Source organism: Ranitomeya imitator, chromosome 9, assembly GCF_032444005.1.
Source record: "Ranitomeya imitator isolate aRanImi1 chromosome 9, aRanImi1.pri, whole genome shotgun sequence".
NCBI classification, from domain to species: domain Eukaryota; kingdom Metazoa; phylum Chordata; class Amphibia; order Anura; family Dendrobatidae; genus Ranitomeya; species Ranitomeya imitator.
This window is the reverse complement of record NC_091290.1, coordinates 77121776-77193864: the sequence shown is the minus strand read 5'-3', so window position 1 is coordinate 77193864 and position 72089 is coordinate 77121776. Positions and strand designations below refer to the sequence as shown.

At 44.8% G+C, this 72089-nt stretch overlaps 1 protein-coding gene and 1 long non-coding RNA gene across 4 annotated transcripts; one reads left to right on the top strand and one right to left on the bottom strand.

Moving 5' to 3' along the window:
• Positions 1–12929: 12929 nt before the first annotated feature.
• ARL14EP (ARF like GTPase 14 effector protein) lies at positions 12930–42631 on the bottom strand. 3 transcript variants are annotated; one of them, XM_069740078.1, is made up of 3 exons: positions 42439–42593; positions 35936–36054; positions 12930–13522 (listed from the first exon to the last, which is right to left on the bottom strand). In XM_069740078.1, exons 1-3 carry the CDS (start codon positions 42508–42510, stop codon positions 13297–13299), a joined length of 417 nt encoding a protein of 138 aa, XP_069596179.1. In that variant the 5' UTR covers positions 42511–42593; the 3' UTR covers positions 12930–13296. The 3 variants fall into 3 exon arrangements, with proteins under 3 accessions (XP_069596179.1, XP_069596180.1, XP_069596181.1); XM_069740079.1 differs by lacking the exon at positions 42439–42593 and adding an exon at positions 41608–41757; XM_069740080.1 differs by having other exon boundaries at positions 13348–13522; positions 35926–36054; positions 42439–42631.
• Positions 42632–61455: 18824 nt separating this feature from the next.
• Positions 61456–67786, top strand: LOC138648813 (uncharacterized). The gene is made up of 2 exons (XR_011315192.1): positions 61456–65199; positions 67469–67786. It is a non-coding gene; the product is annotated as an uncharacterized lncRNA (long non-coding RNA).
• The last annotated feature ends 4303 nt before the right edge of the window (positions 67787–72089 follow it).

Sequence of the window (72089 nt, the reverse complement as noted above, 5' to 3'; positions counted from 1 at the left end):
GGAGAAATTGGACCCCAAAATTTGTTGTACAATTTGTCCTGAGTGCGATGATACACCATATGTGGGGGGGGAACCACTGTTTGGGCGCATGGGAGGGCTCGGAAGGGAAGGAGCGCCATTTGGAATGCAGACTTAGATGGAAAGGTCTGCAGGTGTCACATTGCGTTTGCAGAGCCCCTAATGTACCTAAACAGTAGAAACCCCCCACAAGTGACCCTATATTGGAAACTAGACCCCCCAGGGAACTTATCTAGATGTGTTGTGAGAACTTTGAACCCCCAAGTGTTTCACTACAGTTTATAACGCAGAGCCGTGAAAATAAAAAATCTTTTTTTCCCCACAAAAATTATTTTTTAGCCCCCAGTTTTGTATTTTCTCAAGGGTAACAGGAGAAATTGGACCCCAAAAGTTGTTGTACTATTTGTCCTGAGTACGCTGATACCCCATATGTTGGGGTAAACCCCTGTTTGGGCACACGGGAGAGCTCGGAAGGGAAGAAGCACTGTTTTACTTTTTCAACGCAGAATTGGCTGGAATTGAGATCGGACGCCATGGAGAGCCCCTGATGTGCCTAAACAGTGGAAACCCCCCAATTATAACTGAAACCCTAATCCAAACACACCCCTAACCCTAATCCCAAAGGTAACCCTAACCACACCTCTAACCCAGACACACCCCTAACCCTAATCCCAACCATAAATGTAATCCAAACCCTAACTTTAGCCCCAACCCTAACTGTAGCCTTAACCCTAGCCCTAACCCTAACAGTGGAAACCCCCCAATTATAACTGAAACCCTAATCCAAACACACCCCTAACCCTAATGTCAACGGTAACCCTAAACACACCCCTAACCCTAATCCCAACCCTATTCCCAACCGTAAATGTAATCTAAACCCTAACCGTAACTTTAACCCCAACCCTAACTTTAGCCCTAACCCTAGCCCAAACCCTAACCCTAATGGGAAAATGGAAATAAATACATTTTTTTAATTTTTCCCTAACTAAGGGGGTGATGAAGGGGGGTTTGATTTACTTTTATAGCAGGTTTTTTTAGCGGATTTATATGATTGGCAGCCGTCACACACTGAACGACGCTTTTTATTGCAAAAAATATTTTTTGCGTTACCACATTTTGAGAGCTATAATTTTTCCATATTTTGGTCCACAGAGTCATGTGAGGTCTTGTTTTTTGCAGGACGAGTTGACGTTTTTATTGGTAACATTTTCGGGCACGTGACATTTTTTGATCGCTTTTTATTCCGATTTTTGTGAGGCAGAATGACCAAAAACCAGCTATTCATGAATTTCTTTTGGGGGAGTCGTTTATACCGTTCCACGTTTGGTAAAATTGATAAAGCAGTTTTATTCTTCGGGTCAGTACGATTACAAGCGACACCTCATTTATATCATTTTTTTATGTTTTGTCGCTTTTATACAATAAAAACTATTTTATAGAAAAAATAATTATTTTTGCATCGTTTTATTCTCAGGACTATAACTTTTTTATTTTTTTGCTGATGACGCTGTGTGGTGGCTCGTTTTTTGCGGGACAAGATGACGTTTTCAGCGGTACCATGGCTATTTATATCTGTCTTTTTGATCGCGTGTTATTCCACTTTTTGTTAGGCGGTATGATAATAAAGTGTTTTTTGCCTCGTTTTTTTTTTTACGGTGTTTACTGAAGGAGTTAACTAGTGGGCCAGTTTTATAGGTCGGGCCGTTACGGACGCGGCGATACTAAATATGTGTACTTTTATTGTTTTCTTTTTTATTTAGATAAAGAAATGTGTTTATGGGAATATATAATTTTTTTCCATTATTTAGGAATATTTTTTTTTTTTTTTTTACACATTTGGAAAAATTTTTTTTAATCTTTTTTACTTTGCCCCAGGGGGGGGGACATCACAGATCGGTGATCTGACAGTTTGCACAGCACTGTCAGATCACCGATCTGACTTACAGTGCTGCAGGCTTCACAGTGCTTGCTCTGAGCGGGCTCTGTGAAGCCACCTCCCTCCCTGCAGGACCCGGATGCCGCAGCCATCTTGGATCCGAGTCTGGAGCAGGGAGGGAGGTAGGGAGACCCTCGCAGCAACGCGATCACATCGCGTTGTTGCGGGGGGCTCGGGGAAGCCCGCAGGGAGCCCCCTCCCTGCGGATGCTTCCCTGTACCGCCGGCACATCGCGATCATGTTTGATCGCGGTGTGTCGGGGGGTTAATGTGCCAGGAGCGGTCCGTGACCGCTCTTGGCACATAGTGCCGGATGTCAGCTGCGATAGGCCGTGAGCGCGGCCGATCGCGTATGACGTACTATCCCGTCGGTGGTCATAGGGGCCCACCCCACCTCGACGGGATAGTACGTCTAATGTCAGAAAGGGGTTAAAAGGGTCCGTCGCCCCATCATCCTCTTGCGCAAAGTTAAAAATAAAATTACAAATAAAATATAAGAACATCTGGAGAAAAACAGACGCAGTGTGCCTCCTACAGACACTAAGCAAGAACTTGTATTATCCGGAGCCAGTGGGCGGTGTATACTGCAGAGGAGATAACCCTTTTTGTATTTACTTAGTGTCAGCCTCCTAGTGGCAGCAGCATACACCCACGGTCCTGTGTCCCCCAATGTGGCGATGGAGAAAATGTGGGTTCTGTAGAAATGGTGTCCTTCCCTGATATAACTGCACTATAGCACTTTTTTTGTTTTTTTCCTTTTGGGACTATGTGGGGCATGTGAAATTTCATTATGTGCACTGACTTCAGTGCTTTCATGCCTCTTGTGGGTTAAATTATATCTGGTGCGAGTCACACTTTGTTTTAAAATAACGCGCACTTTGCGCAACAAATATATATTTATATCAATCTAGGACAAAAGACGCCGCACAGCTGTTGCAAGATCAACCGCGGTGTGTTCAGTGCATGATCAAGTCCCAGGAGTCCGACAACCAGGTAGAGGTGCTCGCATGAAGACAAGTTAAATACCAATGGCGATGTATAGAAAGAAGCGGCAACACTCACCGGTCCTATGTGGTCTGAGTCCTTTATTAGAAAAATGCAAACAACGGCATCTTCACGGCTTCGGGATAACAAGCAAGGAAGGAGGTGAGCAGGATGTGACTGCTCACATCCTGCTCACCTCCTTCCTTGCTTGTTATCCCGAAGCACAAATATATATTTATTATTCTATGATATAAGTGGCTCCTGACCTATAGTTGTGCAGTCACATTATTAAACCAAATTGATTTTGGTACTGTGAGATACGTGTAATATTATAAAGACAGTGACCTCAAAACCTCCATCTATTCGTGAATGTGTCTTCTATACTGTGTTTATATTGCTTGATATGGATAAATTTATGAATTTTTATGCACCTATGTACTCCGTGTCCTCCTATCTACTGTGCTTGCATTTGGTGTTGGGGTTAGTATTGTGGACCACCATTGAGTGTTATCCCCCTCACGCATATAAAATGCAACTGGGTTCTGTATTTGTAACGGTTTGTGTGAGTATATTTGCATGATTGGTATTTTCCTCTATCCCTGTTTGTTTTACCTTGTTAATCTGGTTGATGTATTATGGTACACTACTACTCCCTTCTTTCTGGGTGGGGGAAGGGTACAGAATGAGGGCGGATTCAGGAGTTAAGGCAAGGCACATGGCCCCCGACGTCTTCACCATCAGAAGTAATCTGGAGAACAGTGCGAGCTAGGGCGTAACTAGCGTTGGGGACAGGGAAGGAGCCCCTTGGTCCTGGGACAACTGACAGAGTCGTGACACAAACACTCGATGCATCATGGCAGGACCAATCATTTCAGGGCACCTTCCCACCTGCTTGTTTTCCCCTTCTATCTCTAGCTTTTTCTGTGACTGAGAGCAAGGGCCTCATAGAGCCAGAGAAGAGTAGAGAGGGAAAACCAGCAGGGGAGAAGGTGCCCTGAAATTATTGCCCCGCCATGGTGCATCTAGCGTCTGTACTGTGTTGAACAGTCATTCTGTGCTGACAGAGTCCCTTTAAAGAGATCAGTTGAGATGAACTTGAAAATCACCCAAACCATGAATGGCATAAAACCGTACATATTAATTCTAGCCCTTTCATCTTAAACTTTTTTTAATGATAGGAATCTATCCCCCTCCCTCTACCATTATGAATATCCTGCAGTTTTCAAGGCTCAGTAACAAACATGGATTTATGAACAACTAATTTACCTGAGAGCATGGTGTTCACTAATGACGTCATTACGGACTGGCTTAAACACGTATTGTGCCAAATAGTAAAACTGTGAATGAACCTGCACACGATTTAACAAATATATTATTATATTTATTGTTATGTCTTTGTGGTAGAAAATACTGAATAAATGCAGGACGCTGGTGAAATCCTTGGCTTTCAATCTCAGCTCCTCATCTGTGATTATTCTTTAATTACATTAGTCTATGTGAAATAGAAGCTAATTGGAAACAAAGCAGCTATCCAGGAACCAGGGGCTTCAGGTTGTTCTTATCCCCTTGCATCTCCCCTCAGTACTAATATTAGGATGTCAGCCGCAGGAGCCCATGGTCTCATTCGCACGGACAGGCTTATTGAAGGGTTAGAAAGCAGAATTAGCACATACTTGCTGGGATAGGAGAGATGTATAGCCATGGGGGGGTGCTTAGATCCTTGGGGGTACAAGTAATAAGTTCCTACTAGCAGTCAGCTGAAATCGGGTGATGGACGACTCCAGCACTTCGTGTTTAAAGAAGCCAAAATGAGGGATGATATGGAAATGTGGTGGATGACATTTTATTTGAGATGTTAATGTAATTCATTACCTTTAATTCATTGCTAAGTTTAGCTTCTGCTTCAGATAACTCTTACGCAGAGAAATAAAAGGATTTATTCTATCCCCCACAAACAGCACCCCTCTTGTTCAGGGCCTGGGTCTGGAAATGTAGTTATTAACCCCTTCATGACCTACAGATACACCATGGTTTGTGCCTGGCGTTTGATGCCAGCTCCGGCTCTGAGCCCGCATCTCTTCAGATTTGATCAGCCGTCATGTGCCCCGACAGCTGTTAACATGTTAAATGCCGCTGTCAGTGTCTGACAGCGGCATTTAATACTTGCAAACTGGATGCGTGTCACAAACCCTGCCCATCAACACCCTGGTCATATGATTGCAGGGCGCTGATGGGTTAGCATTACAGCTAGGGGTCTGCAGAAGACCCCTGGGGCTTGTCATTGGAGATCTGCTATGAACGCTGTAGCACAAGAGATCAGATGATTGCTGCGTCTAGTCTCTAAGAAGACAAATGATATAGGTCTCGGAAAATGGTGCGGTTTCTTTTTTTTAACAAACTTTAGATTTGCACCTATATATTTTTAGTATCTGCAAACTCATAATGACCCGGACAATCATAATGGCAGGTGAGGTTTAGCATTTCCTGAACATGGTAAATAAATTAAAAAAAAAAAAAAAAACACTAAACACTGTGGAATTGCACTTTTTTTTGCAATTTCACAGTACTTGGAATTTCCCCGTTTTCCAGTACACGACATGGTAAAATCAATTGTGTCGCTCAATAGTACAACTTGTCCTGAAAAAAACCAAGCCCTCACATGGGGTTAATAGGTATAGCATTATAGTGTAAATGGGGCTGAGCTGCAATACCAGATACAACCCACTGACAAGAGCAGCACTGTTTCTGTGGAAAAACCAAACTGAAAACTCTTTGGGTCCAGAAATGCGCACATCGCTGACCTCCGGCACGTGATCGGGGGTCATCGGCATCACAACCAAAGGTCTTCTTGAAACCTCTATGATTGTTGTTGATGCTGAATTGCTGTGGACCACCCTGTGGTCGGCGCTCATAGCAATGCTGTAATTCTCCTACATAGGAGGGATCTGAGCACCTCCTGGATGTACCAGAGCTGATCAGGCTATGCCAGCTTCTAGCCCCCCATGGAGACTACTGAAGTACGCCAAAAGTAAAAAAAAAAAAAAAAAAAAAAATTATATATTTTTTTAAAATATGAAAAAAAAAGTTCAAATCACCCCCCCCCTTTGCCCCATTCAAAAAAAAAAAAAAAATCATCAAACCTAAATATATTTGGTATTGCCGCATTCAGAATAGCCCAATCCATCAATTAAAAAAAAAAAAAAAAAAATTAACCTGATTGCTAAAAGGCATAGTGAGAAAAAAAAAAAAAATTTCAAAACGCCAGAATTACTTTCTTTTTGGTCGCCTTGACACTGCATTAAAATGCAATAACGGGCGATCAAAAGAAAGTATCTGCACCAAAATGGTATCAAAAATGCCAGCTCGGCACGCAAAAAATAAGCCCTCAACCCGAGATCGCGAAAAAAGGAGACGCTACGGGTAACGGAAAATTGTGCAATTTTTTTTTTCCTAAGCAAAGTTTGGAATTTTTTTTTTCACCACTTAAAAAAGAACCTAGACATGTTTGGTGTCTATGAACTCGAAATGACCTGGAGAATCAGAATGGCAGGTCACTTTTAGCATTTAGTGAACCTATTAAAAAAGCCAAACAAAAAAGGAGTGCGAGATTGCACTTTTTTTGCAATTTCACTGTACTTGGTATTATTTTCCCGTTTTCTAGTAGACAACATGGTAAAACCAATGGTGTCGTTCAAAAGTGCAACTTGTCCTGCAAAAAATAAGCCCTCACATGGTTATATTGACGGAAAAATAATAAAAAAAAAAGTTATGGGTCTGGGAAGAAAGGGAGCAAAAAACAAACGCAAAGCCGAAAAAAGCTCCGGGGGTTAACCACATCAACTTATATTGTGTTATCCTTGCGTGCTCGTGTGCAGGGATTGCCTGTGTTAGTAAATCTCTGCCTGCGTTGTAGTTGTTGAACAGTCACGGCGCCTCAAACATTTTTTGAGCACAGCAAAAACACTTTGCACACGAGCATGTATGCTCATCACTAGCGATGAGCGAGTGTACTCACTGCTCGGGTGATCTCTGAATATTTGTTAGTGTTCGGAGATTAGATTTTCATCGACGCAGCTGAATGATTTACAGCTACTAGCCTGCTTGATTACAAGTGACAGCATGCTGGGGAAAACCCGAGCAACGAGTATACTCGCTCATCACTACTTAGTAACACTTCAGTGGTATTTAGTGGCCATTCCACCATGCATTAATTCCAGATAGCCACTACAAGGGTTAATAAACTACCGGATAGCAGTTATGGTTAAGTTGAGCGGTGTAGTTTTTAAAATGGAATCACTGTTGGGGGTTTTCCAATATATAGGTCTCCTAATGTCACTTCAAATGTGTAGAGGTTCCTTTAACCCCTTCACCCCAAAGCCTGTTTTCACCTAAATGACAGGGCCAATTTTTACAATTCTGACCACTGTCACTTTATGAGGTCATAACTCTGAAACGCTTCAACGGATCCTGGTGATTCTGACACTGTTTTCTCGTGACATATTGTACTTCATGATAGTGGTAAAACTTCTTCGATATGACTTGCATTTATTTGTGAAAAAAACAAAAATGTCGGAAATTATGAAAATTTAGCAATTTTCAAACTCTTAGTTTTTATGCCCTTAAATTAGAGTTATATCACATAATATAGTTAATAAACAACATTTCCCACATGTCTGCTTTACATCAGCACAATTTTGGAAACAATTTTTTTTTGTTAGGACGTTATAAGGGGTTAAAAGTTGACCAGCGATTTATCATTTTTGCAACAAAATTTGCAAAACCATTTTTTTACGGACCACCTGACACTTGAAGTGACTTTGAGGGGTCAATATGACAGAAAATGCCCAAAAGTGACACCATTCTAAAAACTGCACCCTCAAGGTACTCAAAACCATATTCAAAAAGTTTATTAACCCTTCAGGTGCTTCACAGGAAATTTTTGAATGTTTAAAAAAATTGAACATTTAACTTTTTTTTCACAAAATGTTTACTTCAGGTCCTATTTGTTTCATTTTACCAAGGGTAACAGGAGAAATTGGACCACAAAAGTCGTTGTACAATTTGTGCTGAGTACGCTGATACCCCATATGTGGGGGTAAACCACTGTTTGGGCACATGGCAGAGCTCGGAAGGGAAGGAGCGCCATTTGACTTTTCAATGCAAGATTTGCTGGAATTGAGATCGGAGCCCATGTCACGATTGGAGAGCCCCTGATGTGCCTAAACAGTGGAAACCCCCACAAGTGACACCATTTTGGAAAGTAGACCCCCTAAGGAACTAATCTAGATGTGTGGTGAGCACTTTGAACCTCCAAGTGCTTCACAGAAGTTTATAATGTAGAGCCGTAAAAAAAATTTTATATTAATTTTCACAAAAAATGATTTTTGCCCCAAATTATTTTCCCAAGGGTAACAGGATAAATTGGACCCCAAAATTTGTTGTGCAATTTGTCCTGAGTACGTCGATACTTCATATATGGGGATAAACCACTGTTTGAGCGCATGGCAGAGCTCGGAAGGGAAGAAGTGCCATTTGACTTTTCAATGCAAAATTGGCTGGAATTGAGATCGGACGCCATGTCGCATTTGCAGAGCCCCTGACGTGCCTTAACAGTGGAAACCCCCCACAAGTGACCCCATTTTTGGAAAGAAGACCCCCTAAGGAACTTATCTAGATGTGTGGTGAGCACTTTTAACCCCCAATTGTTTCACTAAAGTTTAGAATGTAGCATTGTGAAAATTAAACAATCACTTTTTCTTTCCACAAAATGTTTTAGCCCGCAATTTTTTTTTTCCAAGGGTAACAGGAGAAATTGGACCACAAATGTTATTGTCCAATTTGTCCTGAGTACGCTGATACCCCACATGTGGGGGGGGGGAACCACCGTTTGAGTGCATGGCAGAGCTCGGAAGGGAAGGAGCACCGTTTGAAATGCAGACGTAGATGGAATGGACTGCAGGTGTCATGTTGCATTTGCAGAGCCCCTGATGTACCTAAACAGTAGAAACCCACCACAAGTGACCCCATATTGGAAACTAGACCCCCCCAAGGAACTTATCTAGATGTGTTGAGAGCTTTGAACCAACAAGTGTTTCACTACAGTTTATAACGCAGAGCCGTGAAAATAATTTTTTTTTTTTTTCCACGGAAATGATATTTTATCCCCTATGTTTTTATTTTCCCAAGGGTAACAGGACAAATTGGACCCCAAAAGTTGTTGTCCAGCTTGTCCTGAGAACGCTGATACCCCATATGTTGGGGGGAACCACTGTTTGGGTGCACGGCAGAGCTCGGAAGGGAAGGAGCGCCATTTGAAATGCAGACTTAGATGGATTGGTCTGCAGGCGTCATGTTGCATTTGCAGAGCCCCTGATGTACCTAAACAGTAGAAACCCCCCACAAGTGACCCCATATTGGAAACTAGACCCCCCAAGGAACTTATCTAGATGTGTTGTGAGAGCTTTGAACCAACAAGTGTTTCACTACAGTTTATAACGCAGAGCCGTGAAAATAAAAAAAAATTTTCTTTCCACGAAAATGATATTTTATCCCCTATGTTTTTATTTTCCCAAGGGTAACAGGACAAATTGGACCCCAAAAGTTGTTGTCCAACTTGTCCTGAGAACGCCGATACCCCATATGTTGGGGGGAACCACTGTTTGGGCGCACAGGAGAACTCGGAAGGGAAGGAGCCCTGTTTTACTTTTTCAAAGCAGAATTGGCTGGAATTGAGATCGGACGCCATGTCGCGTTTGGAGAGCCCCTGATGTGCCTGAACAGTGGAAACCCCCAATTATAACTGAAACCCTAACCCCAACCCTAACCCTAACGGGAAAATGGAAATAAATAAATTTTTTTACATTTTATTATTTTTCCCTAACTAAGTGGGTGATGAAGGGGGGTTTGATTTACTTTTATAGCGTTTTTTTGGCGGATTTTTATGATTGGCAGCCGTCACACACTAAAAGACGCTTTTTATTGCAAAAAATAGTTTTTGCATCACCACATTTTGAGAGCTATAATTTATCCATATTTTGGCCCACAGAGTCATATGAGGTCTTGTTTTTTGCGGGACGAGTTGACGTTTTTATTGGTAACATTTTCGGGCAGAGGACATTTTTTGATCGCTTTTTATTCCGATTTTTGGGAGGCGGAATGAACAAAAACCAGCAATTCCTGAATTTCTTTTGGGGGGGGGGGCGTTTATACCGTTCCACGTGTGGTAAAATGGATAAAGCAGTTTTATTCTTCGGGTCAGTACGATTACAGCGATACCTCATTTATGTAATTTTTTTTATGTTTTGGCGCTTTTACACAATAAAAACTATTTTATATAAAAAAAATAATTGTTTTTGCATCGCGTTATTCTGAGAGCTATAACTTTTTTATTTTTCTGCTGATGATGCCGTATGGCAGCTTTTTTCTTGCGGGACAAGACGACGCTTTCAGCGGTACCATGGTTATTTATATCTGTCTTTTTGATCGCGTGTTATTCCACTTTTTGTTCGCCTGTATGATAATAAAGCAATGTTTTTTGCTTTGTTTTTTTTTTTTTTTTTTTTTGCGGTGTTCACTGAAGGGGTTAACTAGTGGGATAATTTTATAGAGCGGGTCGTTACGGACGCGGCGATACCAAATGTGTACATTTATTGTTTTTTTTTAATTTACATAAATAAATGGATTTATTGGGAAATGTTTTTTTTTATTTTTTTTTTTTACACATTCTATTTTTTTTTTTTTTTACTTTCTACCATTGTCCCAGGGTGGGACATCTCTGTATTAGATCAGATCGTTGATCTGACACTGTGCATAGCACACTGTCAGATCAACGATCTGACAGGCAGTTTAGCTGGCTCTCCAGCGCCTGCTCTCAGCAGGCGCCGGCTAGCCAGGTCATTTCATGACCCGGAAGGAGTCCGGCGGCCATCTTGGATCCGGGGACTCCTTCCGGGTCACCGGAGCAACGCGATCTCATTGCGTTGCTCCGGTGGGAGAGCGCAGGGAGCCCCCGTCCCTGCGCGATCCCCCTCTATGCCGCTGTCACTACTGACAGCGGCATCAGAGGGGTTAAATGCCCGCGATCAGCGATAGCGCCGATCGTGGGCATTGCTGCGGGGTGTCAGCTGTCATATACAGCTGACACCCGCACCCGATCACCGCGGCGCTCAGCGCGAGACCGCGGTGATCGGTGCGCCGTACTAGTACTGCTGCTGGCACTAATGCAGTGCCGGCAGCGCAGTACTAGTACGGCGCGTGGCGCGAAGGGGTTAAAAACACTTTTTAATTTCCTTGAAAGACAAATGCAGCTAAAGTTTTAAACCTAACATCCTAATGAAGTAAAAAATGCAGAAGTGGTGCATATGTTTCTGTTATACATTTCCTCTAATTGTTCCTCTCCTGGTTTTGGCTTACAGATACTGATGTAAATACTGACCAAATACTGATAGTGTGAGCGGGGCCTAAATAAACACAACACATTGACCTAAAATTTACTAGTCACAGTTTAATGGGTCATAAAAACAAAATGGCAATCCCTGGGATCTTGAAACAGTCCAGAGGACACGAAGGCTTTTACACTGGAGATTATATGGACTAGTGTTAAGAACACTCATTTCATAGTAAACAGACTGTTACGTACCAGAGGAACAAGCGAAACGCTGAATCAGGCGATACGATTTTTGTACAACACAGAACACCCTCGTGGTCAGCGGTGAAATAGGATTCATGCTGTGAGAACCATGGCCGCCTATGGGGACTGACCCATTACATATAGTCTGCCTGTGTGCACAGGATATTAAACACCCGCCAATAGGTTAGTGCAGCTGGGCGCTGTGTGAACAGACCTTTATCGCCACATGTGAAGACTTTCCATGCTTCTATGTGACCTGCTCAAGTAATAGGGGTGACACACTGTACTTTTGTTAAACTTCAGTTACCTCTTTTTAAACGTTATATGTTTTCCTTAAAGCAAACGCTCATAAAAAAGGAGATCATACAGGATTCGGCTGCTCATTTCCTTACCGGTCAGCAATATTTGTATCTTACCCATCAGCAAGGAATGCATTTTATACTGCGATTCAGTGCAAGTTTGTGTTAAATAGATTCCCCTGCTATTCAGGAGTCCTCGACCAGACAGACAATCCCTCGACAGCTCGCTCTGCCACATGAAATGCTATTACAAATTGGAACGTATCAGGGGTTAGTGAAAGCCTCATTTGTGGGGCGCGCTGGTCACATTAATATCTCCACCGTTCACATGCTACCCAATACTGCCCTCTGCTGGGATAGTCAGGAACAGCGACTATATGGAAACCTGAACATGGGACTGTCTGCATCCTCTCCTTTTTATGCTTTTAGAAATCATTGCTTGGATTTGCTGCAATTTAGCCATAAAATCTTTTAGAGGTCAATATCTGTAGCGTTAAAGTCACCATCCAACCTGATGGATGGTGTGTGCTGAAAAGTAGCAGTGATGAGCTACACAACAAAGCTTGATGACCTTTATCTGGCTGTACATATTGGATGGCTATAGTGGATCGAAGATTGCACCCAAAGCCTCACCTGGTGGGCAATGTCACCATTTGGAAAGTTTTCAAAGAGAACCTTTGTGTAATAGGGCATCACAGAATGGGTTGGCCAAAGAGTATCTGTGGCACGGCTGGCATGGGAGATTGCTAGAAACATACCCCCTATTAGCCCGTTCTAGTCACTTGCACAGACTGTAGCTGGGAGACACGCAGGTTACAGAAGATGAAGGTGCCGCAGCCAGGCGATCACTGCACTGCCATACTTCAATAACCCGGCTTTCATATGCCAGCTGAATTGACTAGTCTGGATACACTTTCCGCTCAGAGACAAAGTGCCTGTGTGATGGGCCCCATAGCACCCAATGTGGACAGATGCAGCTATTGTAGCCATGGTCCGTACTGGTCAGATGTGCATCGCCTTTTTAGGAGGGATTGGCTGTATCAAATATCTCTACAAGCTCACACTTCTGGAGGAAAAACAGTTTATTAGACTTTTTGCCATGTCAAAGTCACAAAACAAGCAAAAATCTGAGACTTTTTACCTTTTTTTGAAATTTTACTACAGTAAAGCTAAGACTTACTGTATGTATGAATTGCAACCTATTAAAAACTTACAAAAAACCTAAAAACTGGACAGCATTAAGATGTCATCCGTAGGCAGTCTGATTTTCACAGACCTTGACAGCAGGAGCTCGAGAAAAGTCCTTTTTTTCTGCTTATTGGAAGAACTGATGAGGATATGAATGAACACTGACGAAGCTTGGCCGTGTGTATGAGAAACATCACAGACGTCGGAATGAGCCTTAAGAGTCTTTGAGGAGGGAGCCCTGCATCAGACATGCTTATTTCGGATGACTTCGCCTCCTTCTATCTCTATCTGTTCATAAAGCCATTTGCGGTCACATCTGCACTCTATGCCGCACTTGTTGGAGCCGCACTTTCGGCAGGCATAGAAGCAGCCCATACAGTCTTCATCCAAGCAATCACACAGGTCCATCCCATTCGATAGAAGGATCCCGCGGCTATCGTAGACTTTATTCTTTGATGGTGCGGATTGTCTAAGAGAGAAGAACAGTCACATACACTGGAGTTATATAGGATACGTCACGGACAAATGCAAGGAGCCTCACAGTTCATTCTAAATGACAGACTTCAACATGAGCAAAATTCACTAGCTGATCAGATCCCGCAGCTATATTTTCCTTGAACAATGGAAGCTGTATGTATTAAGCCAATATACTTTCCAGCCATTTTGTAGCTCCTAAGAATGGCCTCAGGAAGACCGGCCTCAGCATCCAGTGATGGGCACAGCGCGCGGCTCGCTCACAGCAGCATCTTATACTATACTGCCATCTAGTGGAAGAAAACAAATTATACCCAACTCACAAACTACACAGGAACAAGTAGAGAAGAAAGGTTTCAGAAATGCCCACAACACTTTAACATGAAGACCTCACACACCCGGCAGCCTGAAGACTTCACTTCTGCCCCATCCAAATACAGGCACACACGATACAGCATCTACATACGCAGCAGCTCCTGACCATGGAGCCTTTGCAGCAGAACCTGGAGGTTGTGTGGCTCCCTGCCAAGCTATATAATGACCATGCACACTACTCAGCACAATGTACACAGCCAGAGACCATAGCACTTTCATTTACTTAAACTATGCTGTCATCACATAGGAACACACATATGTACATACAGTGCTTCTCACAAAATTAGAATATCATCAACGTTCATTTCAGTTCTTCAATACAAGAAGTGAAACTCATATGGAGTCATTAAAAAATAGAGTGATCTGTTTCAAGTGTTTAATTTCTGTTAATGTTGAGGATTATGGCTTACATCAAACAAAAACACAAAAGTCCTTATTTTAGTAAATTAGAAAAATTAACAAAAACACCTGCAAAGGCTTCCTAAGCGTTTAGAAAGGCCCCTTAGAAATAACAAAAAACTGACTGGCACATCCAGGCTAGTGTGTATAGGTGCTAACTTGGTGCTTGAGTGATGGTATGGGGAGCCATGTCATCTGCTGGTGAAGGTCCACTGTGTTTTATCAAGACCAAAGTCAGTGCAGCCGTCTACCAGGAGATATTAGAGCCCTTCATGCTTCCCTCTGCCAACAAGCTTTTTGGCAATGGAAATGTCATTCTCCAGCAGGACTTGGCACCTGTCCACGCTGCCAAATGTACCAATACCTGGTTTAAAAACAACAGTATCACTGTGCTTGATTGGCAGCAAACTCACGTAACCTCATAGAGACCATCTTGTCTCCAGTCATTATGCCGGACAAAAAACACTGACATTTCTGGACAACTCCAGAAAGAGGGGTGGTTGGCTTCCGTGTGGCAGATGCGTTGCCTGCCCTAATATTGACCGATGTGATACTTTGATGCTACAAGATCATTTAAAATTAAACCGCATATTACGTGTACTACTCGTTCTGTTTACTATGCCACGTGCCACATGCGGCCTTATGTTGGATTAACAATGCGCCAGCTTAAGGTGCGCACTAGGGAACACGTGTTGGGCATTCAGGCAGCGATCAGCCATACGGACGCTTCCACCCTAAAAACTAGACTACGACATTTCAAACATTTTCACAGCTGTGATAGTAGCCTTTTAAGGGTACGTGGTATTGATACCCTGAAAATTAATATTAGAGGGGGTGGTTTGTCCAAGCGTCTGGCTAGAGACTAAATGGATTTGGTTATTAAATACGATTCCACCTTTTGGCCTCAATGAATGCCTGTCTTTTGCTCCCTTTTTGGAGTTTATCGGCTGCCGTGTATCAATTTAAATGTGGCTTTTTCGCATAATATATTTTATTTGCACTTTTTAACTTAATGTTAACTTTATGTTCTAGTGACGTTTATCGATTGCCATGATGGACAATTGGAATTATGAAGGACATCTTCCGTATCTTTTGCTATTTATAATTGTGATCATTTCTTGAGGTTTGTGTATATTACCCTATGTATATGGTCTATATTCGTGCATATTCAGTGTTAGTATCAACAGACTGCCATGTTTGTCGCAATTTATTCTAATTGTATCTGACTTATGGACTCCTGTTATTTCTGCGATAGACATGCTTGCAGGGGATTATTCACTACTATGTACTTTGATGTGATATGTACAAAACTGATGTATAGGAGTGCATTCTTATTCTCTATGCAACTACTGTATATTAACCCCTTTCTGACCTCGGACGGGATAGTACATCCGAGGTCAGATCCCCCTCTTTGATGCAGGCTCCGCGGTGAGCCCGCATCAAAGCCGAGACATGTCAGCTGTTTTGAACAGCTGACATGTGCCCGTAATAGGCGCGGGCAGAATTGCGATCTGCCCGCACCTATTAACTAGTTAAATGCCCCTGTCAAACGCAGACAGCGGCATTTAACTACCGCATCCGGCCGGGCGGCCGGAAATGACGGCATCGCCGACCCCCGTCACATAATCGGAGGTCGGCAATGCTTCTCCAGTGTAACCATAGAGGTCCTTAAGACCTCTATGGTTACTGATCACCGGTGCTCACAGCACATCTCCATTTCAGCTACATAGCAGCGAACAGCAGATCGCTGCTATGTAGCAGAGGCGATCGAGTTGTGCCAGCTTCTAGCCTCCCATGGAGGCTATTGAAGCATGGCAAAAGTAAAAAAAAAAAAAAGTGAAAAAAATAAAAAAAAAATATAAAAGTTTAAATCACCTTCCTTTCGCCCCAATCAAAATAAATCAATAAAAAAATCTAATCTACACATATTTGGTATCACCGCGTTCAGAATCGCCCGATCAATTAAAAAAAAAAAAGCATTAACCTGATAGCTAAACGGCGTAGCGAGAAAAAAAAATTAGAAATGCCAGAATTACGTTTTTTTGGTCGCCACGAAATTGCATTAAAATGCAATAACGGGCAATCAAAAGAACGTATCTGCACCAAAATGCTATCATTAAAAACGTCATCTCAGCACGCAAAAAATAAGCCCTCAACCGACCCCAGATCATGAAAAATGGAGACGCTACGAGTATCGGAAAATGGCACTTTTTTTTTTTTTTAGCAAAGTTTGGAATTTTTTTTCATTACTTAGGTAACAAATAACCTAGTCATGTTTGGTGTTTATGAACTCGTAATGACCTGGAGAATCATAATGGCAGGTCAGTTTTAGCATTTAGTGAACCTAGCAAAAAAGCCAAACAAAAAAAAAGTGTGAGATTGCACTTTTTGTGCAATTTCACCGCACTTGGAATTTTTTTTCCCGTTTTCTAGTACACGACATGGTAAAACCAATGATATCGTTCAAAAGTACAACTCGTCCCGCAAAAAATAAGCCCTCACATGGCCAAATTGACGGAAAAATAAAAAAGTTATGGCTCTCGAAAGGAGGGGAGTGAAAAACGAACACGGAAAAAACAAAAAATCCCAAGGTCATGAAGGGGTTAATATGATTGTATGCAGCTCTTGTTGAGAAGATATAGAATGTTTTTGCATCCATATTATATTCATATATGTGCGATCATTTAATTATGCATCCTTAATAAGTATGGCCATCCATAGGGATATTGCAAATAAAATCGTTTGTTTATATATTGATAATAACCTGATGTATATTACATCCATTATGCGTGCTTTCATGCTTTTTTGCGTTGGTTTGATATACGGAATGATGTTTTCTAATGCGCGCTGCTTATCTGGACACTTACTTGTGTTTAGTGTGGTTGCCAGGATACCTATGTGCCTGCTGGCTCGGTCCCGCCTCGCCTCTTCCGTCCCCGCTCATCCCCTGACGCGTGATCACATGGGGCCCCGTGTGTTTCTGCGTCGGCGATAATGGGCGACGTGATGTGTGGGTGGCGCGGTGGAGAAGGCACCGGCAGACACATACTTCCGTTTCGAGTAGCTTTATATAGCCAGTGTTTGTACATCTTTGGCATGCCCCCTGAGGAAGGATAACGCCGAAACGCATGTCGGGGTGGGCAGGAGACAGCGTGGAGTCCCTCACTGTAGTTTTGGTATGTTATATTGATTGTTTGAATAATATTCTTGTTGTGATGGGCCTTTGGTTTCCTATGCACCTGTATAAGGTTCCATACATGTAGATAATATCTTGATATTGATTCTTTTGGACTTTCGTGTTATCCTCTTCCTGGGCTCTGTGCAATGTTGCCTGTCACTTTTAGCCTGTTTATCTGTCCTTTGACTTTTTGATATTAATAAATGAGTTTTTGCAATATATGTGTATTTATATTTATTTGGACCCTCTAACTGCAACTTTTTTGTGTTGTAGTTTTCGTTCTAAGTCCAGGAAAAAGATGTACACACTGTTAATTGGTTGGTGCAGGCATGAACAAACAGTCCAAATATCAAAGAGAAAATCAGCCACAGTTTTCGTTCTGACATGTAGTGTGTCCTAAATTTCCTAAATATCTAGGTATGGATTTAGCTGTTACAGGAGCATTTACCCTTTAACTTCACAACGTACATGTTATATTCCATTAGCTTTATGTGTTTTTCTTATGTTATCTCAGAGTATCTATGGAGTATTGTCAAGAGGGAGATGAGAGACACCAGACCCCACAATACAGAAGAGTAGTGTTGAGCGATACTGTCCAATACTTGAAAGTATCGGTATCGGATAGTATCGGCCGATACCCGAAAAGTATCGGATATCGCCGATACCGATATCCGATACCAATACAAGTCAATGGGACACCAAGTATCGGAAGGTATCCTGATGGTTCCCAGGGTCTGAAGGAGAGGAAACTCTCCTTCAGGCCCTGGGATCCATATTAATGTGTAAAATAAAGAATTAAAATAAAAAATATTGATATATTCACCTCTCCGGAGGCCCTGGACATCACCGCGGGTAACCGGCAGGCTTCTTTGTTTAAAATGCGCGCGTTTAGGACCTGAGGAATGACGTCGCGGCTTCTGATTGGTCGCGTGCCGCCCATGTGACCGCCACGCGACCAATCAGAAGCCGCGACGTCATTCCTCAGGTCCTAAATTCCTAGAATGAGGAGTTTAGTGCCTGAGAATGACGTCGCGGCTTCTGATTGGTCGCGTGGCGGTCACATGGGCGGCACACGAACAATCAGAAGCCGCGACGTCATTCCTCAGGTCCTAAACGCGCTCATTCTAGGAATTTAGGACCTGAGGAATGACATCGCGGCTTCTGATTGGTCGCGTGGCGGTCACATGGGCAGCACGCGACCAATCAGAAGCCGCAACGTTATTCCTCCGGTCCTAAACGCGCTCATTTTAAACAAAGAAGCCTGCCGGTTACCCGCGGTGATGTCCAGGGGCCGCCGGAGAGGTGAATATATCAATATTTTTTATTTTAATTCTTTATTTTACACCTCACTATGGATCAGATACCGATACCCGATACCACAAAAGTATCGGATCTTGGTATCGGAATTCCGATACTTGCGGTATCGGAATGCTCAACACTACAGACGAGCTGAAGGCTGCTATCACAGGAATCTGGGCTTCCATAACACCTCAGCAGTGTCACAGACTTATCGCCTCGATGCCACGCCACGTTGATGCAGTAATTGATGCAAAAGGAGGCACTACCAAGTATTGAGTGCATTTACTGAACATACATTTCAGTACGCCAACATTTCAGATATTAAAATCATTTTTCAAGCTGGTGTTATAAAGTATTCTAATTTACTGAGATAATGACTTTTGGGTTTTCATTGGCTATAAGCCATAATCATCAACATTAACAGAAATAACACTTAAAATTGATCACTCTGTTTGTAATGACTCTAATATATGAGTTTCAGTTTTTGTATTGCAGAACTGAAATAAATTAAACTTTTTCATGATAATCTAATTTTGTGAGAAGCACCTGTACATACATACACATATATAGCATCACAGACTTTGCCTCATTTTGGATCTCGTCATACCTAACAGACCGGACATTCAGCGTCTCCCACTCACACACCACCTCCTCACCTCGCCCCCTATGGCCGGCGTCACACTAGCGAGTTTTACGGACGTATGAGCGCATAAAATACATCCGTAAAACTCACCTAACAAACGTCCCAATTATTCTCTATGCCCCTGCTCCTATCTGCCGTATTTTACTGATCAGTATTATACGGCTTTCTACGGCCGTAGAAAACCGCAGCATGCTGCGTTTGTCACCGTATTGCGCAAAAAAAACGCCAATGAAAGTCTATGGAAGCCCCAAAAATACGGATTGCACACGGACCAGCAGTGTGACTTGCGAGAAATACGCAGCGCTGTTAGAGAGAAAAGCCGGCAATTCAGTGCGGTGTACAGTAAAATCACACTGACAGCTTACAATAGAATAGGTATAATAAATGTGTACACATAGAATAGGTATAATATATATATATATATATATATATCAGGGAGACACATATACGGTATGTATATATATTATTTCCGACATGATATGAGACATGGTTTACATACAGTAAACCATCTCATATCCTCATTTTTTTTGCATATTCCACACTACTAATGTTAGTAGTGTGTATATGCAAAATTTGGCCGTTATAGCTATTAAATTAAAGGGTTAAATGGCGGAAAAAAATGGCGTGGGCTCCCGCGCAATTTTCTCCGCCAGAGTAGTAAAGCCAGTGACTGAGGGCAGATATTAATAGCTTGGAGAGGGTCCATGGTTATTGGCCCCCCCTGGCTAAAAAACACCTGCCCCCAGCCACCCCAGAAAAGGCACATCTGGAAGATGCGCCTATTCTGGCACTTGGCCACTCTTCCCACTCCCGTGTAGCGGTGGGATATGGGGTAATGGAGGGTTAATGCCACCTTGCTATTGTAAGGTGACATTAAGCCTAATTAATAATGGAGAGGCGTCAATTATGATACCTATCCATTATTAATCCAATACTAGTAAAGGGTTAAAAAAAACACATTAATAAAAATTATTTTAATGAAATAAAAACAAAGGTTGTTGTAATATTTTATTCTACGCTCAATCCATCTGAAGACCCTCGCTCTGGAACAAAGTAAAAATAATAAACCAACAATATACATACCTTCCGAAGATCTGTAAGGTCCCACGGTGTAAATCCATCTGAAGGGGTTAAAATATTTTGCAGCCAGGAGCTCTGCTAATGCAGTTGCTCCTGGCTGCAAAACCCCGGGGAATGAAGGTAATGTAGGTCAATGACCTATATTTACCTTCATTTGCGGTGAGGGCGCCCTCTGCTGGCTGTTCCTGGAGCGTGGGAACTTTCCTAGAAAGCTCCCAGGCTCGAGTTCATATTAGGACAACCAACAGAGGGCGCCCTCTTATGAACTCGAGCCTGGGAGCTTTCTAGGAAAGTTCCCACGCTCCAGGAACAGCCAGCAGAGGGCGCCTCACTGCAAATGAAGGTAAATATAGGTCATTGACCTACTTTACCTTCATTCTCCGGGGTTTTGCAGCAAGGAGTAGCGCTGCATTAACAGAGCTCCTGGCTGCAAAATATTTTAACCCCTTCAGATGGATTTACATCGTGGGACCTTACAGATCTTCGGAAGGTATGTATATTGTTGGTTTATTATTTTTACTTTGTTACAGAGCGAGGGTCTTCAGAAGGACTGAGCGTAGAATAAATTACTACAATAACCCTTTACTAGTATTGGATTAATAATGGATAGGTATCATAATTGACACCTCTCCATTATTAATTTGGCTTAATGTCACCTTACAATAGCAAGGTGGCATTAACCCTTCATTACCCCATATCCCACCGCTAAACGGGAATGGGAAGAGAGTGGCCAAGTGCCAGAATAGGCGCATCTTCCAGATGTGCCTTTTCTGGGGTGGCTGGGGGCAGATGTTTAGCCGGGGGGGGGGGGGGGGGGGGGGGAAAATAACCGTGGACCCTCTCCAGGCTATTAATATCTGCCCTCAGTCACTGGCTTTACTACTCTGGCGGAGAAAATTGCGCGGGAGCCCACGCCAATTTTTTCCGCCCTTTAATTTAATAGCTAGAACGGCCAAATTTTGCATATACGCACTACTAACACTAACATTAGTAGTGTGGAATATGCAAAAAAAATGGGGATATGAGATGGTTTACTGTATGCAAACCATGTCTCAAATCATGTCGGGTTTAGGAAGGAGATAGCAAAAGCCGGCAATTGAATTACCGGCTTTAAAGCTATTTAGCGCTGTGTGAAGTAATAATATATATATATATACACATACATGTGTCTACTGATATATATATATATATATATATATATATATATATATATATATATATATATATATATATATATATATATATATATATATATATATATATATATATATATATATATATATATAAAAAATGGCTTAAGGGTGTAATAGATAAAAAGTATAAAAAATGCAAGCGTTCAAAACTTTCCAGACATCAGTATAGAGGTAAAAAAGGGAACAGCACAGCTTTTAAACTTATCTGCGGGTGCAAAGCCTTTAGGGAGCCCGTCCACCGGCTATCCTCAGTCCATAGATTCAAACAGAAAATAGGCAGCACTCCATAGTCTTGGATGTCTTGTGCAGTTTATTCAGACCCACATGTCTTAATTGCAACGTTTCGGCTCAGACTGAGCCTTTCTCAAGCAGTGAGTGAACCATTTGTGTGCGTATAAATACATTTCAAACCATAACCAGCCTTAATTAGCCATTAATGGACAGTACATGTGCTTATAAATTTCTTATGCAAATTTCAATCATTATCATAAAGTGCTACAGTGCATACCTTCTGTGCAAGTGTTGCTGTGTAAACTATATATTACTCAACTTGTGGAGCTGCTTACCGGCAATGGAGGATATCTGCACACATCTCGGCGTTCTCTACTTGCACAGAAGGTATGCACTGTAGCACTTTATGATAATGATTGAAATTTGTATAAGAAATTTATAAGCACATGTACTGTCCATTAATGGCTAATTAAGGCTGGTTATGGTTTGAAATGTATTTATACGCACACAAATGGTTCACTCACTGCTTGAGAAAGGCTCAGTCTGAGCCGAAACGTTGCAATTAAGACATGTGGGTCTGAATAAACTGCACAAGACATCCAAGACTATGGAGTGCTGCCTATTTTCTGTTTGAATATATATATATATATATATATATAGTTTTTTTTTGTTTGTTTTTTTACACATGGATCCCTTGTATAGCCGTATGTCGGTTTTGCAAGCCTGCGAGAAAAACACGCAGTACGGATGCCATACGGATTACATACGGAGGATGCCATGCGCAAAAAACGCTGAAACACCCTGCCTACGGAGGAGCTACGGACCACTATTTTGGGGACTTTTCAGCGTATTACGGCCGTAATATACGGACCGTATTGTCTTACGCTGAGTGTGACTCCAGCCTATCTGTCGCAGTCCCGCAAGGTTCAGTCCTAGGGCCCCTGCTCTTCTCCATTTACACCTTTGGCCTGGGACAGCTCATAGAATCTCACAGTTTTCAGTATCATCTCTATGCTGATGACACACAGATCTACATCTCTGGACCAGGTATCAGCACCCTAATAACCAGAATCCCTCAATGTCTGTCCGCCATTTCATCCTTCTTCTCCGCTAGACTTCTAAAACTTAATATAGACAAAACAGAATTCATCATCTTTCCCCCATCTCACTTGACCCCTCCACCCACCCACCTAGCCATTTAAGTAAATGGCTGCTCACTCTCCCCAGTCCCACATGCTCACTGCCTTTGGTTTAATCCTTGACTTTGATCTCCCCTTCCAACCACATATCCAAACCCTTTCCACTTCCTGATGACTTCTACTCAAATATTTCCTGGATCCGCACATTCCTCAACCAAGAATCTGCAAAAGCCCTAGTCCATGCATTTGTCATCTCCCACCTTGACTACTGCAACCTCCTGCTCTGTGGCCTCCCCGCTAACACTCTTGCACCCCTCCAATCTATTCCATATTCCAAACTCTGCTGCCTGACTAATCCACCTATTCCCCGGCCTCTCCCGTCTGTCAATTCCTTCACTGGCTCCCCACTACCCAGAGACTCCCGTTCAAAACCCTTACCGTGGCATAAAAAGCCATCCACAACCTGTCTCCTCCATAAATCTGTGACCTCGTCTCCCGGTACTTTCCTGCACGCAACCTCCGATCCTCACAAGATCTCCTTCTCTACTCCCCTCTTCCCACAATCGCATACAAGATTTCTCCTGCGCATCACCCCTACTCTGGAACTCTCTACCACAACATATCAGACTCTCGCCTACCATCGAAACCTTCAAAAGGAACCTGAAGACGTACCTCTTCCAACAAGCCTACAGTAACCACGTATCCACCACACCACTGCACGACCAGCTCTACTCACACCTATTGTATCCTCATTAGTAGGGTTGAGCGAAACGGGTCGGCCAGATTCAAAAGTCGCCGACTTTTGGCAAAGTCGGGTTTCATGAAACCTGACCCCTGTGTGGGGTCGGCCATGAGGTCGGCGATCTTCTGATCTGGTATCGGAATTCCGATACCGAGTTCCGATATGTTTGCGATATCGGGAATCGGTATCGGAATCCATATTTAAGTGTAAAGTAAAGAATAAAAAATATTGATATACTCGCCCTCGGACGCGCCCTGGTTCTAACTGGCAGCCTGCGTTCCTAAAAATGAGCGCCTGAAGGGCCTTCGATGACGTCGCGGCTTGTGATTGGTCGCGTGACGCCCATGTGACCGATCACGCGACCAATCACAAGCCGCGACGTCATCGAAGGTCCTTCAGGCGCTCATTTTTAGGAAGGAAGGCTGCCGGTGAGAACCAGGGCGTGTCCGAGGGTAAGTATATCAATATTTTTTATTTTGATTCTTTATTTTACACTTAAATATGGATCCCAGGGCCCGAAGGAGAGTTTCCTCTCCTTCAGACCCTGGGAACCATTAGAAACCCAATGCACTGCATTGGGTTTCGTGTTTCGGCCGACCCCGACTTTTCTATAGGATCGGCCGATTTCACTCGACCCGACTTTTGAAAAAGTCGGGTTTCGTGAAACCCGACCCTATAAAAAGAAAAAGTCGCTCAACCCTACTCATTAGTGATGAGCGAGTAGCATTGTTGCTCGGGTCTCCCCAAGCATACTCAGGTGGTCTCTGAGTATTTGTTATTGCTCGGAGATTTAGTTTTCACTGCCTCAGCTGCATGATTAACGGCTGCTGGACAGCCTGAATACAGGTGGGAATTCCCTAACAAACAGGGGTTTCTCACATATATTCAGCCTGGCTAGCAGCCGTAAATCATGCAGCTGAGGTGATGAAAACTAATTATCCGAGCACTTACAAATACTCAGAAATCACCTGAGCAACGAGTATAATCGCTCATCACTAATCCTCATCCTTCCCTTGTAGACGGTGAGCCCTCGCGGGCAGGGTACTGTCTCCTGTACCAGTTGTGACTAGTGTTGAGCATTCCGATACCGCAAGTATCGGGTATCGGCCGATACTTGCGGTATCGGAATTCTGATACCGAGATCCGATACTTTTGTGGTATCGGGTATCGGTATCGGATACATAGAGATGTGTAAAATAAAGAATTAAAATAAAAAATATTGATATATTTACCTCTCCGGCGGCCCCTGGACTCAGCGCGGGTAACCGGCAGGCTTCGTTGTTCAAAATCAGCGCTTTTAGGACCTGAGAATCACGTCCCGGCTTCTGATTGGTCGCGGGCCGCCCATGTGACCGCCACGCGACCAATCACAAGCCGCTACGTCTTTGAAAGTCATTAACGCGCTCATTTTTAAAAATGAGCGCGTTAATAGCTTGCGGTGACGTCGCGGCTTGTGATTGGTCGCGGCTTGTGATTGGTCGCGTGGCGGTCACATGGGCGGCCCGCGACCAATCAGAAGCCGGGACGTGATTCTCAGGTCCTAAAAGCGCTGATTTTGAACAACGAAGCCTGCCGGTTACCCGCGCTGAGTTCAGGGGCCGCCGGAGAGGTAAATATATCAATATTTTTTATTTTAATTCTTTATTTTACACATCCCTATGGATCCCAGGGCCTGAAGGAGAGTTTCCTCTCCTTCAGACCCTGGGAACCATGAGAATACCTTCCGATACTTGATGTCCCATTGACTTGTATTGGTATCGGATATCGGTATCGGCGATATCCGATATTTTTCGGGTATCGGCCGATACTATCCGATACCGATACTTTCAAGTATCGGACGGTATCGCTCAACACTAGTTGTGACTTATCGTTTAAGATTACTGTACTCGTTTTTATTATGTACTAGAAATAGGCCTGATGCTATCGCATCGGGAGTGCGGTGAAATTAACATCTGTGTATGCTTAGTGGTGCTGACAGGAGCAACCAGTAGTAGAGAGTACTTGTGTGTCTCAGACAGTAGGTACAATTGTTATACAGTATGGGACTGTGGAGAAGTTTGTGCCGCGTGAGGTAATCAAAAATCGTAAGTAAGCATGCACGGGTACATTGCGCAGTTATTGCTGTTACTGGGAATACCGGTGACGTATATCGGTCACTTGTGCAGGCGCAGTTCGTGGCCGTAAGGCTGTCACCGCTATTCCATAAGAGCCACGAGAATACAATGTAGGAGAACGTTTCTTATGTGGTATTTCCTGATGAAGGAGTCCTTCGAAACTCAGAAACGCGTTGAATAAAGACCACTTTTTAATAATACCTTTGGACTACATGATTCAGCAGCGCAGAATTTGACCACATTCTCCTACATTGTATTCTCAACGGCCGGTCCCTCGTGGATCTGCAGCATTGAATCTCTACAATGGTCATCTTAAGCTACGTCTGATGAGTGCTTTTACCTTGCATTGACTGCTTAAACTCGGATGAAACCCTATTGCGCTATTTTCCTCCAACAGTTTTCATAACCAAGAGCCACGAAACATGTGAGGCAGGGACTCGAGCAGGTCACTTGAGCACCCGTGATATTCTGTGCATACCCGAGCACCCGATGCAAACTGGAGTAGTGAGCACTTACTTGTACTTTTGTCTTACCTGTGGGTTCAAAATGCTCACTATACACCTTCCCAAATGGGGTCACTTATGGCCACTGTTTAGGAACATCAGGGGCTCTCCAAATGCAACAAGTCTTCTCTCGATTCCAGCAAATTTTGCGTTCAAGAAGTCAAACAGCGCTCCATCCCTTCTGAGCTCTGCCGTGCACCCAAACAGTGCATTTCCCCTACATATGGGGTATCAGCTTACTCATGAGACATTGCACAATAAATTTTGTGGTCCATTTTCTCCTGTTACCCTTGTGAAAATAAAAAAAAATTTGGGGTCTTAACCCCTGCCATCGGACAGAATAGTATGTCCAATGGCAGAACCCCAGCTTTGATGCGGGCTCCGGCAGTGAGCCTGCATCAAACCCGGGACATATCAGCTGTTTTGAACAGCTGACATGTGCCCGCAATAGGCGAGGGCAGAATCGAGATGCGCCAGCACCTATCAACTAGTTAAATGCCGCTGTCAAACTGACAGTGGCATTTAACAAGCGCTTCCGACCATCCGGCCGGAAATGCACGCACCAGTGATCCCCGATGCATCGGCATGACAACCAGAGGTTTCCTGTAGACCTCTATGGTTGTGGATGCCGGATTGCTATGGGCGCCACCCTGTGGTCAGCACTCATAGCAATACTGCAATTCTACTACATTGGGTTGATCTGAGCATCGCGTTGTGGCAGTTTCGAGGCTAAGGAAGCATGCCAAAATTTAAATTTAAAAAAATATATATATATATATATATATATATATATATATATATATATATATATATATATATATATATATATATATATATATATATATATATATATATATATATATATATATATATATATATATATATATATTTTTTTTTTTTTTTTTTTAAATATGAAAAATATATATATATATTTAACCCCTTCATGACCCAGCCTATTTTGGCCTTAATGACCTGGCCGTTTTTTGCAATTCTGACCAGTGTCCCTTTATGAGGTAATAACTCAGGAACGCTTCAACGGATCCTAGCGGTTCTAAGATTGTATTTTCGTGACATATTGGGCTTCATGTTAGTGGTAAATTTAGGTCGATAATTTTTGCGTTTGTGAAAAAAAAATGGAAATTTGGCGAAAATTTAGAAAATTTAGCAATTTTCAAATTTTGAATTTTTATTCTGTTAAACAAGAGAATTATGTGACACAAAATAGTTAATAAACAACATTACCCACATGTCTACTTTACATCAGCACAATTTTGGAAACTTTTTTTGCTAGGAAGTTAAGGGTTAAAATTTGACCAGCGATTTCTCATTTTTACAACGAAATTTACAAAACCTTTTTTTTTTTTTAGGGACCACCTCACATTTGAAGTCAGTTTGAGGGGTCTATATGGCTGAAAATACCCAAAAGTGACACCATTCTAAAAACTGCACCCCTCCAGGTGCTCAAAACCACATTCAAGAAGTTTATTAACCCTTCAGGTACCTCACAGCAGCAGAAGCAACATGGAAGGAAAAAAAAAAAAAAAAAAAATTTTACTTTTTAGTCACAAAAATGATCTTTCAGCAACAATTTTTTTTATTTTCCCAAGGGTAAAAAGAGAAACTGGACCCCAAAAGTTATTGTACAATTTGTCCTGAGTACGCCGATACCCCATATGTGGGGGGAGGGGAGGGGGGGGGGGGGGGAAGCACTGTTTGGGCGCACGGCAGGGCTTGGAAGGGAAGGAGCGCCATTTGACTTTTCAATGAAAAATTGGCTCCATTCTTTAGCGGACACCATGTCACGTTTGGAGAGCCCCTGTGTGCCTAAATAATGGAGCTCCCCCACAAGTGACCCCATTTTGGAAACTAGACCAGCAATGAGCCTATCTAGATGCATAGTGAGCACTTTGAACCCCCAGGTGCTTCACAAATTGATCCGTAAAAATGAAAAAGTACTTTTTTTTTTTTTTTCACAACAAATTTCTCTTAGCCTCAATTTATTCATTTCCACATGGGCAACAGGATAAAATGGATCCTAAAATTTATTGGGGCAATTTCTCCTGAGTACACTGATACCTCATATGTGGGGGTAAACCACTGTTTGGGCGCACGGCAGGGCTTGGAAGGGAAGGAGCGCCATTTGACTTTTTGAATGAAAAATTGGCTCCACTCTTTAGCGGACACAATGTCGCGTTTGGAGAGCCCTTGTGTACCTAAACATTGGAGCTCCCCCACATGTGACCCCATTTTGGAAACTAGACCTCCCATGGAACTAATCTAGATGTGCGGTGACCACTTTAAACCCCCAAGAGCTTCACAGAAGTTTATAACGCAGAGCCGTGAAAATAAAAAATAATTTTTCTTTCCTCAAAAATTATTTTCTAGCCCGCAATTTTTTATTTTCACAAGAATAAAAGGAGAAATTGGACCCCAAAAGTTGTTGTCCAGTTTGTCCTGAGTATGCTGGTACCCCATACGTGGTGGCGGGGGGGGGGGGGGGGGGGGGGGGGGGGTGGTTTTTAGGGGACCACTATTTGAGCACATATCGGGGCTCGGAAAGGAAGTAGTGACGTTTTGGAAAGCAGACTTTGATGGAATGGTCTGCGGGCATCATGCTGCATTTGCAGAGCTCCTGATGTGCCTAAACAATAGAAACCCCCCACAAGTGACCCCATTTTGGAAATTAGACCCCCCAAGGAACTTCTCTAGATGTGTGGTGAGCACTTTGAACCCCCAAGTGCTTCACAGAAGTTTAAAACGCAGAGCCGTGAAAATAAAAAAATATTTTTCTTTCCTCAAAAATGATGTTTTAGCAAGCAATTTTTTATTTTCACAAGGGTAACAGGAGAAATTGGACCCCAACAGTTGTTGCCCAGTTTATCCTGAGTATGCTGGTACCCTATATGTCGGGGTAAACCACTGTTTGGGCGCACGTCAGGGCTCGGAAGGGAGGGAGCACCATTTGACTTTTTGAACGCAAGATTGGCTGGAATCAATGGTGGCGCAATGTTGCGTTTGGAGACCCCTGATGTGCCTAAACAGTGGAAACCCCTCAATTCTACCTCCAACACTAACCCCAACACACCCCTAACCCTAATCACAACCCTAACCCCAACACATCCCTAACCACAACCCTAACCCAAACACCCGTAACCCTAATCCCAACCCTAACCTTAACCACAACTCCCCAACACACCCCTAACCCTAACCACAAGCCTAATCTTAACCCTATTTCCAACCCTAGCCCTAATTCCAACCCTAACACTAAGGCTATGTGCCCACGTTGCGGATTCGTGTGAGATTTTTTTCTGCACCATTTTTGAAAAATCCGCAGGTAAAAAGGCACTGTGTTTTACCTGCGGATTTACAACGGATTTCCAGTGTTTTTTGTGCGGATTTCACCTGCGGATTCCTATTGAGGAACAGGTGTAAAAAGAATTGACATGCTGCGGAAAATACAACGCAGTGTTTCCGCGTGGTATTTTCCACACCATGGGCACAGCGGATTTGGTTTTCCATAGGTTTACATGGTACACTAAACCTGATGGAACACTGCTACAAATCCGCAGTGGCCAATCCGCTGAGGATCCGCAGCCATATCCGCACCATGTGCACATAGCCTAAGTCTCACCCTAACCCTAGTGGGAAAAAAAAAAAAAATATTTATTTTATTATTGTCCCTACCTATGGGGTGATTAGGGGGGGGGGGGGGGGAATTCATTTACTATTTTTTTTTATTTTAATCAGTGTGATAAAACCTATCACAGTGAACAAAATGTACCTGGAACGAATCTGCCAGCCGGCAGATTCGGCGGGCGCACTGCGTATGCGCCCGCCATTTTGGTAGATGGCGGTGCCCATGGAGAAGACGGACAGACACCGGGGGGCTCGGTAAGTATGGGGGGGGGAGCGGACAGGACGACGGAGAGGAGCGGAGCGGTGTACAGGACAGAACGGAGGACTGGGGAGATCGGTGGCGGGGCAGATCAGGGTTTCCAGCCATGGCCGATGATATTGCAGCATTGGCCATGGCTGGATTGTTATATTTCACCAGTTTTCATAGGTGAAATATTACAAATTGCTCTGATTGGCTGGCTGTTAAAAGTGAAACAGCCAGCCAATCAGAGCGATCGTAGCCACGGGGGAGTGGGCTGAAGTACCACTCCCCCTGTCCCTGCAGGTCGGGTGAAATTGGAGTTAACCCTTTCACCCGATCTGCAGGCACGCGATCCCTCCATGACAAATATGCTGTGTCACAGGTTGGATTGGCACCGACTTTCATGACGCAGCGTATGCGTTATAGGTCGGGAAGGGGTTAAATCACCCCTTTTGCCCCATTCAAAATAGCAAAAAAAAAACAAAAACAAACATACAGTAGACCAAAAGTTTGGACACACCTCATTTAAAGATTTTTCTGTATTTTCATGAGTTTGGACACACCTCATTTAAAGATTTCTCTGCATTTTCATGACTATGAAAATTGTACATTCACACTGAAGGCATCAAAACTATGAATTAACACATGTGGAATTATATACTTAACAAAAAACTGTGAAACAACTGAAATTATGTCTTATATTCTAGGTTCTTCAAAGTATTCACCTTTTGCTTTGATGACTGCTTTGCACACTCTTGGCATTCTCTTGATGAGCTTCAAGAGGTAGTCACCGGGAATGGTCTTCCAACAATCTTGAAGGAGATCCCAGAGATGCTTAGCACTTGTTGGCCCTTTTGCCTTCACTCTGCGGTCCAGCTCACCCCAAACCATCTCAATTGGGTTCAGGTCTGGTGACTGTGGAGGCCAGGTCATCTGGCGTAGCACCCCATCACTCTCCTCCTTGGTCAAATAGCCCTTACGCAGCCTGGAGGTGTGTTTGGGGTCATTGTCCTATTGACAAATAAATGATGGTCCAACTAAACGCAAACCGGATGGAATAGCATGCCGCTGCAAGATGCTGTGGTAGCCATGCTGGTTCAGTATGCCTTCAATTTTGAATAAATCCCCAACAGTGTCACCAGCAAAGCACCCCCACACTATCACACCTCCTCCTCCATGCTTCACGGTGGGAACCAGACATGTAGAGTCCATCCATTCACCTTTTCTGCGTCGCAAAGACACAGTGGTTGGAACCAAAGATCTCAAATTTGGACTCATCAGACCAAAGCACAGATTTCCACTGGTCTAATGTCCATTCCTTGTTGTCTTTAGCCCAAACAAGTCTCTTCTGCTTGTTGCCTGTCCTTAGCAGTGGTTTCCTAGCAGCTATTTTACCATGAAGGCCTGCTGCACAAAGTCTCCTCTTAAGGCCGGGATCACATGCGAGAAACACGTCCGTGTCTCGCATGTGAAATCCAAGCTCTGGCGCCGGCACTTTGGAGCGGAGCGTGGGGCCGCATAGCAACACATGGAGCCGCACGCTCCGCTCTGGAGTGCCGGCGCCAGAGCTTGGATTTCACATGCGAGATACAGACGTGTTTCTCGCATGTGTGATCCTGCCCTAACAGTTGTTGTAGAGATGTGTCTGCTGCTATAACTCTGTGTGGCATTGACCTGGTCTCTAATCTGAGCTGCTGTTAACCTGCGATTTCTGAGGCTGGTGACTCGGATAAACTTATCCTCAGAAGCAGAGGTGACTCTTGGTCTTCCTTTCCTGGGGCGCTCCTCATGTGAGCCAGTTTCTTTATAGCGCTTGATGGTTTTTGCACTGCACTTGGGGACACTTTCAAAGTTTGCCCAATTTTTCGGACTGACTGACCTTCATTTCTTAAAGTAATGATGGCCACTCGTTTTCCTTAGCTGCTTTTTTTCTTGCCATAATACAAATTCTAACAGTCTATTCAGTAGGACTATCAGCTGTGTATCCACCAGACTTCTGCACAACACAACTGATAGTCCCAACCCCATTTATAAAGGCAAGAAATACCACTTATTAAACCTGACAGGGCACACCTGTGAAGTGAAAGCCATTACCGGTTACAACCTCTTAAAGCTCATCAAGAGAATGCCAAGAGTGTGCAAAGCAGTCATAAAAGCAAAAAGGTGGCTACTTTGAAGAATCTAGAATGGAAGACATAACTGAAATAAAGTATATAATTCCACCTGTGTTAATTCATAGTTTTGATGCCTTCAGTGTGAATGTACAATTTTCAGTCATGAAAATACAGGAAAATCTTGAAATGAGAAGGTGTGTCCAAACTTTTGGTCTGTACCGTACACATTTGGTATCGCCACGGATTAACCTGATCGCTAAACGGCTTAGCAAGAAAAAAAGTCAAAACGCCAGAATTACGTTTTTCTTTGGTTGCCTCGACATTGCATTAAAATGCAATAACGATCAACAGATCATATCTGCACCAAAATGGAATCCTTAAAAAGTCAGCTCGGCACACAAAAAAATAAGCCCCCACCCAACCCCAGATCACAAAAAATGGAGACGCTATGGGTAATGGAGAATTGCGCATTTTTTTTTTTTTTTTGCAGAGTTTGGATTTTTTTTTTTTCACCACTTAGATAAAAAAGAACCTAGACATGTTTGGTGTCTTATGAACTCGTAATGACCTGGAGAATCATAAAAACTGGTCAGTCTTAGCATTTAGTGAACCTAGCAAAAAAGCCAAACAAAAAAATAAGTTTGTGATTGCACTTTTTTTTGGAAATTTCACCGCACTTGGGAATTTTTTTCCTCCTGTTTTCTAGTACACGACATGGTAATACCAATGGTGTTGCTCAAAAGTACAACTCGTCCCGCAAAAAATAAGCCCCACATGGCCATATTGACGGAAAAATTAAAGAAAAAAAAAAAAAAGTTATGGCTCTGGGAATTATTATTATTATTATTGACAGTATTCCCATAGCCAGAAGAGGTGGTAATAGGATTTTAAGATTAAAACAGAGGGAGGCATATTGGATCCATGTGCTTCAAATCTTAGAACCACATGGCCTTAGTAGGGAGTATGAGACATTTTATTGAGATATCATTTGACTTTATTCTTTTTTGCTTTTTTTCATTATAAGGGTGTATTACATGTCCTTAGGTCATTATATTATATCATATAATATGTTTTCTTGTGTTTCTTTAGACTTAACCCAGTGGTCCGTCACCCTTTGGTGCTTATGCCATTCTCTACAGGTTTGTGGTTTTTTCTGTTTACTTCATTTTCTCCTTTTTTCTTTCATTTCCTTTGCCTTAGTCTTGTTGGCCCCCGCCCCTGTTGGATTTGTATGCCTTTCATACTAGTGGGACTCAGGGCACACTGCACATGCGTATTTTGCTTCCCGATTAGCGCTAGAGCAGCGCCGCTACCTATGCGCCTGGCTCTTTAACAACTGGCACCTGCGCACTTCTTTCCTGGCCATGCCTTTTATATTAGCAAGATTTACGGCACACTGCGTAAGCGCGTTATGTTTCCTGATTAGCACTAGAGCAGCGCCGCTACTTAATGCGCTTGGCTCTCCTGGTCATTCCTTGCCCCACTTCCGCCGGCTCGTGTGTACTGCGCATGCGGCTCGATTCTCCTAATAACAGCGCCGTCATCTAATGCACCTGGCACCGGTGCTCCTGTTTCCTGGTCATTCTCTGCCCCACTTCCGCCGGCTCGTGTGTACTGCGCATGCGGCTCGATTCTCCTAATAACAGCGCCGTCATCTAATGCACCTGGCACCGGTGCTCCTGTTTCCTGGTCATTCTCTGCCCCACTTCCGCCGGCTCGTGTGTACTGCGCATGCGGCTCGATTCTCCTAATAACAGCGCCGTCATCTAATGCACCTGGCACCGGTGCTCCTGTTTCCTGGTCATTCTCTGCCCCACTTCCGCCGGCTGGATGCTATTACGCATGCGGCTCCTGTTACGTTAGAGCTGCTGGGCGGCTCATTCTTTTTCCGGGTCACAGGTCAGCTTTCACATAAATAGAGCGACTTCTTTTCTCCTCTACACCTTATCCTTGCAGAGGCAGCGCTCGTATCTCCTGTGTCTCTTTTCACCAGGTAATTATATACGGTTGTCTGTTTCCTATTTTATCTTTATTACTCCTTGTGCGATATTTACTGTTATTTTCTGTTTATTGTATCCTGTATAGTTCTTTCGTTACCATCATACAGGTAATTTATTTCTTTCACTTTCCCAGATGGATGTGACTCCATATATCTAGGACACTACTTTGATCACTTTTGGTGTTGGACTTTTTTTTCCTCCCCCTCCTTTTCCTCCTTGGACCATGACACTTAGAGTTATCTCCATAGTATATGTGCAGTATATCTTATGAGGGTGATTATATTTGTTGCGCCCATTAATGTGGAATGTTTTATTTTTCTGTTGTTTCTTTTATTTAGGACATGTTCTCACCCCAATTTTCCGTGCAGAACCTATGTGATTTAAATATGTTCGTTTGGCTATAGATTCATTTCTGTTCTATATGCAACCGGTCTCCGTGGAGACCTATTTATGAATATCTGTATTTAATTTTGCCTTATTATTTTTTTGTAGATAAGTGCCTTGATAAAGGCCTTTGGGGCCAAAACGTTGGCATCTTGTATGACTGGTTGTGACTTTAATAAATCAATTTTGATTCACTATCTTTTTGAGTTCTCGGATTAATCTATTCACACATGGCTCTGGGAAGGAGGGGAGCAAAAAACGAAAACAACTCCGGTCATTAAGGGGTCAAAGAACATTTTTTGTGAAAAAAGTTGGAGGTAATTTTTTCCTTTCACATTGCTTCAGTTTTCGTGAAGCAACTTAAGGGTTATTAAACTTCTTGAATGTGGTTTTGATTAGAGATGAGTGAATTTATTCAGCTCCCTCCTTATTCGGCAAGCTATAGCACTTACCAAATAAGCTGCACAGGGAACCCGGATACATGGAGCGCGCCGGCCGATCAGCTGTCCGGCGCCGCAGCTGCACGTGTCACAGTCACAACACATGCATGGAGAGCCTGTGTGTTGGGCTATTCATGCAAGTGCTGTGACAGTTTCAGAGCCGCGACACACGAGGCTGCAGAGCCGATCAGCCGCCGCAGTCCAGGTATCCGGTTTCCCTCTGCAGCTTATTTAGTAAGCGCTATAGCTTGCCGAATAAGGAGGGAGCTGAACAATTTCACTTACCTTGAAGGGGTGCAGATTTTATAATAGTGCCCCTCAGATTTACTTAAAAAAAAAAAAAGGCTGATCAACCTAATAAATGTCCTCACAAAAATAAATTATGTTTCCAAAATTGTGTTGATGTAAAGTAGACATGAGAAATATTATTTATGAACTATTTTGTGACAAAACCGATTTAAGGGCACAGAAATTAAAAAGTTTGAAAAGTGCAACATTCTAAATTTTTGCCAAAATTCCTTTTTTTTTTTCACAAATAAATGCAAGTCATATTGAAGAAATGTTACCACTATCATGAAGTACAATATGTCACGAGAAAACAATGTCAGAATCAATGAAAGTATCCCAGAGTTATTACCACATAAAGTGACAGTGGTCAGAACTGTAGTATTCGGCTCAGTCACTGACCCAAACTGACCCGGACGCTGATGTCTTGGTCTGTCGTCTCTTCTCTCGCGTGCTGGTTTCTGGTGTAAACTCAGTCTGCCGTCCTGGGTTGGCAAACTGCAGGGACTTCAAGGCTTTGGCAGCTCGCCCCTAAATGTAAGAATAAACCAATAAATACCGTATATAAAGCTGCATGAATACATTATCAATGACCAGAGTGTGCTGAAAATCCCCTACTCAGTATATGTCCCAGGAGAATACAGGCCAGCTAAGGCCTCACCATTTTTACCCAGAAGGTGCATTATTGCTCACATACGCTGTAATTAGAGTTGGAGCCAAACAATTCACTTTAGTGGCCAGGTCTGAAATCTGTGGCAGATGGACGGGACCCCGGAGAACTGCCTCCTACCTGTGAGCATCCGTGGCCCTTTAGCTTAGCCAGCTCACGTGTCATCCCACAATGACCATGTTGCACCAAGTCGTTTTATCAATCGAAAAGCCACGGATGTTAGCAGCTAGGGGAGACGTTCAGGTCTCCCATCCAATGTCCACACATCACATAGGACTGGATCCTGTATCGATTGGCACCAACTACCTCATTTTAGCATAAAACATCATATTCGGACGGCAAAAGCTGACAGTTATACAGAGACCAGATCCCAATCACCGCATAATAAAGATGTTCTTCAGCAACTGCAGCCTATGTACAACAGCTTTCAGTCTATTCTGGTACAGACGGATAACTTAAAGACATTTCTTAAATGGTGGACAAACTACTACTAAAAATGAAGAACCCTTGGAACCTTAAAGGGGTTGCCTCATCTTAAATAAAAAAAAAGTGCTGGTAAAGACAAGAAACTGAAAGTCACCTTTTATTCTCAAGAGAAGGGTTTCCTTTAAAAAAAAAAAAAACTAATAAAATTATCAATTTACCAATCTAAAAGAAAGGTCCATTTCCAAGATAAGTTTGAAAGTGCTTAGAAGCTCAGCTGGGACGCTGGCAGACCCCTAGATCTGGCCAGCCTCAGTACCCCTACACATCACTGATGCTGCGGAGGACTTTGTGTGGACAGGCGCAAGCAGCTGCGACCCCCCCCATCAAAAGCAGCAGCATATAGTGTGCACCAATATGTATGCAAACATTGACTATGTGAAGTGTATACTGCGCTACTGCTGAACAGCATAGACTTGAGAAGATGAAGGTACTTGGAGTATAAATTAGCCAATTCCTGTGCACCCACCTGCCAAGATAAGGGGACCTTTCTTTTGATGGCCCAATCTGTCAATCAGGAACACACCCACCTCCCCATCGTCATGCAGTAAGGGGAGGCATGCAAGGGCTGCACTAAGGAGGACAAAGCTGTGAACAACACTTTAACCCCTTTCTGGCATCAGATGTAATATCCGTCCATGTGACCTGGGTCTATCTGACCAGGGACATGTGTTCAGGCTGTCTAGCAGCCACAAATCATGCAGCTGCATCAACAAACTAAACCTCCGAGCACAACAAAATATTCAGAGACCACCCGAGAGAGCTTGGGAAATCTCAAGTAACGAGTATACTCGCTCATCACTAATTACGTCTTTGTGCTTGCCCACGGACATGGGTTGTGTGCGGGCAATTGAAGCCATGTGTCAGCTGATTCTTACAGCTGACACCCAGCGCTAAGGCTACTTTCACACTTGCGTTTTTTGCAATCCGTCGTTTTGGGAAAAAAACGGATCCTGCAAATGTGCCAGCAGGATGCATCTTTTCCCATAGATTTGTATTAGCGACGGATGGCCATACATCGCATCCGTCATGTTTTGGCCGACCGTTGGCACGAAAAAAACGTTCAAGTGAACTTTTTTTTGCCCATCACGTCCACCATTTTCTACCGCACATGCGCGGCCGAATCTCCGCCCCCTCATACTCCGGACTTTAGACTGGGCAGTGGATGCGTTGAAAAACTGCATCCGCTGCCCACATCGTGCATAAATTTCATAACGTGCGTCGGTACGTTGGCCCGACGTATAGCGACGGACCCGTACCGACGCTAGTGTGAAAGTAGCCTAAGTGGCAGGAGACGTTACGCACCGCTCCCGACACTAACTCACAAAATGCTGCAATCGAACAAGCATTCTGGGAGCTGGCAGAGGGCTGACAGCCCCTCTGCCCTTGAATCGGACACCTCCTGGCATGATGCGGGGTCCTGATCGTTGCCATGGTGACCCAATGACATGATGATAGTCCCATAGTGGGACAAAGTAAAAAAAACAAAAAAAAAAACAAAGATATTGTATCTAGAAATAAATATTTTAATGAAAAAAAATAATAAAAGTACACGTTTGGCAAAGACAAGCCCGCAACGACCTATAAAACTGAGACACCATAAAGAAAATAAAAAACAAGGCAAAAGACAAATGCTTTATCAGACAGCCAAACAAAAAGTGGAATAAAACATGATAAAAAAGATGGATGTAAAGAAACATGATAGCGCTGAAAATGTTATCTTGTCCCGCAAAAACAAGCCACCATACAGTGCCATGAGCAAAAAAAAAAGTTTAAAGGGAACCTGTCACCCCGTTTTTTGAGATTGAGCTATAAATACTGTTAAATAGGGCCTGCGCTGTGTGTTACTATAGTGTATGTAGTGTACCCTGATTCCCCATGTATGCTGAGAAATACATTACCAAAGTCGCCGTTTTCGCCTGTCAATCAGGCTGGTCTGGTCAGGTGGGCGTGTTCACAGCGCTCTTTTCTTCCCCAGCTTTACGTTGGTGGTGTAGTGGTGTGCGCATGTCCAGAGTTCCGACTTCCCTGCGCCCACGTGAAGACACAGCGCGCGATCTGCGCTGTAATCCCTTGCATCGGTGGGGACGGCCATCTTCCTGGGGCCGCGCGTGCGCAGATGGAGTGCTCTGCTGCACGGGGCTTCAGGAAAATGGCCGCGGGATGCCGCGCGTGCGCATTAGAGATCGCGGCGGCCATTTTCCCAAAGCAGAGTTTGCATCTCGGCTTTGGGAAAATGGCCGCCGCGATCTCTAATGCGCACGCGCGGCATCCCGCGGCCATTTTCCTGAAGCCCCGTGCAGCAGAGCACTCCATCTGCGCACGCGCGGCCCCAGGAAGATGGCCGCCCCCACCGATGCAAGGGATTACAGCGCAGATCGCGCGCTGTGTCTTCACGTGGGCGCAGGGAAGTCGGAACTCTGGACATGCGCACACCACTACGCCACCAACGGAAAGCTGGGGAAGAAAAGAGCGCTGTGAACACGCCCACCTGACCAGACCAGCCTGATTGACAGGCGAAAAAGGCGACTTTGGTAATGTATTTCTCAGCATACATGGGGAATCAGGGTACACTACATACACTATAGTAACGCACAGCGCAGGCCCTATTTAACAGTATTTATAGCTCAATCTCAAAAAACGGGGTGACAGGTTCCCTTTAAGCTCAGAATACAGCAATGTAAAATTATTGTTGTGTATAAAAGTGCCAAGACAAAAAAAATGATATAGATGAGGTATAGCTGTAATCGTACTGACCCGAACAATAAGGCTATGTGCACACGTTGCGGATTTTGATGTGTTTCCGCAGTGTTTTTGGATGCGAGGAATTGCATCAAATCCGCAGTGTATTGCACCACCAATGTTAGTCAATTGGAAGTCTAGAATTGGTGTGCACATGCTGCGGAAAAAAACGTGCAGATTTGCAGCGTTTTACTTTCCGCAGCATTCTTTTTGCGGATCTGCAGCGTTTCTGCACCGATTGCTGCGGATGTGCGTGCAAAAAACGCTGCAAGGGCAGGAGGAAGAGAGTGTGGGCGGAGACTATGTGTGAACGGAGAAGATGTGCGTGTATCTGTGGGGTCTGCAGGTGTGCGCGGCTGTGTGTTTGGCAGGTATCTTCCGATGGGACTTCTAGTCCCATCCCGCTAGGTCTGCTGTCACAAAGAATAGTGACAGCTCTAGCTAACGATGGGAAGCAGCAAGCCTTCATTCAGGTTTGTCATCGGTTAATGGTAATGTAGGGGGGGTTCCATGTTACTGGTAGTACAAAAGGCTCTGGAGAAGCAAAATGGTTCCTCTCCAGCCAAAAGAAAGTCAGCAAATTCTCTGCTCCTAAATCCAAATGCCCCCGCCCTTCTGAGCCCCACAATGTACATAAACCATGTATAGTGTCCACATTTGGCATTTCTGAAGCGATGTGAGCCCACACAACTTACAGGTGCCTGTCTCCAGAAGCATGGGCTGGGCATAATGTACCGGTGACTGCAACGGCAGTTTGCAATTTTCACTCTGCAGCATGTATTGCTGCTTGTTTATGGAAAACAAACATGGAGTCAAAAATCAGCACTACACCTGCAGATAAATTCCTAAAGGGGTATAATTTTCATAATGGGGTCACTTAAGGGGGGGATTCTGCTCTTCTAGCAATTAGGGGCTCTGTATATGGAGTCCACAAACCGTTCTAGGAAAATCTGCGCTTCAGGAGAAAATAGCGCTCTGTTCCTCCCGAGTCTATCCGCAGGGCTAAGTAGCCACACAAGGAGTATTGCTACATTCAGTAGAAATTGTGGGACACATTTTGGTGCCATTCTTACCCACTTCTTGTGTGAAAATGTAAAATCTGGGACTAAAAGAAATTTTGGTGGTAAAACTGTAGTTATTTTGTCTTCACTGCTCAATGGTATAAAATTATGTGACACACCCGTGGTGTCAATATGATCACTGTAGATGAATTCATTGAGAGGTGTAGCATGGAAAATGACATTACTTAGGCCTCTTTCACATTTCCAACGGACATTGTGCAAATAGTGGCAGCAGATGCAGTTTTCAGACACATCCACTGCCCATTCTGCAGAACGGGGAGGAGGGGGCGGAGTTCCGGCCGCACATGCGCAGTTGGAAATGGCGCTTCCAATGGATGAAAAAACGTTACATGGAACGTTTTTTCATCACGACGGACCTTAAAAACACGACGCATCCGTTGCACGACGGATGCAACGTGTGGCCATACGTAATGCAAGTCTACGGAGAAAAAAAACGCAGCCTGTGGGCAACTTTGCAGGATGCGTTTTTTTCTCCAAAATGACGCATTGCGACGTTGGCCAAACGACGGTAGTGTGAAAGTAGCCTTATGGGGGTTCTGCTGTTCTGGCTCCTCAAGGGCTCTCACAGTGGGTTATGGCACCTGCAAACCATAACAGGAAATTCTGACTTTCCTTGCCTTCTGTACTTTGCACTGTGCCTGAAAAATATTTTCCGACTACACGTAGGGTATTGGCGAACTCAGGAAGAAATGGACCTGTTTGTCGTAAAAGAAAAAAAAAATCCTATTAGCCCTTAAAAAAAAAATTAAAAACTTGGAAATAAAACAACAAGAGAACCTGTCATTAAGTGAAAAATGGTCAGTTTTTGCTTTTTTTTTCTGTAAATCCAGCAGGTGGTCCCTGACCTTACAGGTGAACTATTTTCTTTCATCTTAAAAAGGCTCACAGTAATTATGCAGAGCCGACTGAGGCTACGCCTTAGAACTACCCATAAATATTAGGAGAATCGCACTGTTGGGTCCATGTTACTGCAGAATTAAAGGGAACCTGTCACCCCCAAAATCGAAGTTGAGCTAAGCCCACCAGCATCAGGGGCTTATCTACAGCATTCTGTAAGCCCCCTGATGTATCCTGAAAGATAAGAAAAAGAGGTTAGATTATACTCACCCAAGGGCGGTCCCGATTCTGTTCGGGTCCGATGGGCATCACGGTCCGGGCCCTCCCATCTTCTTATGAGGACGTCCTCTTCTTGTCTTCACGCTGCGGCTCCGGTGCACTTTGACCTATTGAGGGCAGAGCAAAGTACTGCAGTGCGCAGTTATCGGAAAAGGTCAGAGAGGCCCAGCGCCTGCGCACTGCAGTACTTTGCTCTGCCCTCAATAGGTCAAAGTGCACCGGAGCCGCAGCGTGAAGACAAGAAGAGGACGTCCTCATAAGAAGATGGGAGGCCCGGACAGCAACACCCATCGGACCGCCCCTGGGTCAGTATAATCTAACCTCTTTTTCTCATCTTTCAGGTTACATCGGGGGCGTATATACAGCATTCCAGAATGCTGAACATAAGCCCCTGATGCCGGTGGGCTTACCTCACCTTCCATTTTGGAGGTGACAGGTTCCCTTAATGTCAGACAGCCCTCAGCTATACAATGGGGGATGATATGTAGCCACCACACAATAGTATGGCCGCCGTCAGTCATCACTACAGCTAATCCTGCACAGACACTACGAGCGCCTCACGTCTGTGGAAGGAACAATAACATGAGGAGAAAGGTGGAGGAATGACCAGCGCCGGCTCGTGAGGGGTTAATCCGTGCTAGGCCTCCGCCTGGCCGCCATATTGCAGGAGGCAGAGCAGGGACATGGCGGAGGCGGAGGTGGACGCGGGTGTAATGGCCCCGCACCGCGGTCCCGGGCGCTCAGGGTCTCCGTGCTGACGCCCCGCCGCCGTGCTGCAGTCCAGGCCGCCGCTGTGTCACCCGCTCCCCCGGCCGCACTTACTTTCCCCTGTGGCTTCTTGCTCGGCATCCCTGACCCTGTATTACTGGCGTCAGAGTCCCGCGCTGCCGCCATTTACAGGGGACACGCCTCCCCGTGACGCAGCTGCCAAACAAGCGGCCATAGATTCAACGCTGAGGTGTAGACGAGACGGTTTGTGCTTCCACATTCTCTATGGTTACCAGCCGCGCTAAGGCGTTTCCATGGCAATCCTAAGCGTCCAGTAAGAAGCTTCATTGGCTTCCCGTAATAATAAGTATTGCATAAGACGTGACCCGTGTGAACGGAGGGAGCGTCAGTCACAGGTCGCGTGAACGGAGGGAGCGTCAGTCACAGGTCGTGTGAACGGAGGGAGCGTCAGTCACAGGTCGTGTGAACGGAGGGAGCGTCAGTCACAGGTCGTGTGAACGGAGGGAGCATCAGTCACAGGTCGCGTGAACGGAGGGAGCGTCAGTCACAGGTCGCGTGAACGGAGGGAGCGTCAGTCACAGGTCGTGTGAACGGAGGGAGCGTCAGTCACAGGTCGCGTGAACGGAGGGAGCATCAGTCACAGGTCGTGTGAACGGAGGGAGCGTCAGTCACAGGTCGCGTGAACGGAGGGAGCGTCAGTCACAGGTCGTGTGAACGGAGGGAGCGTCAGTCACAGGTCGTGTGAACGGAGGGAGCGTCAGTCACAGGTCGTGTGAACGGAGGGAGCATCAGTCACAGGTCGTGTGAACGGAGGGAGCGTCAGTCACAGGTCGCGTGAACGGAGGGAGCGTCAGTCACAGGTCGTGTGAACGGAGGGAGCGTCAGTCACAGGTCGTGTGAACGGAGGGAGCGTCAGTCACAGGTCGTGTGAACGGAGGGAGCGTCAGTCACAGGTCGCGTGAACGGAGGGAGCATCAGTCACAGGTCGTGTGAACGGAGGGAGCGTCAGTCACAGGTCACGTGAACGGAGGGAGCGTCAGTCACAGGTCGTGTGAACGGAGGGAGCGTCAGTCACAGGTCGCGTGAACGGAGGGAGCATCAGTCACAGGTCGTGTGAACGGAGGGAGCATCAGTCACAGGTCACGTGAACGGAGGGAGCGTCAGTCACAGGTCGTGTGAACGGAGGGAGCGTCAGTCACAGGTCGTGTGAACGGAGGGAGCGTCAGTCACAGGTCGTGTGAACGGAGGGAGCGTCAGTCACAGGTCGTGTGAACGGAGGGAGCGTCAGTCACAGGTCGAGTGAACGGAGGGAGCGTCAGTCACAGGTCGCGTGAACGGAGGGAGCGTCAGTCACAGGTCGCGTGAACGGAGGGAGCGTCAGTCACAGGTCGTGTGAACGGAGGGAGCGTCAGTCACAGGTCGTGTGAACGGAGGGAGCGTCAGTCACAGGTCGTGTGAACGGAGGGAGCGTCAGTCACAGGTCGCGTGAACGGAGGGAGCGTCAGTCACAGGTCGTGTGAACGGAGGGAGCGTCAGTCACAGGTCGTGTGAACGGAGGGAGCGTCAGTCACAGGTCGAGTGAACGGAGGGAGCGTCAGTCACAGGTCGTGTGAACGGAGGGAGCGTCAGTCACAGGTCGTGTGAACGGAGGGAGCGTCAGTCACAGGTCGCGTGAACGGAGGGAGCGTCAGTCACAGGTCGTGTGAACGGAGGGAGCGTCAGTCACAGGTCGTGTGAACGGAGGGAGCGTCAGTCACAGGTCGCGTGAACGGAGGGAGCGTCAGTCACAGGTCGAGTGAACGGAGGGAGCGTCAGTCACAGGTCGCGTGAACGGAGGGAGCGTCAGTCACAGGTCATGTGAACGGAGGGAGCGTCAGTCACAGGTCGTGTGAACGGAGGGAGCGTCAGTCACAGGTCGTGTGAACGGAGGGAGCGTCAGTCACAGGTCGCGTGAACGGAGGGAGCGTCAGTCACAGGTCGAGTGAACGGAGGGAGCGTCAGTCACAGGTCGAGTGAACGGAGGGAGCGTCAGTCACAGGTCGTGTGAACGGAGGGAGCGTCAGTCACAGGTCGTGTGAACGGAGGGAGCGTCAGTCACAGGTCGTGTGAACGGAGGGAGCGTCAGTCACAGGTCGCGTGAACGGAGGGAGCGTCAGTCACAGGTCACGTGATCGGAGGGAGCGTCAGTCACAGGTCGCGTGAACGGAGGGAGCGTCAGTCACAGGTCGCGTGAACGGAGGGAGCGTCAGTCACAGGTCGAGTGAACGGAGGGAGCGTCAGTCACAGGTCGAGTGAACGGAGGGAGCGTCAGTCACAGGTCGTGTGAACGGAGGGAGCGTCAGTCACAGGTCGTGTGAACGGAGGGAGCGTCAGTCACAGGTCGTGTGAACGGAGGGAGCGTCAGTCACAGGTCGTGTGAACGGAGGGAGCGTCAGTCACAGGTCGCGTGAACGGAGGGAGCGTCAGTCACAGGTCACGTGATCGGAGGGAGCGTCAGTCACAGGTCGCGTGAACGGAGGGAGCGTCAGTCACAGGTCGCGTGAACGGAGGGAGCGTCAGTCACAGGTCGAGTGAACGGAGGGAGCGTCAGTCACAGGTCGCGTGAACGGAGGGAGCGTCAGTCACAGGTCGCGTGAACGGAGGGAGTGTCAGTCACAGGTCGCGTGGTCAGGATTTGATGCAGCTGGGTGTTACGGATTAAACCCTCATATTTAGGCTGGAGTCACACTCAGCGTAATACGGACGAGCGCTAAGCGATAGAAAATCACGTAGCACTCGGACCAATGTTAATCTATGGGGCAGCTCCCATCATCTGTTTTTTTCTCGTCCGTATTACACTTGCAAGTGAAGTAGCAGCATGCTGCGATTGTCCGCGTATCTCGGCAGAGAATCGCCAATGCAAGTCTATGGGTGCGAGAAAAAAATCGCACAGCACACGGACCATCATCAGGCATTGGGCAGGTGACAGGAGAGGCCCAGCCATTATTTGCTCATTTTGCAAGTGTGCGAGAAAATCTCACCATACGGATGACACACGGATACTTTTTTGAGAAATAACCGCATCCTGGCATTGCACACGGATGAGAAACGGATCACCATACAGAGAACATTTGTGCGATTCTCGGCAGACAAAATCGGACAGATTTTTTTATACATTGAGTGTGACTCCAGCCTAAGGCTGCAATGTGTGCAATGCCAGGATGCGGTTATTTCTCAAAAAAGTATCCGTGTGTCACCCGTATGGTGAGATTTTCTCACACACTTGCAAAATGAGCAAATAATGGCTGAGCCAATATCCTGGCACCTGCCCAATGAATTTCTCACAAGTCACACTGATGGTCCGTGTGTAATCCGATTTTCTTTCTCGCACCTATAGACTTGCATTGGACAATCGCAGCATGCTGCTATTTCACTTGCAAGCGTAATACGGGCGAGAAAAAAACAGATGATGGGAGCTGCCCCATAGATTAACATTGGTCCGAGTGCTACGTGATTTTTTTTTATCGCTTAGCACTCGTCCGTATTACGCTGTAGCGTGACCCCAGCCTTACAGTGATGGTGTCTGCATAGATTAGTAATGGCAGTGACCAGCTATAAGGCCGTGTGCACACCATCTGGGAGTCCGCAGCGTATGGACACAGCGCATATTCACTGCAAAGCGCTGCCGTCTATTGAACGCAGGTGAGTCCGCATGTGATCACTAACCCGCGCAGATTCACAGCGTCAGATCCATTGTACGAGTGACATTTCTCTTGTGGAGACTCATGTCACTGCACGATAAATAACCATGCTGCAGTCTGGAGACATGTGCGGTATGTCCATCATGTAACATCTGCCGCTGCGGGTTTGACACTGTATAAATACGCAACATCCAACCCGCAACGATTACTGATCAAGTGCACACACCCTTACAGCATAGTGCATGGAATTTCAAGAAATCCTATGTATGCTATGTGTCTACAGAGGCCCGCAGAGACGGACATGTAGCGCATCTCTTGAGACAGCAGCATGTTAATTTCTCTTGCGGAGACGCTAGTTTCCGCAAGAGAAATTTCACCCGTATAATGTGCGCATCTGTCATGTGCAGGAGAATGAGAGCAGGATGTCGGCATCCTTGAAATTGTTCCAGAAAATGAAGTATCTTCTCCCAGAAAATTATTGCAATTATACATGTTTTATTATTCACATGTTTATGTCATTGGACAGCAGAGAAAAATTGCTGAAGAGTTGCAATGCAGGATGGTCCAGATGGTGGAGAAACAACCCTAATCAAGATTCAAAGAATTGCAAGCTGTCCTGCAGGCTCAGGATGCATCAGTGTCAGCGTTCTGAACTATCTGTTGACATTTGAATGAAATGAAACACTATGTCATGAGACACAGGAAAACCCCACTGCTGACACAGAGATATAAAAAAGATAGACTGCAGTTGGGCAAAAATGTACTTGAATAAGCCAAAATCCATTTGGGAAAGCATCTTGTGGACAGTTGAGACCAATATGGAGCTTTTTGGTAGAGCACATCATTCTACCTGTTTGGCGAAACTGGAATGATGCCAACAATGAGAAGAACACAGTACCTACAGTCAAATATGGTGGAGGTTCAAATATATTTTGGGGTTGTTTTGCTGCCACTTGACTGTGTGCAAAGCAACATGAAATCTGAAAATTACCAAAGGGTTTGCGTCCTAGGTCATGTGTCTTCCAGCAGGACAATGTCCCCAAAAATACTTCAAGAAACACCCAGAAATGGATTGAAACAAAGTGCTGGAAAGTTCTGAAGTGACAGCAATGAATCCAGATCTAAATCCTATTGAACATATGTGAATAGATCTTAAAATTTCTGCTGGGAGAAGGCACTCTTCAAATATGGGAGACCTGTAGCAGTTTGCTAAAGAAGAGAGGGCGAAAATTCCAGTTGAGAGGTGTAAGAAGCGTGTTGATGGTTATTGGGAGCGATTGGTTGCAGTTATTTATTCCACAGTGTGTACAACCAAATATTAATTTGAGGGTGCCAACAATTTTGTCCTGCCCATTTTGTGGGTTTTGTGTGAAATTATGTCTAGTTTGCTATTTTTTACTGTTTTATTTGTGTTGTTCCAATGCACACAAAGGGAAGAAACGTGTATAACAAAATATGTGTAATTGCAATAATTTTATGGCAGAAATACTTCATTTTCTGGAACAATTTAAATGGTGCCAACACTTTCGGACATGACTGTAAGTCCCCATACCCCTCTGCATAGCCCCAAAAATACTTTTATGAGCCCCTCCACATGGCACAGTCTGGTTCTATGGATCTTGCTTCAGCGCATTCTCTGTTTTCTATTCGCCACGACAGCACCCACTAGAGAGAGGGGATCCGCCCCTAGGAACAGGAAACCTACAGAGAGATAAAAGGGGCGGCCCCCCCTCGCTCCTCAGTTGGTTTCCTGTTCCCAAGGAGGAAACCCTCAGAGAGAATCTCTGCAGCTAAGAAGAGGGAAATCTTGCCTGGAACACAGCCTGTACGTCTCTGTTGAGCGACAGGGGCCCCAGAGCGAGCGTCAGAGACGGGTGTTCCTGTTGGTTCCCCCCTCATCTGGATACATCAGCAGCATGCCGGGATCACAACAGTCTCCCTGTTGGGAGACCGTTGGTTTTTGCTCCACCGCCTAAAGAATCCCCGTCGGCACATCAAATAAGTGTCGCTATGGAAAGCGCTTACCCTCCGGCCACAGTGGGGCATGAACGGCCGCGGTAGCAGTAGCTTCTCTTCCTCTGCAGCATAGAAGGAAGACGCGCGAGCGCACATGCAGGCGCTGTATGGTCAGCGTACCCGGATGTAAAGAGGAACTTCCGGGTATGCGGGGTCAGCTGAGCGTGCTGGCATGGACGCCTTGGCGCTCAACAGCGGTGGAGAGGGCCAATAAAGTTGGTCAGGTAAAAAAAAAAAGGGGGGAGGAAAGATGGGGGCGTGTATCCCTTGTAAGAACGGCACTATATAAGGCTGAAGACACATGGCACTGTGCGCACCATGTCGTCTCAGGAAGATATTGAGCGCCCACTGGAGGTCGTAATCCTGCCTAGTGGTGATGCTAATAAGAAAATCAGTGGACACTCAAAAATGAGTGATTCCACGGATAAATCAGGGAAAAAATCGTCCCGTTCCAAACCCCAGGCCGACCAGACAACTCTGCAGCCGGTATATATTTTATTTTCCGGATAAGTGTATATATAGCTTCATATCTCTTACAGTAGTCTCCTCTGCTTGTGTCTTTTTTGTAGGCTAAGCGGATGTCAAAATCTAAATATAAGCAGTGTAAGATATGTAATGAGCCCCTACCTGACTCATATATTAAGGAGCTATGTCAACATTGCATTGATAACACTTTACAGCAGGAGAGTTCGGTCAGGATGAAAGACATACGTCTCATGATCCGGGTAGAGCTTCAGTCGTTGAGTAGTCCGGCGGTTAATATGGAAAGGAGAAGTAGAAGGACTCTTTCACCTATAGCCGACACATCAGCAGAAAGTGGAGAGGTGGACTCAGACATCTCTCAGAGATTGGATTCCTCGGAGGAGGAAGATTATGTCTGTTTTCCTACAGACAATGTAAATAATTTGGTTAAAGCTGTAAGAGGAACAATGGGGGTGTCAGAGTCTAAAGATCCCCAGACACCAGAGGACATCATGTTCGCAGGTTTATCGCAGCGAAAGGGCCAAGTATTCCCTGTGAATCAGGCCATTAAAGACCTTGTTAAAAAAGAATGGGCTAAAGGACAGAAGGGCTTTGTACCGGTATCATGTAAGAGGCGGTACCCCTTTGATGATGAGGACTTGGCAGTTTGGTCTAAAATTCCTAAAGTGGATGCGGCTGTAGCATCAACTTCTCGCCGATCCTCCTTACCCGTAGAGGATGCGGGCTCCTTGCCTGACCCCATGGATAGAAAATCAGACGCTCTGCTTAAAAGGTCATGGGAAGCTTGTGTCACGGCATTTAAACCGGCGATCTCAGCCACGTCCACTAGTAGATCTATGCTGGTCTGGCTGGAGCAGTTAGACCAAAATATTAAGAGTGGTGTATCTAGGGAGAAACTACGTGCCTCTATTCCTTTGATTAAGGGGGCGGCAGCCTTCATTTCTGATGCCTCTATAGACTCTCTCCGCCTAGCAGCCAGAACAGCCAGCCTCACTAATACGGCACGGCGCGCTTTATGGTTAAAGAATTGGAAAGGGGATGCCCAGTCCAGGGCTAAATTGTGTACTATACCCTGCCAGGGTGAGTACCTCTTTGGAACGGTCTTAGACGAAATTCTCACTAAGGCAGGTGAAAGGAAGAAGGGGTTCCCTAATCCCTTTATTCCTTCTTACAGAAGGGCGTTCAAGAAGCCACCATTCGGAAGGAAGGGAGGCTTCAGGGACCGATGGAATAACAAAGATTTCAAACAAAAAGGAAATTTGTTCAATAAGCGCCCCTTCAAGCCAGCAGATAAATTCCGCTGATTATATTTCACCGGTGGGAGGAAGACTAAAACAATTTAGTAAGCAGTGTAAAGACATAACGGTTAATCCATGGGCCATTGATTTAATATCTTCAGGCCTCACATTAGACTTTATTAGAAGGCCTCCGGACTCCTTCCTCCTTACCACCTTAAGATCCAGGCCTCAACAAGAGGCACTTGAAACCGAAGTTAAATCCCTCTTACTCAAACAAGTCCTGGTAGAGGTTCCATCTTCCCAGATAGGGAGGGGATTTTACTCTCCCTTATTTCTGATTAGTAAGCCTGATGGCTCTTTCAGAACTATAATTAACTTGAGAAAACTGAACTTCTTTATAAGACCCAAAACATTTAAAATGGAATCCATACGTTCGGCCATAAAAAATCTATTTCCAAACTGTTACATGGTAGTATTGGATCTTAAAGATGCTTATTACCATATTCCTATACACCATTTACATCAGCAATTTCTTCGGGTAGCAGTTTGTATAGAAGGGCAAATTCGTCATCTACAATACCGGGCAATGCCCTTCGGTTTATCTATGGCCCCAAGGGTTTTTACTAAATTGCTAGCGGAAGTAATGTCCTTTTTACGGGTAAAAGATACCTTGGTCATTCCGTATTTGGATGACCTATTGATTGTAGGTAAGAACTCCCTACAGTGTGAGCAGAGGTTACAGGAGGTAGTGTCATCCTTACAAAACCTGGGCTGGCTGGTTAATTGGGAAAAATCTAGACTCCAGCCAGTAACGTGTCAGAAATTCCTTGGGCTCCTTCTAGATTCAGTTGACCAGATTTGCAAGCTTCCTGAGGATAAGAAAACTTCCATATTCGATAAAGTGTCCTTAGCGATCAGAAAGCGTAGTATGTCATTAAGGAATGTCATGTCACTACTAGGTTCTCTAACATCGTGCATTCCTGCGGTCCAGTGGGCGCAGTTCCATACTAGGCATCTACAAAAATTTGTATTGGATGAGGACATTAAAAATAGAGGATGTCTGGATAGAACAGTTTTCCTAACGTCAGAAGTAGTACACTCCCTTATGTGGTGGTTGAATCGAAAAAATCTTTCGAGAGGGGTTCTATGGGTAATCACCCCTTCTAGTATAGTGACCACAGACGCTAGTCCTGAAGGCTGGGGGGCACATTTTCAGGATCAGTGGGTCCAGGGTCTTTGGTCCAGTTCAGAACTTAATAATTCCTCAAATGTCAAAGAGTTGAGGGCTATATACTACTCCCTACTTCACTTTCTTCCTCAGCTCAGCGGCTCTCACACGAGTATTCTCCGACAACACCACTGCGGTGGCTTATCTGAACCATCAAGGAGGTACAAGGTCGGACAAACTCAGAGAAGTGGCTTCAGACATCATGGAGTTGGCCGAAGGTCATCTGCTATCCTTGTCAGCAGTGCACATCAGGGGCATAGACAATTTTCATGCCGATTTCCTCAGCCGTCACACTCTTCATCAGGAAGAATGGATGCTGAACAGGAAGATTTTCAGATTAATAACAGCTCGATGGGGTGTTCCTCAAATAGACTTGTTTTCCACAAGAGCCAACCGTCAGGTCAGGAGGTTTGCCTCTCTATGCAGGGAGGACAAGCCGGACATACTCGATGCCCTCCAGGTACCATGGACATTCGACCTGGCCTATGCTTTCCCCCCATGGAATCTATTACCTATAGTAATAAGAAAAATAAGGGAGGAAGGCGCAAGAGTTCTGTTAATAGCCCCATTCTGGCCCAAAAGGCCATGGTTCTCATGGCTGAGGGCGATGTCAGTGTCAGACCCATGGATTCTGCCTCAGTCCAAGGACTTGCTCTCTCAGGGACCATTCCTCCATCCTCAGGCAAAGGGCATGAACCTGACTGCCTGGAGTTTGAGAGGCAGTTACTAAGTATAAGGGGGTTTTCTAGTGGGTTAATTAACACTCTTATGAAGAGTAGAAAACCTTCAACTACTAGAATTTATGTTAGAATTTGGAGAAAATTTCTTCAATTCCATACTGCACAACTTTCATCTGAAGTTCCTATATTTCCAGTGTTGGAATTTCTACAAAGAGGTTTGGAATTAGGACTCTCCGTAAGCACTCTAAAGGTCCAGGTTTCAGCTTTAGGAGCTCTTTTTAATTATGATGTTGCGGGTAATCGGTGGATATCCCGATTTATATCTGCCTGTGAGCGTTCAAGACCAATTAGCATACCGCAGGTTCCTCAGTGGGATTTATCCATAGTCCTAGAAGCATTGACACAGCCACCGTTTGAGCCTCTCCATACAGCCTCACTAAAAAATATTTCTTTGAAAACGGTATTGTTAGTGGCATTAGTTTCTGCTAGAAGAGTGAGCGATCTCCATGCATTATCTATAGATCCTCCCTTTTTATCGGTAACATCAGATAGGATAATTTTGAAAACAGACCCTTGTTATCTTCCTAAAGTAGCCACTACTTTTCATAGAGCCCAGGAGATCTTGTTACCTACCTTTTATGAGAACCACTCAACTCCAGAAGAAGTAAAACTTCATACTCTAGATGTAAAAAGGATTGTGTTAGCCTATTTAGAGAGAACCAGGGACTGGAGGAAGAGTAGGGCTCTCTTTGTGTCTTTCCAGGGTAAAACCAAAGGTACCAGAGTGACAAAGAACACATTATCTCGCTGGATCAGAGAGGCCATAATCTTGGCGTATAAAGCTGGAGGTAGAGATCCTCCAATGCATATAGGAGCACACTCTACAAGAGCCTTGTCGACTTCCTGGGCAGAAAGGGCGAATGTGCCAATAGACCTTATATGTAAGGCTGCAACTTGGTCTTCACCTAATACCTTCTATAAACATTATAGATTAGATCTATCTTCTGCTTCTGATCTGACTTTTGGGGTATCGGTCCTTGACTCAGTAAACCCACCCAGTCTATAGTCTCTGAAATTCTCTCTAGTGGGTGCTGTCGTGGCGAATAGAAAATACCGGATTACTCACCGGTAATGCTCATTTATAGAGCCCACGACAGCACCCTTTCACATCCCTCCCTTTTCTGTATATAGTCGCACGTGGTGCTTCTTTGGTGAGGTGTAAATATTAGAAGAAAGTAGCATAAGGTTGTAAATATGTATATATATATATATATATGGATATACCTGAACCTGTTAACTAAAACCTGGCGGCGGTTCCTCCTATTCTCTGTAAAACAACTGAGGAGCGAGGGGGGGCCGCCCCTTTTATCTCTCTGTAGGTTTCCTGTTCCTAGGGGCGGATCCCCTCTCTCTAGTGGGTGCTGTCGTGGGCTCTATAAAAGAGCATTACCGGTGAGTAATCCGGTATTTTTCTGCTACTGAGTTCCGATATTTTTACGATATCGGAATCGGAAGTTCCCATAGTGCAATTATGCAGTATAAAGAAGTGTGGGCGGAGACTGGGTGCGTGTGCGCGGGCGGTGTCTGTGCGTGACCGTGGGGCTCTCTGCGTGTGTGCTGGGTCTCTGCGGCCTCTCCGTTATTAACCTGGCTTAATGTCACCTTACAATAGCAAGGTGACATTAACCCCTTATTATCCCATATCCCACCGCTACACGGGAATGGGAAGAGAGGGGCTAAGTGCCGGAATTGGCGCCATTTCTGGGGCGGCTGCGGACTGGAATTTCTAGCCGGGGGGGGGGGGGGGAACAATATTCATGGCCCCTCTCTAGGCTATGAATATCAGCCCGCAGCTGTCTGCGTAGCCTTTCTGGCTATAAAATATAGGGGGACCCCACGTCATTTTTTGGGGGGGTCCCCCTTTTTTAATAGCCAGTAAAGGCTACGCAGACAGCTGCGGGCTGATATTCATAGCAGGCTTCAAATATTGGCCCCCGGCTGTCGGCTTTCCCCCTCTGGCGCAGAAAATTGCGCGGTAGCCCCCGCCGTTTTTTCCGCTTTCTTCTTTTTTTTTTTTTAATTCAACACTCATTAAGGCCTCTTTCACTCTTGCGTCGGTACGGGTCCGTCGCTATGCGTCGGGCCGACGTACCGACGCACGTTGTGAAATTTGTGCACGACGTGGGCAGCAGTTGCAGTTTTTCAACGCATCCGCTGCCCATTCTGAAGTGCGGGGAGGAGGGGGCGGAGTTTCTGCCACGCATGCGCGGTAGAAAATGGCGGGCGCGACGGACAAAAAAACCTTCACTTGAACGTCTTTTCGTGCCGACGGTTCGCCAAAACACGACAGATCCGTTGCATTACGGACGCAACGTGTGGCCATCCGTCGCGATCCATCGCTAATACAAGTCTATGGGTAAAACGCATCCTGCGAGCTCATTTGCAGAGACCCCGCCCGCCGCAGAGACCCCCGCACGCCCCGCACAGACCCCCACACGCCCCGCACAGACCCCCGCACACCCCGCGCAGACCCCCGCACAGACCCCCGCACGGCCGGCAGAGACCCCCGCACGCCCCGCAGAGACCCCCGCACGGCCGGCAGAGACCCCCGCACGCCGCACAGAGACCCCGCCCGCCGCACAGACCCCCAAACGCCCCGCACAGAGCCCCGCATGGCCGCAGAGACCCCCGCACGGCCGGTAGAGACTGCTGCCCGCCGCACAGAGACCCCGCCCGCCGCACAGACCCCCGCATGGCCGGCAGAGACCCCGTCCACCGCAGAGACCCCCGCACAGACCCCCGCACTCCCTGCACACACCCCCGCACGGCCGGCAGAGACCCCCGCACGCCGCACAGAGACCCCGCCGCAGAGACCCCTGCACGCCCCGCTGAGACCCCCGCACGCCCCGCATAGACCCCCACCCGCCACAGAGACCCCCGCATGCCCTGCACAGACCCCCGCACGCCCCGCATAGACCCCGCCCGCCACACAGACCCCGCCCACCGCACACCCTGCAGAGACACCCCGCACGCCCTGCAGAGACCCCGCCCACCGCACAGAGACCCCGCCCACCGCAGAGACACCCCGCACGCCGCACAGACCCCAGAGAGCCCCGGTAAGCAGGTAAACATCCCTGGCAGGCCCGCACAGACACTCACAGTGTCCGCCCACGCACCCCTCACACTCTTCCCCCCTCTGGAACAGGATGTTTAAGGACAGAAAGGGCTTATTTACATTCCGATATTTGTGTCCCATTGACTTGCATTGGTATCGGTATCGGCGAGATCCGATATTTTTGGGATATCATCCGATCCGATACTGATACTTCTAGGTATCGGAAGGTATTGCTCAACACTAGTTGTTGACACATCCTACTTGATTCACACAGTGTCATCAGTCGCCCTCTTGTGCAGGTGTAATTTGCCCTGCCAAGGTCAGAGCAAGGTACTGTAATGTGCATGCGCTGGGAGAGTTTAAAGAGCAGGTGCCAGCAGCGTGATGGCACTTCACTCACCTATCCTGCAGTGTCTATTACATGTGCCGTGTGATTTATACGCATCTATTCTTGATAACCAACCTTGCTGAAGCTGACAGCTGAGGTTTGTAGCCCCCAGCTGTCAGTTTTGCCTGGCTGGTTATAGAAAATACAGGAGAACCCACGTCGGGTTTTTCATGTACACTGCTTAAAAAAATTAAGGGAACACTAAAATATCACATCCTAGATATTTCTGAATGAAATATTCCAGTTGCAAATTTGTATTCATTGCATAGTGGAATGTGTTCAGAATAATAAAATATAACAATTATCAATGTAAATCATAATGAATATCCCATGGAGGTTTGGATTTGGAATGATGCTCAAAATCAAAGTGGAAAATCAAATTACAGGCTGACCCAACTTCAGTGGAAATGCCTCATGACAAGGAAAAGATGCTCAGTATTGTGTGTAGCCTCCACGTCTCCACGTGCCTGTATGACCTCCCTACTGTACAACGCCTGGGCATGCTCCTGATAAGGCGGCGGATGGTCTCCTGAGGGATCTCCTCCCAGACCTGGACTAAAGCATCCACCAACTCCTGGACAGTCTGTGGTGCAACGTGACATTGGTGGATGGAGTGAGACATGATGTCCCAGATGTGTTCAATCGGATTCAGGTCTGGGGAACGGGTGGGCTAGTCCATAGCTTAAATACCTTCATCTTGCATGAACTGCTGACACACTCCAACCACATGAAGCCTGGCATTGTCCTGCATTAAGAGGAGCCCATGGCCAACAGCACCAGCATATGGTCTCACAAGGGGTCTGAGGATCTCATCTCGACACCTAATGGCAGTCAGGCTACCTCTGGAGAGCACATGGAGGGCTGTGCGGCCCTCCAAAGAAATGCCAGCCCACACCATTACTGACCCACTGCCAAACCGGTCATGCTGAAGGATATTGCAGGCAGCAGATCGCTCTCCACGGCGTCTTCAGACTCTGCCACGTTTGTCACATGTGCTCAGTGTGAACCTGTTTTCATCTGTGAAGAGCACAGGGTGCCAGTGGCGAATTTGCCAATCCTGGTGTTCTGTGGCAAATGCCAAGCGTCCTGCACGGTGTTGGGCTGTGACCACAACCCCCGTCTGTGGATGTTGGGCACTCAGACCATCCTCATGGAGCCCATTTCTAACCATTTGTGCAGACACATGCACATTTGTGGCCTGCTGGAGGTTGTTTTGCAGGGCTCTGGCAGTGCTCCTGTTCCTCCTTGCACAAAGGCGGAGGTAGCGGTCCTGCTGCTGGATTGTTGCCCTCCTACGGCCCCCTCCATGTCTCCTGGTGTACTGGCCTGTCTCCTGGTAGCGCTTCCTGCCTCTGGACACTATGCTGACAGACACAGCAAACCTTCTTGCCACAGCTCGCATTGATGTGCAATCCTGGATGAGCTGCACTACCTGAGCCACTTGTGTGGGTTGTAGAGTCCGTCTCATGCTACCACGAGTGTGAAAGCACAACCAACATTCACAAATGACCAAAACATCAGCCAGAAAGTATTGGTACTGAGATGTGGTCTGTGGTCCCCACCTGCAGAACTACTCCTTTATTGAGTGTGTCTTGATATTTGCCAATAATTTACATCTGTTATCTATTCCATTTGCACACTAGCATGTGAAATTGATTGTCAGTGTTGCTTCCTAAGTAGACAGTTTGATTTCATAGAAGTTTGATTTACTTGGAGTTATATTCTGTTGTTTAAGTGTTCACTTTATTTTTTTGAGCAGTGTATTTATTTATAGCGTAGATGTCGGCTGATGAATACTCCCATCAGCGGCTGCTGCTGTCACTGTTATTGGCGGCAGCAGGTGTAAGCTGATGGGAGTAATAGCCTCATCAGCCATCGCCTGCTGTCATTGTTATCCCTTGAACATAACTCTCATCATTCTCCCCTACCTGCACTGAGCATAATAGGGGACAATGATGAGAGCGTCTTCAGCACCTTGCACCAGGAAGCAGCGCTTACTGTACCGCTGTTTCTTAGGCGCCGGGATATGTTACACAGATGAGATCCGTGTGTGTCATCTAAGTGCACGTGTGCGGGACGTTTTGCGGTTCGTGCTGACAGTAAAAAAACGAACATGTCAGCGCGAGTGGGGATCCGGCAGCAGAGTGGGGATTTGTTTTTTTTGTGGATTGAGTTGAAGCTTTTATTGGAACATTTTACATAACATTTGCAATCACATTTATGTGGCACTCTATGCTGATCACTTACTTTGGGATTTCCATCTTAATCTCCAAGTGACGTGACAGATTAAGCCCCCAAGGGCTTATTTCACTATGAGGCAGCAGAGTTACTCTGGCTACGTCTGGCCTCTGTTCAGCGGTGTTCTGGCCTCTGTTCAGCGTTGTCCTTTTCAGAAGTGCACTAAACTGGTCGATAGTGCTTTTATGCTCCCCTAAAAAGACGGACACCGCTGGATCACAAGTCTTCCTCTTGGGGTTCTGTCTGAATCACGTATTTCAGAGATTTACATGAAAACCCTGGTGAATGCGCTTAGCGTAAAGTGCAGGATAAATATGTGTCGAGCCTTACCGCAATCTTTGAGAGGCAGAATGAACAAATCAACAGCAGGTGAATCATTGGTTTTATTTATTTTTTACGCTATTTCTCGTGCTGTATAAGTGATTAGGTGACTTTATTCTTTGGATTGGTGCGATTACATCAATACCAGATCTATTTGGAGGTTTTTGTGTTTGTCACAAACTAAAACTTTTTATTGCAAAAACTAGTTTTTGCATTGCTATATTTAGGCAGCTATAATTTTTTCATATTTCGACTGACGGTCATGAGATAGGTTATTTTTGCGAGACGAGTTGACGTTCTTATTGATACCATTTTCGGGCACATGACATTTTTTGACCGCTTTCTATTCTTATTTTTGGGAGGTAGAATGAATAAAAACCTGTAATTCAGGATTTTTTTTTAAATACTGTTCCGTGTTTGGTAAAATTGATAAGGCGGATTTATTCTTTGGGTCAGTATGATTACAGCAATACCACAGTTATATCTTTATGTTTTGATGCTTTTACACAATAAAAACTATTTTATAGAAAAAATAATTATTTTTGCATTGCTTTATTCTGAGAGCTATAACTTTTTGATTTTTGCACTGACGCAGCTGTGTGATGGCTTGCTTTTTGCAGGACAAGATGATGTTTTTATTTACTGTACATTCGTCTTTTTGATCTGCAGGACCCTGAAGGAGCTTGCGGCCATGGAGAACATAGACAGAACGGGAACGTATCACGTCGTGCCGATGGAAGCAGAGTGAGCTATATCCAGCTCCACTTGTATCATAAAAATGTCGTAGTTTATTGAAAAATACTTTAAAATAATCTACAGCATATGTGTCTCCAGTCCCCAAGAAGGTAGTAGAGGCAGACACGTTTCGAACCTTGCGGTTCTTAGTCATTGCATACCATATATGTTTCAAGTTAACCTTACATACAACATCCTGTTTGAATCAGGTGCTCTAGAGAAATTAAGAAAATAAATCATTCATCACCTCTCAGGATACATTTCTACTAATATTCCATTTAAAATGCAGACAAAATATCATATAAATATAAAACTCGATATCATGCATAGAAGATATATAAAAATAGGGGAGAAAAAACTAATTCTAGATATTTTTATATATGATATGTAAGATTTTGTTTTATATTCATTCCCATAGGGGCTCTTGTTCTCAAATTATAAATCCACCAAGATTCTCTATTTAATAATTTTCTGTGATGGTCCCCACCTCTCATAGGAATAGAAACTCTCTCTATGCCCATTTCTTTACACCAGTGGTCCCCAACTCCAGGCCTCGCGGGCCGCCAACAGTGCAGGTTTTCAGGATTTCTTTAGTATTGCATCGGTGGTAATGTGATCATCTGCACAGGTGATGATTCCAACCCCTGTGCAATACTAAGGAAATCCTGAAAACCTGCACTGTTGGCTGCCCTCGAGGCCTGGAGTTGGGGACCACTGCTTTACACACTAGATGGTGGCCTGATTCTAACGCATCGGGTATTCTAGAATATGCATGTCCACGTAGTATATTGCCCAGTCACGTAGTATATTGCCCAGCCACGTAGTATATTGCCCAGCCACGTAGTATATTGCCCAGACACGTACTATATTGCCCAGTCACATAGTATATTGCAAAGCCACGTAGTATATTGCCCAGTCACGTAGTATATTGCCCAGCCACGTAGTATATTGCCCAGACACGTACTATATTGCCCAGTCACATAGTATATTGCAAAGCCACGTAGTATATTGCCCAGACACGTGCTATATTGCCCAGCTACGTAGTATATTGCCCAGTCATGTAGTATATTGCCCAGTCACATAGTATATTGCCCAGCCACGTAGTATACAGCACAGAGCATATTGCCCAGCCACATAGTATATTGCCAAGCCACGTAGTATATTGCCCAGACACGTAGTATATTGACCAGGCACGTAGTATATTGACCAGTCACGTAGTATATTGGCCAGTCACGTAGTATATTGCACAGCGACGTAGTATATTGCCCAGGCACGTAGTATATTGCCCAGTCACGTAGTATATTGGCCAGTCACATAGTATATTGCCCAGCCACATAGTATATTGCCCAGTTACGTAGTATATTGCCCAGTCACGTAGTATATTGCCCAGTCACATAGTATATTGGCTAGTCACGTAGTATATTGCCCAGTCACATAGTATATTGCCCAGTCACATAGTATATTGGCTAGTCACGTAGTATATTGCCCAGCCACGTAGTATATTGCCCAGTCACGTAGTATATTGCCCAGTCACGTAGTATATTGCCCAGTCACGTAGTATATTGCCCAGCCACGTAGTATATTGCCCAGTCACGTAGTATATTGCCCAGTCACGTAGTATATTGCCCAGTCACGTAGTATATTGCCCAGCCACGTAGTATATTGCCCAGTCACATAGTATATTGGCTAGTCACGTAGTATATTGCCCAGCCACGTAGTATATTGCCCAGTCATGTATGTAACAGGTTAAAAAAGACTTAAAATAAAAAATAAACATATACTCACCTTCCGAAGGCCTCTTGTAGTCCTCGGGCCTGTGTGCGGTGCACACGGCAGCTTCCGGACCCAGGGTTGGTATGAGTGCACGACCTGTGATGACGTCGCTGTCACATGACCGTGACGTCATGGAAGGTCCTTCTCGCATAGCATCCTTGCCACCGGAACCTGCCACTTGCACTGCCTAGGAGATGATGTGACGGCGGAGGGTGAGAATAACCTTTTTTTTAATTATTATTATTATTATTTGTAACATTAGATCTTTTTACTATTGATGCTGCATACACATCATCAATAGTAAAAAGTTGGTCACACAGGGTTAATAGCTGCGTTAATGGAGTGTGTTACACCGTGGTCCATTAACGCTGGCATTAACCCTGTGTGAGGGCTGACTGGAGGGGAGTATGGAGCGGGCACTGACTGCGGAGAGGAAGGAGCGGCCATTTTGCCGCAGGACTGTGCCCGTCGCTGATTGGTCGTGGCTGTTTTGCCGCGACCAATCAGCGACTTGGATTTCCTTGACTGACAGAGGCCGCGACCAATGAATATCCGTGACAGACAGAAAGACAGAAGTGACCCTTAGACAATTATATAGTAGATACCCCATCATGTTGTACTGAAAAATGATTTGAAGCTGCCGAACATTTAAAAACGTTTTTTTTTACTAGCCGCACTGGAAAAGTGGCAGGTAAGTAGGTATACTACATATGAAGTATTGCAATTTATGTATTATTTATGTATTTCTTGATATTGTAACTTTTTTTGTAACACTTGAACTGAATGCTTTAGTATTAACCATGTGGTCACAGCACAAACGTGCAATGTCCACATTTATATTTTCCTACTGTATGTAGCCAAGTTTTTTTCAGATGATTTTGTTTCATTTATATATAAACTTGGTGACAGAATGTCCCCCAAGGAAGGTGCTTTCTTAGCCAAGTACTTAACTAGATTGACAGATTTAAAGGGAACTGGTCACCATGAAAATGCTGTGCAATCTGCAGGCAACATGTTATAGATCAGGGAAAGCTAAGTAGATTTATATGTAGTTTTGTGAGAAAATATTTAATGCATCTGGTGTTGTATTCATTTAAACCTCTGTTCTTTTGGGGATTTTCAGTCCAGTGGACTGTCTAATCAGTGATTCACAGCCATCTCTGTATGTACTCTGATACAAAGAAAGCTGTCAGTCACTTATAGGACCACCTACTGGACTAAACATCGCAGAAACAGCAGGGCATTCAGGGGAATAAATGACTATCTCACAGGATATTCTGAATATTTTCCTACTAAACTATATATCAATCTGCTCAGCTCAGCTCCCCCTGATCTATAACATGTTGTCTGCAGGTTGGACTGCCTTTTTATAATGATGGTCTCTCTTTAAGTGTGTATTTAACCCCTTCATGACCTTGGGATTTTCGTTTTTTCCGTGTTCGTTTTTCACTCCCCTCCTTCCCAGAGCCATAACTTTTTTTATTTTTCCGTCAATTTGGCCATGTGAGGGCTTATTTTTTGCGGAACGAGTTGTACTTTTGAACGACACCATTGGTTTTAGCATGTCGTGTACTAGAAAAAGGGAAAAAAATTCCAAGTGCGGTGAAATTGCAAAAAAAGTGCAATCCCACACTTGTTTTTTGTTTGGCTTTTTTGCTAGGTTCACTAAATGCTAAAACTGACCTGCCATTATGATTTTCCAGGTCATTACGAGTTCATAGACACCTAACATAACTAGGTTATTATTTATCTAAGTGGTGAAAAAAAAATTCCAAACTTTGCTACAAAAAAAAAAAATTGCGCCATTTTCCGATACCCGTAGCGCCTCCATTTTTCATGATCTGGGGTTGGTTGGGGGCTTATTTTTTGCGTGCTGAGCTGGCGTTTTTAATGATACTATTTCGGTGCAGATACATTCTTTTGATCGCCCGTTATTACATATTACAAAAAAAGTAATTCTGGCGTTTCAAATTTTTTTCTCGCTACGCTGTTCAGTGATCAGGTTAATCTTTTTTTTTATTGATAGATCAGGCAATTTTGAACGCGGTGATACCAAATATGTGTAGGTTTGATTTTTTTTAAATTGATTTATTTGGAATTGGGCGAAAGGGGGGTGATTTAGGGTACATGTCCACGTTCAGGATGGCCGGCGGTTTGGGCGGAGCCGCAAAATCGCTCCGCCCAAAGCTCCGCCCCCTTCTGGGGACGCGATGATGCCGGATGTGTTCATTGCACACATCCGGTATCATCGCACCCCACACATAGGGCCCTGTGCTATACCTTGCAGCGGCGCCGCAAGGTAAACGGACATGCTTCGATCTAAAAAGACGCGCCACATGTCCGGAATCGCAGGGCCGCCGGATGCGTGTTACCACGCATAGTGGAGATGGGATTTCATTAAATCCCCTCCAATATGCTGTAACATCTGGGCGCTGCTTTTTTTGACGCTGCATCTCTATGCAGCGTCAAACACGCAGCGTTTCCTGAATGTGGAAACATACCCTAAAACTTTTATATATTTTTACATTTTTTTTTTTTTTTTTTTTACTTTTGCCATGCTTCAATAGCCTCCATGGGAAGCTAGAAGCTGGCACCACTTGATCGCCTCTGCTACATAGCAGCGATCATCATAGCACAAATGCAGGTGTGCTATGAGCGCCGACCACAGGGTGGAGCTCACAGCAGGCCGGGAAACAGCTGACATGTCCTGGCTTTGATGCGGGCTCATCGTCGGAGCCCGCATCAAGGGGGGGATCTGACCTCGGACGTACTATCCCGTCCAAGGTCAGAAAGGGGTTAAGGGTATGTTCAAACTGAGTTTTTTTAGTAGTTTTTTGAGAAGAAACAATGTGCAATCTATGTAAATTTTCCATAAAAAACTAACTTGAGTTTCTGCTCCAAAAAGACAGCAAATAGATGCTGTGTGCACATACCATAAGGTTTATTTATTGGGCTTCTGTGGCTGGCAGAATGTCACACATAGTGTGGGAATGACTAAATGCAACACGGAGGCATGAGGGGAAGGAAGCCCAAACGCTAGGGAAAGGGGAAGTGGGGAACCCTAGGCAAATCTAATAGGACCCTGCCTACCATATCGTTCTTATATTAGTTCCACACCAATCGCTGAGCAGGAAACCTAAGCCCTGTATATCCCTAGAGCTAGGCCCTGAATAGGGAAGGGGGATGTGCACGGGTCAGTCCCCACTATACACTAAAGACAAGAAGGGAGACAAGGGGGAAGAAACTTAGGTTGAGCAGACTCGGGAGAGGTAACACCAAACTTTCTCCAAGAGCACCAGAGAGGACTTAAGCCGACTGCTATAACTCCAAGACTTCACAAGGGGAAATATGAATATCACCGGTGGTTCCCTGAAGCAGACAGAGTCTATAAACACCCAGGTCCAGGTTTGTCAATTAGAGCAGATGGGAGGTTGCACTGGGTCCAAAAGTCAGAAGGATTAAGAAGGCGTCTGCAATGCCAAATGCAGAGACCTTCTAAAGACAGATACAGAGTGACTGTCTGTTACCTCTGACACACTAGTGCACAGAATCGATACATTTGTGGATGGTATACTCTGATGTGGGAATTTTTAACTTAATATTGTATGTTATAATTTTTGGATTCCCTGAAAATGTGTCATGGATGTTTATAATTCTCAGAAAAAGAATGAAATCCACAAAATAAAACATTTCCCTAGCAAAGATTTCTGATGAAAAAGATCAGCACCCAAACAGAAAGTGTGTAGTCACCTAATAGTTACTCACATACCGCTCACTATTAGTGATGGGGTGTGGAGGAAGAGCTTTGTTTTTCAACTGAAAATTACTAGTGATACTTTGTCAACATAGTGTCACGGAGTTATCACAACAGAGCAGTGCCAGAAGACCGCAGCTTCTGATGGCTCCTGCTTCACCGCTGAGAAGAAGTACTTCTTCAGTGTATTAAATGTGTTTGTTTTCTTTCAGCAGGACAGGGGTTAATCAGCCATGTGGAAATTCCTGCATTCAGCTGTGCTCGGTTAGCCACCCCTCTCTCCTATAAAAGCTAGGCCTTCTGGCCAGGTCCTTGTCTGAGTTGGCACTTGCTACATAGACCTGGAGTGAGAGGAGCTGGTGTGGATAGGGAGAGCTGGAGGAGTTTATTGTGCGACTGTTGCTTGGTTTGTACGCTTGGAAATTCCTCATCCTTACCTGCCTTACTTTCTTCCCCCATCCTTCACACCATGGTGAATACCTCTGTTAATTGTGAGAGTGTATTTTGAGTGGAATTTTCTTTTACCCTTGTCTTTGTTCCCCTGTATATCGGGTTGGTGTACTACGGTACACAGTAGCGCATCTCTTCCCCGGGTGGGGAGGATACAGACGCAGGGCTGCAGCTAGGAGACAGGGCAGGGGTGGAGGCCCCGGCATCCTCGCCATCTGAGGTATCCCAGTGAACAGGCAAGTAAGAGCACCCCATAGTGCTAGGTCCAGGAAAGTTGCTCCTAGTCCCAGTTTACTCGCCAGTCCTATCGTGACACATAGATCCCTAATTTACCCACCTGTAGCTACTATCCTCACAGTGATATCCTGTGTCTGCCACAATATGCCGGTTCACCTCCCATGGTGCCTGGCTATGGATTTCAAAACTCTTCCACCCTCTTAAAGGGTCAGTGCATGCATATTGACACTAACTCAAGCCAGTGTCCAAGTAAGTGCCCCAAGCTTGTTACCGATCGTTTCCACACCACTCAATGAATTAGGAATATAGGAATAAGGTTTATTTTTTCAGTTTAGAGTCTGCTGAGAAGTGTTTGCCCCTGTTTCTTTTTTTATAATTCTGGTTTGTGTTCTTGATCCTCTCTACTTGTCTGCCTCCGTCCTGACCTATCCTGCCTGATGATCAATTTGCCAGCAAAGTCTAGCAGCCTTGACCTCTGCACTGCGTGCCTTGAACTGTGACCATAATTCCAGCTTACGGTAAATCCTGCAGCTTGGTGACTTTGCACATGTTTGTATTAGGCATTATTAATTGAGGATATTTTGGGGTTAGTGACCTGGGGTTCCCTGTGGGAAAGTCAGTAAATGGAGAAAAATACATGTTCCCTTAGACTTTTCTTCTTGGAGTAGCCCTTTACCAAATTAGTTAACTAAGTGGGTCCACATCACTTTTGTCCGCTATAATTACTATGTCTTTTAGCAGCTGTTGCAAATGGTGCCCATATTGTACAAAACAATGCCCAGAAAGTGCCGTCCTCCATCTACATAGAGACGGAAACAAAACACTGCCCAGAGAGTGCCGTCCTCCATCTACATAGAGACCTTCTTCTCTCCTCCGCACTTATTCGCTCCTCACGCAACCGCCTCCAAGACTTCTCCCTAATATCCCCCATCCTCTGGAATTCTTTGCCCCAACACGTCCGTCTATCAACCACATTCGGATCCTTCAGAAGGAACCTATTATAATAAATATTAAAACATTTATTATGCTTCAACTTATTCCACCAAAGTCCTTCAAGCTGATGCAGCTTCCAGGACTCAGTATGGGTGGCTTGATAATCTTCTGCTGCATATGGATGACAGCCAACTATTTATGTAATTGCCTTATAATGTTTTCATTTCCTGTTCTGTCCAAATGTCACCATATCCCAGAATTCCAAGCGGAGGAAGTTCACCGACCGCCCTATTGGGACACCCAAGTGATGTGTGTCTCAATATGGAAACTGCTGCTGGTACCAACCTATTGCGCGGCACCACCAGCGGAACACCGTTGAACCACACACTCACACACACACACACTCATATTCACTCTCAGACACACTCACACACTTACACACTCAAACTCACACACACTCTCACGCAGTCTCTTGGGCAGTAATACCTGTGGAACACCATCATGAACACGCTGTCTCCAGTATCAGCCGAATGAGTCACTGACTTCCGCCATCTTTGTCCAGGAGGAGCGCATGCGCAGTTTTAATGTGACCGCCGCTATCTGTCTGCACAAAGATGGCGGCGGTCTGTTTTACTGCACCTGCACAAATTACGTGCAGGTGCAGTGAGTCATTCAGTCGATCCCGGCAGCAGATGCGCGACGTGTCTTCAGGCAGAGGAAGCCGGTTACATTAACCCCTTAGTGACAGAGCCAAATTTTTTAAATCTGACCAGTGTCACTTTATGTGGTAATAACTGTGGAACGCTTCAACAAATCCCAGTGATTTTGAGATTGTTTTTTCGTGACACATTATACTTTATGATAATGGTAAATTTAGGTTCATATGTTTTGTGTTTATTTATAAAAAATATCAGACATTTGAAAAAAATGTAAAAAAATTAGCAATTTTCAAACTTTCAATGATAATCCCTTTAATCCCAATAGTCATACCACAGCAAAACATTAATAAATAACATTTCCCACATGTCTGCTTTACATCAGCACCATTTTCAAAATGTTATTTTATTTTGTTAGCATTTTAGGAGGTTTAAAAACGTGGCAACAATTTAAATTTTTTTCAAGGAAATTTACAAAATGTATTTTTTTAGGGACCTATCCATGTTTGAAGTGAATTTGGGGGTCCTATATATAGGGAAACCCCCACAAGTGATACCATTTTAAAAACAGCACCCCCTGACATATTGAAAATTGCAGTCAGGTAGTTTGTTAACCCTTCGGGTGATTTTCAGGAATTAATGCAAAGTGGCATGAGAAAAATGAAAATGTGTATTTTTACCACTTAACTGCCGCTAACTTCTGAACAGATTACTACAGTCCTCAGACTCTAAGGCCGCTATTTGGTCGCGAATTGCCATGGCAAACATCAGGACCACACAATCATGATCTGAGACCACCAATTTGGAAAAAGAGGGAGCCCCCACACTCTGTTAACCATTTATAATGATGTAGTCACTATTGACAGCAGCATCTAAGGGGTTAAACAGATTTGGACGGTGCAAACACTGATTGTGGCTGATGCAGCAAGTTGTCAGCTATAGTGTACAGCGGACAGCTGCTGGATTGTCATCTGTATGGGGAGGCTATTCTCATATATCTCAGGTCAGTTAAAAGGCGTATTGGCGGTCACTAAGGGGTTAAAGGGGTTTTCCCACGAACGAAAGTTCATTTTAAAAATTGACCGTGTACGGAGCATACCACATCTCCTGGGCAGGGGAGGAAGCAAAAGACAATACTGACATTATAGCAGGGGATCACAGTAGATTCATTTTGTGAAGTAAAATGTGCTGTCTACAGGTGCAATGTGACAGGTTCTCTTTAAAAAAAGCACTTCAGAAGGAACCTGAAAAGCCTGCACTGACCCCCGCTGCCTCCTCACCACTACCGGAGCTACCGCCTCACCTACACCGGAGGTCCTGCAACCCCCAACCTATTTTCTCCTTCCCCACCACCCTGTAGAATGTAAGCACGCAAGGGCAGGGTCCTCACCCCTCTGTATCAGTCTGTAATTGTTTTTTTTACTGTAAGTGATATCTGTAATTTGTATGTAACCCCTTCTCATGTACAGCACCATGGAATCAATGGTGCTATATAAATAAATAATATTAAAATATTTATTATGCTTTAACTTATTCCAGCAAAGTCCTTCAAGCTGATGCAGCTTCCAGGACTCAGTATGGGTGGCTTGATAATCTTCTGCTGCATATGGATGACAGCCATCTATTTATATAATTGCCTTGTAATGTTTTCATTTCCTGTTCTGTCCAGATGTCACCATATCCCAGGATTCCATGCGCAGGAAGTTCACCGACCGCCCTATTGGGACACCCAAGTGATGTGTGTCTCAATATGGAAACTGCTGCTGGTACCAACCTATTGCGCGGCACCACCAGCGGAACACCGTTGCACCACACACACACACACTCACATTTACTCTCAGACACACTCACACCCTTACACACTCAAACTCACACTCTCACGCAGCCTCTTGGGCAGTAACACCAGTGGAACACCATCATGAACACGCTGTCTCCAGGATCAGCCGAATAAGTCACTGACCGCTGCCATCTTTGGCCAGGAGGAGTGCATGTGCAGTTTTAATGTGACCGCCGCTATCTGTCTGCACAAAGATGGTGGCGGTCTGCTTTACTGCGCCTGCACAAATTACGTGCAGGTGCAGTGAGTCATTTAGTCGATCCCGGCAGCAGATGCACGACGTGTCTTCAGGCAGAGGAAGCCGGTTACATTAAAGGGGTTTTCCCACGAACGAAAGTTCATTTTAAAAATTGACTGTGTCTGACCGTGTACGGAGCATACCACATCTCCTGGGCAGGGGAGGAAGCAAAAGACAATACTGACATTATAGCAGGGGATCACAGTGGATTCATTTTGTGAGGTAAAATGTGCTTTCTACAGGTGCAATGTGACAGGTTCTCTTTAAAAAAAGCACTTTATCATCTTAATATATTGCATCATCATATTATACAGCACCGTATACTTACAATTGCTCATTTTGCCTTTCTACTGAGCTAATTCTTCTCTTTTTTATTTGGTCTATGAGATCAAGTGATTAAAAACAGACTTGCTGAATGCTTCTAAACTCTATGTAGAAACAGGAAGTCTATTTTCTCTGCATGAGTCATCACTGTAAACAGGACTAGCAGAGCAGCTGGGTCAGGAGTTGAAGGGGGGATGACTCATGCAGGGACAAGAGACTTCCTGTTTCTACATATAGCAGAGAAAAGAGGAGTATTAGCTGTGTAAAGTAAGCTATGAATTTAGGTAACGGGTAGTTTGGGGTTGTCTCGCCCATTCTCTCAGCTGACTATCATCTCAGAAAACTCCTGCTTGTGTAGAAGTAGGGTAAAGTGAGCCTGCGCATGCCTGTGTTTCAACTGCGCAGGCACAAGATTTACAGCGCTGTGTGTATGACGTAGCATGTGTCGTGCACATCAATGAAGGCAGGAGCCGCGCAAAGAGGAGCAGAGGAGGCGCCGATCAAAGATCAGCAACGCCCAATGGACTGAAATGCAACAACCTACGGCGCAGTGGGAGTCAATAAAGGGTATGTTTTGGGTGTGCCGGGGACGTTGGTGGCTTTATGTACAAATTGTTAATAGTCGTACAACACAAGTAAAAGAGATGGCTTTAGTTTTTTATTAGGAAACCTGCTGACTGTTTCCCTTTAATCATTTTCATATTCCATTTCCAGTAGTAGGGAACAAGCTAACATCTTCAATAAAATGGGCTAAAAAAAAACTTGTACACCCCTACCTCTTCTCTGTGTGTTTTTTGATTATATGAGTTCTATGTTTTCCTGACACGATCTCATTCTATAGATAATAGGTGGAAATCAGGACTTTTAATATCTGGAAAAATGTATTTAAAAAATACTTTACATAAATCATACCGGTCATTTATTCTATGATTTGCTTGTTTTTATCTCTATCGAGAGCAACGCATAAAATAAATGTATAAAATCGGCACATACTTAATCTCTGTGATAGTTTCGCTTTTTCTGGGCATTTTGGTTTATTAACAGCAGAATCCAGACAGAAACTGTATGGAGAAGATGATTCCAATAACCGACGTGATGATAAACATAGCAGTTTGTAAATTGTCAGATATGTGAAGGATTTATGGTGACCATGGAGACCAACTTCCTAGCTAAAAATAGAGAAGTAAGACTTTAATCCTTACTGCCCATGTTAAAATGGTTTAGCAAACATTGCTTTTATTGTCCTTATAGGACTTGTAATTAAAATGGAATGAGGCCAATTAATTTCATGTGAAGTGAGGGATGCACCAACATTGGGCGTCTTAGAGAAGACCTGTCCATTTTTATGAAGATTCCTAAGAAATGGATATTTGTGGACATATAGGAAAAACTGTGTCTTTTAGTACGGGTTTCCTTGGTGAAGCACAAATTGACCCTGCTGCATTAAGAATATGCTGCGGGCTGTGGATTTTTAACCCATAAAATCCAAGCTTAAAATCCTCATCGTATCTGCCCGTGTCTGGATATCCTAACACGCTAAAATTACGGCCATCAGAAACCATCCTAGGCTAACGTTCACACTAGACATTATGTTCTTTTTTTAAAAAATTTATATGCTCATTGGTCTTAGTAGGAGACACCATGCCTCCTGTTTTCAAAATTGATAGCTTAACCCCCTTCCGACATCGGGCGTAATAGTATGCCGATGGTGGACACCCTCCCTTTGATGTGGGCTCCAGCGGTGAGCCCATATCTTTCCCAGCACATGTCAGCTGTTTTGGACAGCTGACATGTGCCCGTAATAGCCACGGGTGGAATCGCTCGTTAAATGCTGCTGTCAAATGCTGACAACGACATTTAACATGTACTTCTGGGAATCGAGCCGGTGGTCGGCGCTAATAACAAGTGAGGTATTCTGATTATCGCCTCTATGCAGCAGAGCTGATCAGGTTATGGCAGCTTCTAATCTCCCATGGAGACTACTGAAGCATGCCAAAAGTGAAAAAAAATGTTTTAAAATATATATATATATATAAAAGTTCAAATCACCCCTATTTCGCCCCATTCAAAATAAAACAATGAAAAGGAAAATCACACACATATTTGGTATCGCCGCATTCAGAATCGCCGATCTATCAATTAAAAAAAAAGGACTAACCTGATCGCTAAACGGCATAGTGAGAAAAAATCAAAACGCCAGAATTACGCTTTTTTGGTCGTCAAGACATTGCATGATAATGCAATAACGGGTGAAGAAAAGATCATATCTGCACCAAAATGGTATCATTAAAACCATCAGCTTAGTGCACAAAACATAAGCTCTCACTCAATCCGAGATCACGGAAAATGGAGACGCTACAGGTATCAGAAAATGGCGCTTTTTTAAACAAAGTTTGGAATTAAGGTCTTTGTTCTTGTGGGCATACATTGGATTTTTTATGTTTCTTTTGGAGTAATGGCTTCTTCCTGGCAGAGTGGCCTTTCAGCCCATGGTGATACAGTACTTGTTTCACTGTGGATATTGACACAATCTTACCAGCTTCCGTCATCATCTTCACAAGATCTTTTGCTTTTGTACAGGGGTTGATTCATGTCAGACCAAAGCACGTTCTGGGAGATTCCTGGGTCGTCTTGCATGCACTGCTATTTTGAAGTCTAGCCACAGATTTTGAATGATGTTCAGATCAGGGAACTGTGAGGGCCATTGTAAAACCAACAGCTTGCACATTTTGATGTAGTCTATTGTGGATTTTGACATGTGTGTTTATGACCATTATCCATTTGTTGAAGCTATCCTCTCTTCAACTTCAGCTGTTTTACAGACAGTGTTATGTTTGCATCATGAATTTGTTGAAATTTCATTCAATCCATTCTTCGCTCTACCTGTGAAATGTTCCCCATTGGCTACAACACAACCCCAAAACATGATTTATCCACCCTCATGCAAAATAGTTGGCGAGATGTTCGTTTCCTGAAATTTTGTGTCCTTTTTTCTTCACACGTATGATCATTGTGGCTACAGAGTTCGATTTTAACCTCATCATTCCACATGATTTATTTCCAAAATGCATCAGGCTTGTCTAGATGTTCTTTTGAATATTTCTGATGCTGAATTTTATGGCGAGGACGCAGGAGAGGTTTTCTTTTTATGACACTTCCATGAATGCCATACTTGTATAGGTGTCTCTGACCAGTAGAGCAATGTACCACAACTCCAGAGTCTGTTAAATCTTTATGGAGGTATTTTGCAGTCAAGCAGAGGCGTAGCTAGAGCTTTTGCCGCCCGGGGCTGTTCCCGAGTTTGGCGCCCCACCCCCACAAACCCCCCCCCCCCCCCGGTCAATACACACAAAGGTTAGCAAAAATGGTTTTCCTGTTTTGTAGAACTTAAACTGGGCCTAATGGTGTCACCACCACATG

Bases quoted from the DNA above. Each gene is read 5' to 3' on its own strand.
- ARL14EP (XM_069740078.1), bottom strand. From the start codon at position 42,510: ATGGCGGCAGCGCGGGACTCTGACGCCAGTAATACAGGGTCAGGGATG. The intron at 36,055-42,438 runs GTAAGTGCGGCC...TCTTACATTTAG, and splicing joins GCAAGAAGCCACAGGGGAAA to GGGCGAGCTGCCAAAGCCTT. The intron at 13,523-35,935 runs GTCAGTTTGGGT...CTTCTCTCTTAG, and splicing joins ACCAAGACATCAGCGTCCGG to ACAATCCGCACCATCAAAGA.